The sequence below is a fragment of the Anomalospiza imberbis genome, chromosome 7 (assembly GCF_031753505.1).
Source record: "Anomalospiza imberbis isolate Cuckoo-Finch-1a 21T00152 chromosome 7, ASM3175350v1, whole genome shotgun sequence".
In the NCBI taxonomy this organism is placed as follows: Eukaryota; Metazoa; Chordata; class Aves; order Passeriformes; family Viduidae; genus Anomalospiza; species Anomalospiza imberbis.
Window position 1 is genome coordinate 30,900,566 of NC_089687.1, and position 60,948 is coordinate 30,961,513.

At 38.4% G+C, this 60,948-nt stretch overlaps 1 protein-coding gene across 2 annotated transcripts; it reads right to left on the reverse strand.

The window, feature by feature from the left end:
* Positions 1-17,573: 17,573 nt before the first annotated feature.
* On the reverse strand, positions 17,574-59,687 carry PMS1 (PMS1 homolog 1, mismatch repair system component). 2 transcript variants are annotated; one of them, XM_068196341.1, is made up of 12 exons: positions 59,283-59,687; positions 55,492-55,674; positions 53,447-53,549; positions 52,148-52,311; positions 40,749-40,865; positions 36,975-37,097; positions 35,714-35,857; positions 33,636-34,531; positions 29,201-29,656; positions 28,524-28,654; positions 19,740-19,900; positions 17,574-17,995 (listed from the first exon to the last, which is right to left on the reverse strand). In XM_068196341.1, the coding sequence occupies exons 1-12, from the start codon at positions 59,412-59,414 to the stop codon at positions 17,804-17,806; spliced, it is 2,802 nt and encodes a 933-aa protein (XP_068052442.1). In that variant the 5' UTR covers positions 59,415-59,687; the 3' UTR covers positions 17,574-17,803. The 2 variants fall into 2 exon arrangements, with proteins under 2 accessions (XP_068052442.1, XP_068052443.1); XM_068196342.1 differs by lacking the exons at positions 55,492-55,674; positions 59,283-59,687 and adding an exon at positions 54,194-54,217.
* Between the last annotated feature and the right edge of the window lie 1,261 nt (positions 59,688-60,948).

Genomic DNA, 60,948 nt, shown 5'->3' on the forward strand with positions numbered 1-60,948 from the left:
TAATTGGGACAATGGGGCAGGGTGGGTGACAGAGCAAAGATCACTGCAAATATACAGAAATTTACTTTGAAGGTATATACATGTTTCAGCATAAATGGAATTATTTTCCCACAGGCCATCATCTATGGGGTTCAAAGGCATTCTACATTGAACTTCAGACAAAACAGTGCAATTTGAAGACTGAAGAGAGTAGACTACAAATCTGTTCTACAGTTCTGCATCAGCAGGTAAAAACTTCATGCATAAATCTGATTCTAAACAGCAACAGCCAAAAAACTCCAAGGAACTGCTGAAGGGAAGCAGCATGGACTGTCAGAGCCTCAGGACTTTAACACGTTCCTTGTTATTTGATAGCTAGTCTTAATATAGTTGGAAGAGTCTGAAACAGATGAAGGCTGACTTTATCAAGACAGGATCGGTAAAACTTATTACTTTTATGGAGCAGGCAAAAGACAGGGAGGGTATGAAAAAGTTCTAGGAAAAAACAAAAATTCATTTTTCTCTACACTGAAACACAAAAATCTTTCCACATAGTAAGCACAAAATTTAGCATGGCTCAGAATAAAAGAGGGGCTTTGGTGGGGGGAATAAATAATTTGGTTACTTCAAAAGCTAAAACTATCTTTGACAGAAACTTGAGAACATACCTAAATTTTATCACAACATAGGATATGAAATATTTTCCACAAGATTATTTCCATAATATCTCTTCCATTTGAGGCAATAGCCATATAGAAGACTCTATTAATTTAAAATTCCTAGTAGTGGGTAGGTGATTTCTCAGTCCAGTGACACAACAGACAGAGAGCGTCCTCAGAGGCTGCCAGAATCTGATGGAGCTGTGGCTTTCCAGAGAGCTGCCATCAGGAGCATCTGGAAAGGACAAGGACAGCAGGGACTCTTTCCTGTACCTACACTGAGCTGAGGGTGAGGAAACCACCAAGCAAGGCCGAATGGAAGAGGAGAAGTTGTTCAGTGAACATTTCCTTCAGATGCTCTATGGGACAGAGCCAAAAGAATATGGAATGCTAAAAAGGGATTTGATGCTAGTAAGGCAAGAACAGGACCATTAAGGAGATGATCAGACCTGAGAGCAAGGCAGCCCATAATATTCTTTCCAGTGAATGAGCTTTTTGAACAAGTCACTTAGCCAGCTCATCATCTTCATAGACAGTCTGAAGGAAAAACACCCACCCAATCCCTAAACCTGACAGCACTCAGCAGTGGGAAAAGTTAACAGGAACAGAGCAGGAGACAATCCTGAATGGTAACACCTCCACATTAGCAATTCTCCTTAGGTGATTGTATGAGCCCAGCAGCTCTGCCAAGGCAAACAGGGAAGATGGTACAACCTAACACAGTTCCAGGTGTCTGGTTTTGCTCCTGGCCACACACAAGCCACATGGCTGTATCTTAACCCCTTCCCAGGCTGTATGCTTTTGGTGAGGTCCCACCTTGACTCCAGGCTGGCCAAGAGCGGGGAAAACCTCCCTGGTCTGTGCTCTGCTGTGCACTGGTCAGCACAAGAGCCAAAAGAGCCACAGGGGAGAGAGGGAGGTTGCTGCTCCCACCTCTGCCAGTGAAGGCTTTGGCCCGTGGCCGCTACTTGCCCTCAGTGGAAAGTTAAAACTCCAGAGTGGGAAGAAACAGGAAGGTTTTGCATTAGGCTGTTATTTGCCATGCCAGCAACAGCCAAAACAGATTAGTCAGTGTCCAAATTCACGAGCATGTCCTTCAGAGCCAGCTTCCCAGTTGTTCACCATTTATCTACTCCTCCTCTCCTCCTAAGAGAGTGTTAACTGTTTCAAACCTTAAGTAAGTTACCCTCAGATTATTCATCTCAATTTCAGTTAAAGTGAGTATTACTGGCATGGCTGGTTTCCCCAAGAGCACAACAAAATTTTTGCATAAAAATCCACCTGTCTCCACAACCAAGTTAACAAAATACTTGTAAAGAAATGGAATTTAGAGCAGTCATTAAAGACAGCATCCCATAATGATGATGAATTTTTGGAGAAGCTACAGATACTGCTACAGGTACTACAGATACTGCTACAGTTTCACTGTAATGAATTGCAATAATAATCTATTATTCTGGGTAGACTACAAAATCTCCTACATATGAAGAGGTTGGGGCTCTGAGAAAATTCACTTCAATGCTTTTTCTGAAATTTCTCAATTATGTTTCCTGCAATGACTAGGACACTGGTACTGAAAACTATTAAAAAAAAAATCAAACAAAACAAACAAAAAAACCCCAAACAAACCCCAAACCCCTTAAAGCAAATTCACTTATTTTTTAACATATTTTGGAATATTTAATTATCAGACTGTGTCTTTAATTAAATACAACCACAGGAAGAAATTTGAGTGTGGAGTACTAAAGATACAGGTTGAGAAAGAAGAAAATGGTATCAAAGAAGGAAAACAAAAAAGAAAGAGAACAAATGGGTAGGAGACTGGGTGAAATAGGAACAATCCTATTTCTTTCACCCTTAGATATGAAAGCTTTTACTGAGTGCTATAAAACTGAATCTAGAGTGCAACAAAAAGGAATTTCTAATTAAAGTTAATTAGGCCAGAGAATGCTATGGGAAACAAAGCTGTAGATGGAGAGTTTAAAAAGAACATGCAGACTGTTGTGGGTAACAACAGGAAAGAGCAAAAGAAAGTGAAAAAGTTATGGATGAGTAGGAGAAAAAAGAGCACATTCCTCCTTTACAGAGGGAGAGGATGCAAGGAGCAGGAACATCCAACAGAAAGCAAACTAGAGAATTTACTGGAGAAAAATAAAAGTGTGATAGCTTTGAGGGGCAAAGCACAAACAGCAGAGACTATTTGCTAAACGAATATCAGGATTAAAAATAATTCAAAATACAGACTGATTTATTAAATTGGTTTTTGATATTATGAAAAATTAAATTTGATACTTAAATTAATGGAAAACAGTTGCACATGTCATGCAAGGAAAAAAAATACAAAGCATAAAAGAGCTAGAAAGATCACAGATGCACAAAATTATGGTTTATGCACCTCTGCAATATCCTGCTGTGAATCACCTTCCATCTAAATAAAGCCTTTGACACCTTATTCCAACAGATTACCTAAAAACGTGATTCAATAAATTAAATGTACCTCAGGTATTAAAATATATGGATTTCTTTTTCTGCATTAAAGTTTCCAGCAATTTGTTTCTTGTCTTGGCAACAGAACCTAGTACAAAACAAAGGATGCTGATTTGCCAAAGCTCTAACAAATAAAATAACACAAACACTTTAGGATGCTTACAAGATGTGAAGACATGTGAGTGTAGATGTAAAGAGGGAGTACAGAGCTCTTGTGCCTGTCAGAAGATCAGTGTGAAGAAAGCCATTTATACTTATTTACACAAACTAACTAAAAATAACAGATTTCCTTCTGAAATATATTTACAAACTAAATGTATTTTTAAAGTGTGTTGGTAATAGCAACTAGAAAGTATCATAAGAGAAATGCTTCAGAGCACAGCTGTATTTTATGCAAATATTTACTATCACACATTGCAATTCGAAAAGCACATTGGTTACAGTAATAAAACTACACAAATAGCTTGTTTGCATTCTAAATGGCAATCTGTTTTTAAATAAGAATATGTCTGAATAGAGTACAGGCAAGAGAACTAATTTTTTTATTCTAAGTCAATATCCATTAAAGCCACACTGAGTGGGGTTACATAGCTCATAAGCACATCTGGCTGTGCAGTTAGTGCAGGCTCCTTTCTAAGGAACAAGCAGCAGAGCACACTGAGCTAAATTTAGTGTCAAATACTTAAATTTATTTCAGCTTTTATCGCAGAGCAGAGAGAAAGATATGTTTGTGATAGTGTAGTTTTTCACTAAAACACAACAGAAGACCTTGCAAGGACATTTTAAGCTTCAGGCTTTCAAACTACCTGTATTATATCAGACATGTATTTTAAATGTTTTTATGTAAAGAAGATTTTTTTTCAGTTTCTTTATTGGCTGTTTTTACTTTTTTAACCTTCCTCAGCAGCACCAGAAAATGGCTGATGCAGGGTCAGTGCAGATCTCCAAGCATCTGGACTCAGAAGGCAACAAAAAGAAACCCTTCAGGAGCTCAGATAGTGCATCACATTCACTTGTGTAGGCTCAAACATTGATTTTTCCCAACTGGCACTGGAAATATATTTCTTGTGCTACCAGAAAAGTCACCTGCAAAACCTTCACCTTGTCCTGCAGCATGGTGAGCAGCTTACCTTCAGGCATGTCCCTTAATTAGTGAGAATATTACAGCACAGATCAACACTATTCTTTTGTTTCTATCTGCCAATGTTCTAGGAGAGAAATATCTGATATAAAGAACCTTTTAGGCTGTCAGACCAGACTAAGTGACCTCTTGAAAGGAGAGTTTAGCACACTGAAGCCAGCATCTGCACAAAGGTTTCCTATGTAGTACAGTTAAGGTTAGTATGAGACACTCCTGGAGTGGAGAGAAACCAGTGTTAAACTAAACAGAAAGATGTCCCCCAGCCACACTTTACCCTATTTGTATTGCACATATCTGACACGCAAATCCCATATTTAGCGAAGACTGTATTTGAAGTCTCTATATATTCGGCACATATAGATATTCCCCACTATCTTGTTAAACACAGAGTGCTAACTACATATTTTTCTGCCTATAAACAACACTTAAATTTACACAAGTCTATTTACAATTAGGAAGCAATACCTTAATGAAAATTATAGTGTCTTTATAATAAAAAGCTTTTCTAGTAGAAAAAGAGTAACAGATAGAACTTGAGTTTTTAGTTGCTGCTCTTCAGGTTACAACAGAACACCTAAGGAGGAGAAATGTTATATCTACATATACACTTTAATTTGTACTACAATTGAGGCAAAAGTCACATTAGCCTTTTTATATAGCTCATATTCCTCCTATTTTGTAATGAACCCTTTAGAAAAGCTTCCTATACTGTTAGTTTGATATTTTACCTTTTTTATCTAAAAAAACTCTGGGAAGAAGTTCAAGGAGGAATGAGAACAGTTGTTGATGTTCTCTCATTCCAGGTCTGTTGCACACAGTTCACACTTATTCAGGGCTCAGATTAACCCAGCTCATTTTAAACAGGAGATAATTAAAAAAAAAATTAGGCATAATAAATTACATTTCATCCAAAAGGCTCTTAAAATGCTTTATAGACTCTACACACAGATCACTCCATCAGTCACCGAAAGCAAGTACCTCTGGGATGAAATGCAACAACTGTTCCACGGGGCACGGCAGAGGAGAGGAAGTGAGGAATACCAGCACATCGAATTGCAATTGCAGGGGGAATTTAGGTAGGAAGAATGTAATTACCCAGTTTGGAGCCTGGCCAGACCATGGGGGTTAACATCTTATAAAGAGCCCTCTGAGAATTTTAACAACCCCTAGTGCTCAGGACCTTTAATTTATATTAGCCCTCAGGAGCAAGGCTAACTGCTCTGCTCAACTGGGTTTGTGCACTGCAGGAAACAGGGAAAATCAACTTCTAGCTGTTCTCTGCTTCCACCCAACTACTAAGCAGATTAATACTACTTAGGCTGCAACTTTTCATGAAAATACAGCAGAAGGCAACAGGAATGAAAACTGCACAGAATCAGAGCTGTTCTTAATTGATCTTTTTAAAGCCACAGAGGAAAAAAATATTTCCTACTCCAATAACTCCTAACTCCTCATACACAAAGCACTTGAGATCATCGCAGATGGTGTAACAATAAATAAACATAAAGATATACAGGTTAGGAATATAACATCAGAAACACCGATTCCCTCTCCAACATCAGCCTCTGAGAAAGAGCATGAAAATAAAGCATGTGTACAGATCAGTTAGTTTCCTAAATGAAGGGAGAAGTTGTCATCAATTATTCTAATGTATCTGATGCATGTACGTTTTCATTTTTAAGTGAAAGGAAATTAAAGGCAACAATGAAAATAAGATGAGTAGGTAAAAGAAATACAAGCATGCAATTCATCTTACTTTTTTGCCACTGTGACCTTAAAGCAATTAAAAAAACCAAAGTAGACTTGCTTCCAAGCTTCTTTCCTCTAAAATAAAACATCAAGTGAGGCCGTAATGGAGCGTGGCTTTTCACTCCCATTGAACCAAAAGCATTTGGAGCAAATTCCAAAAGACTGCCACTCTTTGAAATAGTTTACATTATGTATCCATACCCCACATAAGTGTCTTATTTTTCAACTAGATTAGACACAATTCAGAGTAATTTAACTTTTTTATTGTAGTCTAATGTAATGTAGTGCAGATTTTTTTACTTCATTGTTTTATTATTAGGCATGTCTGAAGTGAACAAAATAAATCAGCTAAAGGCAAAGGAAATACAACCCTGGGGACATTCAGAAGTTTAAAAAGTATCATGGTATTCTACATTATTTTCTCTTAAAGCCCCTTATTTGCTTTATCTTCTGATGAGAAAATGACACAAGAAACAAGAGGCTTCTCCAAATCAAGCAAAGCAGAGCCCTTTAGCTTGTAAATATTCCTTGGGCACAGCAGAGATGCTGTATATCATATGGACAACACTATTGCTGCAGGAGCTTTGTGATTTATGCTAATTAGAAAAGCCACCTTGACGAACAGAAAACAAAGGGCAGAACAGTTCAGTGCTGATGCAGATTTCCAACATTAGGTTTAAGTTTCACAGGAAATACCGAAGACCAGTGGTTACAGGAATCTCACAATGCTGGTACATATCTGGGAGTCCTCGCTGGAGGAACGTCAGTCAGAGGCACAAATCATGAGTGATTTGTATCATGCAGTCTTACCCCAGACTCATCAGCTCTGTGTGCTCTGGAGAAGAGTGGAAAGCCCCTGCTTTTTTAAGAGGATTCACAGGCCAGGGACTTCTAACTACAGAAAAACCTTTGAAAAAGCATATCCTTCAGTCTTATGTAAGCCCGTCATGCAAGACTGCTCCATATCCCTGCAGCTATACGGGAGAACTCGTCTTGCTACAGGTGTTTATGTTCAAACAGGTCTCAGCACTGGATTGGTGTGCTCCTCTTCTCCTCCCCAAACAGCTCTGGTGTATTTCTCAAGGGTTGTTTGGGAGCCTAATGTTTTTCACTGAGTTTCAAGATTACACAATCTTTTCTGAGTCCCTAAGAACTAGATTTTGAAAAGCATTTAGGCACACGAAACTTTTCATATGTGCTCATCCCTGACTTCTAAGCATTTAGGAAAACACCAGTGCTGCTTTAGAATCTATGTGTCCTTTCTAAGCTCAAAGATGACCAAACCCAAAAGTGCCAGCTTTGAAAGTCCATAAAAGGCAGAAATTTGTAACTCAAGAACTCAGAATGTGTTACAGAGTACAGATCTGCTCTGAGGTCTGAGCACATTCAGTGGACATAGAAACTGATACAAATGGGCAGGTTACTTTTATGGATGATATGTGTAACTTTGATCATATAAAGAATTGGTCTAACTTAAAAACTAATTCCTTTTCCATAGCTACAATGTGGAGATCATGTCAGCTTGTTGGCAAATAAGAGCAAAAACCAGTGACTTGAGACATGGATTTATCCCTTTATAATGATCACACCATGCAAATTATCATGTACATTAATTAATCTCATGTTTACACTTTTTACTTGACTAAAGCATCACAGGCCATGGAGCAATTTTTGTCCTCATGATTATTAGAAGCACTGTCCCTCCCAGTACCTCTAAGGAGGAGACCTGTGATCATACACATTGCTTTCAAGCTACTTGTGCCTCACCTTGAACGTAGTAAATGCTACACAAGCAAAAAAAAGTGCTACACAGGTAATGATAAAATGCAGAACACTCTATGCAGACAACTCCAGGTTGGATTTAGGAGTTGTTCCAATTAAGTTCATGGGCAGCAAACAGCTACTAAGTGTTCTTCTGAACATGAAATGGACCATTAAAATAAGACCAATTGAAAACCAACTGAAAAATGCATCAAAACTCACTCTGGCTCATGAGGCTTAAACTGCAGAAATATCTCTGCCATCAAAACATAAGGAAAATCTTTTCCAAGCAACAACAACAAAAAAGGAGTACCTATGTGATTTGCAGGGTCAGCACTGCTAATTTATAGCAAGACCATGGTGAACTGAGTACCCTTTTTGTATTTCTCAAAAGACATGCTATCCTAGAGATGCAGCACACTGTGTCACAGATGCTCAATAATTAAACAACACGGAAAACTTCATGTAGTTGTTTGCTGTGACCTATTGAAAAACTAACAAAACCCAGCAGTTCTTAGGCTTAATTCAAGGTGCAGAAAAACAAGGACTGTATTTTGCCTCATTGGTTAAGGGGAACAAAAGTGGCCATGTATCTTAACACCTGGGAAAAGTCAGGGCATGCACAGCTGGCCGCGAGCTGGTCACACATTCCTGAGGTTACAATTACAGCCAGTGTTCTCAAACCAGCCTCACTGACAAGCAGTTGCAGATGGCCAAAACGCTTATGTATGGAAAGAGCTTTACTCAGCAAATCTTAGAAAAATAATGTATCAATAGGAGCACTTGTATCTGTATATGTAGCACTTTCCCAGTGATGTTTTCTTCAGTTAGGCCACAGGTCATGTCATAGAAACCCCCACAAAACAGGAAAACTTTTGTGTTGCACATCATGCAGATCATTTGGTACCAGCACATAATTTCCCCCTAAAGTAGCTAAAATGGGGAAACTCAGTGTGTTCAGCTACCAGATTTGCCAAGAGCCATCCACACTGCCAGTCCTCTTCCCACTATTCCAGTTTGATGAGGGGACAAAGGGGCATCATAGGGATCATTTGTGCACACAACTTCACTTGTGTACACAACTTCACACTTCTGACACTTGGGTGAACAGCTAGCAACATTGTAAGGAATGAAAATATGGGGGGAAAAAAAGTACCGTTTTCTCTCTCTTCAGCACTGACATTTAAAAAAATACACCTACATGAAGGCTTCTCTGAGGCTTACTGAAACAATCAGAACTCAAACATGATAAAAACTGAAAAATTACCTGCTTAGATATGAGAAGAGAAAATGAAGGTTTTTGTGGTTTGCAAAAACATCCTTACAAGGATGGGGTGATCATTTGATTGGGTGCAATTTTTTGTGATGCTGATAGCATGGACATTCAATATAAACTACAGCAGTTATTACTGTGTTAAATTACAGGAGGAAAAAGATATTTACATTAAATATGCTTTTAATTAGTAGTTTTCAAGCTCCTGGAGTGCCCAGCAAAAATTATACAAGAATTGTTATAATAAAAATCATTAGACTATGCATCAAACATGGCCAGAGCCAGCAATCAGGACAGCAATAACAACTGAAATTTGAACTAGGGCATTGATGATTATTTGCACCACTAAGTATAAACTTTATTCATAAGAAAAGAAATGCTATCTTTTCCAGAACAGAATATGCAAAAATTGCATCAAGGTATAACATTTTCATTGCAAAATTTTTTCAATAAAAATGCAGTAGAATAAATACACAAGAGTACTGCTTGTGCCTGCTGTTCCCTGAGCAAGAGCCCTGTTACTGTGATTAGTACAGGGCACCACAGGAACATCCTTCTGCACATGATCAGCAAGACTAAAAGGTCACTATGGTTTTAATTTACTATTTGCTATAAAACTCATCTCTTAAACTGACTTTGCGTATGTTTCTCTGTTATCACGCATACCTTGAAGTCAACAAATCAGAGGTTAGATTACAAATCACCCAGAGTAAACTGTTATTAATATTCTGTCCCAAACCAGCAGAGAGTAGAGGAGACCTCTCCAAAGCTTCAGGCTCTCCATTTTATTGGGCCTTACTCTGTACTCCCTGGGACAGAGATATGTCCCTCTTTGAAGGTTAGGGAATTTTGCCAGAGTAAAGAGTACAGGACCTGACCTCTTGAAGAGCAGTAGCCACATAGTTCTCTTAAAACTATTAACATTTGCACACAACAAAACCTCATTATTAACAAGATTTAAAATAAAGTAGTATGTGTGATACTCAATTTTGTAGGTTTCTATTTGTGAAAATCCCTAAGTCTCCTAAGAGAATTTGTTGTGAGGTAAATCTGAACCTGAATATTCCCTTCTGCATATTGAGCTTTTCAAAGATTATTTTATTCAGCTTCTAACTACCAGCACAAATGCTGATTCTAAATATATCCGCTGAACTCTAAATGACTTCTGTTTATAGAAATAGGACATAACAAGCTATTAAATCTTCCTTACAACAAACTGCTATGCCAAAATACTTGCTCCAGATTTCTGAGCTACAGTTAAAACACTTAGACTGCTAACCAGAAGAAAACTGGCAAGAGACCTATTGCATGGTATTTTGTCATTCAAACCTTTCTTTAAATTGACTTGATTTTTATTAGTTCTGCATCCAGACAGGCTTAAAAAATAAAATAAAAATAAATCTTGTGGTGCTTGAAACCTTCATTACTTGATATGATTAAGGAATTTAACACAACACTTTGTTGCTATAGAGCACCTAAATAAACTCAGAAGAAGCAGGACACAACCATAATGAAAAGATGCATAACTTCGGATGACTTCTACAGAGTAAGAAATCATACTGAGAACTCCACAAGAAGTTTGCAATCAGGCAAGAATGAACTGTACACACCCATTAAACATTAGGTTCATGCTCATCCTAGTAAAAATACAGGTGTGAATCTGAATTGCAGCATATGGAGTTTTCACCCTTGTAAACTCTGCACCCCTCTCATGGCTGACTGAGCTGTTTCTTCAGGTTCCATAACCTACAAATGGCTGGTACACTACTAAGCATTTTCAGATTCTACAGTGAAGCTCACTAAGAGTATAAATCACTATTATTGTAAAAGGTCAGTATCCATTTTATTGCTGTTATAGTTGATGCACAATCACAGTTGCTCATTTGCAAACATAGATCAAAATTGAAATTTCAAAGCCACACTTTCTAAAGGAGCTGGCAGCATTTTCAGTTGCTCAAAGGTCATTGTAAATAAAGCAGAGAAGATATGGCTCCCACAAATGGCAATGGGATCTGGGACAACCACTTTTGGAAAAGGGCATTTTGAAGCTCAGTGTGAAGCTTCAGGGAAAGGTTCTGTAACTCTCCTGTGGGAGAAGTAACTGAGTGAATTCCTCTGATGAGGGAACAGTTTTCTCCAGTTCCACTTGTCTTAATAACTATTAAACAGTTCCTGTTCTAAATTAGACATACCTAAGCTATCAGGGAGCATTAAGAATGTTAATTGACTAAATAATATATCTACTCTGTCTGCCTAAAGGAATAATAGACCGCCAACAAAACACTCCTTCGAAATAATCTATTTACTACTAGTCTGTTTTGGCAAAGTCTAACAAGAATCATACCTAGATTTGCTCCTCACAAGCTGGAATTATTAGCCTTTGAAAAACTAATTTATATGAAAAATTCAAATTATTTCAAAAAGAATTGTCCTTTCCATTCTATTGAAGTGAGATGACAGGAGTCTTAAATTTACTTAATTGACATGAGAGGGTTTCTCCCTACCCTCCCCTTTTTAATTGACAAAATAAACTCTCTAATCTTTCATCAGGAACATCTCTAATTTATCTAATATAAGCAGTATCAAGCTAATAAGAACAAAGGAAGACATTCCCTTTTAATTATTTTGCATAATTTTAGAAATTTTTACCTAAGCACCTTGAAATCCTCCAAAAATAGACTGCCTGACATTAGAATTAAGACACAATCTTAGTTCTACCAATGCATTTTTATTACTGCAATGACCTGATGAGCAAACACTCACACATAAATGCTTTATAAAGCATTCCTCTGTCAAAATGCTTGCCCCTTGTGAATATAGTAATTTATCAGGCATTTCAAGTGCTGAAGCAAAAAATATCAGTGATCTAAAATATGTCAAAAATGCAATGATTCAATTAATGCTGAGTTACTCCATGCATGAATGAACAATTTGACCTGGGCTTGAATACAGTATTTTTAATAATGCAGCTGCCATATTCGTTGCTCTGTGCATTTCCTGAAAACTAATCTGCCAAACAAGTCATACAGCATGAATCCTCTGCGCTTCCGTTCTTCGAGGGTCGGTTAGTAATGCTCCACCACCGCACGTTAGGTCACTGAAACGCTGCACGCTTCACAACATCTACACACACTGCAATTCTCAGATTAAGACATGCATTTTCCAGTTGAAGAACCCCTACTGTCACCTCTGAGCATGTAGGGGCCACTACAGGTTTTTAGGAAACTTCAGGTCAGTTTAGGCATTAATTTGTAAAAATTTTGGAATATATGCTTTGGTTTTGTTTTCCAAGTACACAATATTGTGTCTGCAGTTTTGAGATATTTCTTTCCAAGAGACGGTCAGATTAATAGCTTCTCTTTCTTTTAAAACTGAGGCAGCACAACACAGTTGAAAATAAATGAACTAAAACTATTTTCACACAAACAAACAAACAAAAAAAACCATCTCCTGTACCACCTAACAGGTACTATTCCAACTGCAGTGCTTAACCTGAGTACTGAGTATACTCTGGGAAAGCTTCACCTATAATCAACTTCACACAGAGTTCATATAAAATATGTGCTAGACTGGGCCCTTAAGAGCAATTCCCCCACCACATCCCTTATAAATATAGTTGTTTAATTTCAGGTGAAACTTCAAATACAGAAATAACCTTTGAGCAAAACCAAAATCAGGGTTATTTTGACTGAGTAGTTCAGTCAATGAAATCATCAATAAAATTACTGATGTGAAAAAAACACTTAGGCTGGGTTGATGAAAGACTACAATAACTTTGGATAAACATTGACAACTGCCGATAAAAAGTGATTAAAATAATAAGTTAATATTCTTTAACTGGAGATGACAGTAGCGTTACAGTTAATATTTAATCATGACATTATGAGAATATTCAGTAGGGGAAGACAGGATTAACATATTGCTTTAAAACATTCCATTACTTTCTGCATCTGTTTACTGATAATAAAAGAAACAGCTGTTCTAAATGTAACATTAACAGGTGTAAACCATTCATTTGAGATTTTAAAACAATAATTCTCCTCTGTTTCCTCCTTAGCTATTCTGAAATGACATTACAAACACCCCTCCTATTAGCTTACACAATTAACTCATAATTGTTTAACCTCTCTGCATGTCCCCAAAACATATACATGTGGAGTTAGCTTCCTTCTCCTTTTGGGCAAAAGGCTCTGTTCTCCTGCACTGCACATCCTGAACTAATGCACCAGATGTGTCCCATAAAATGGTTGGTCACACTGTTCAGCAGCTTTCCTTTAGCAACTGTTCTATATCAAATTTACTGTAAAAAAGCATCATAATTATGAAGTAACACTGTATCAAATTCACAGACTGAATATCTCACTATGCCCGGTTAAACTATGAATGATAATTGAGCTTGAAATTGTATATTTACTTTAAATAAGTCCTCCAAATCATCTGCAACAATGTGTGCTTAATTCGAAGCCATTAACAAAAGATTTAACATTTCCACATTTATACTCCCCATAATTTCAGATATGATACTCCATACTTACAGAGAGAGGGAGAGAGGGGAAAAAAATAAAAGCAAGTTCTGGTAGCATTCCATTTGCAAAATTAAATGGATGTACCTGAAATTTCTTATAATTGCTAACTCATCCTGTTAAATGGGTACAAATGAAACAAAGTTCTCAAGAACCCTTCAATAGTCTATTGCAGCCAAAAAATAAATTCAGAATTATAAGTCTATTTAGCAGAAGAAACCAAACCCCAATACAAAACCAAAGCCCAACCTCCTTTACAGAAGATAAAACAAACTCTGAGGACCAAATTTTACAACACTTTCAAAAACCTAAAAAGTTGTTTGCTGAAGTCAACTTTCATTAAAGTAATACCAGTAAGTTTGCAGGAGAAAACAAAAGGAATTAAATCCTCAAGACTAGGGAATGTTTGTTTGTATAACTAAATTAAGTGCTTGGGAATATTGTTCCTATTGATAGATATTTTAAATATTCCATATGAGAATATGGAAATAGAGGAGAATCCATTCTAACAAATCCCAAACTCTAAATCTAGATTTTACTGTTGTCAACGACTCCTAAGTGCTCCCGAAATAACTTAAATGTTCTTCTGGTTTTGCTATAGTTCTCTGAACTATACTATTCATGATAAAGGGAAAAAAACAAACAAGAAACAGTCCAAACTCCACAAACACACTGGTTAACTGGAACAGAAACTTCATTAATGAGATTCCTATTACATTCAGAAAAGACACGTGTAAAATGTGCTATCTCAATTTCATGTTCATACCCATATTTATGTGCAAGGAAAAATACTTTTTCTTTTCAATGAGATTTTCCTCTATTTATAAAATTAAATAGATATTCAGTGGTTTCCCATTAAAGGAATGTGCAACTTCTCAGAATTTGGGTGAAGGAGACACCTGAGCTGCAAACACACAACCAGAACCAAACCTGCCCCAACTAACGAGATGAACAATCCTTTGAAAAATGCAAAGCTACCTACAACCAAAAGGCTTTGGAAGTTTTCCTACGAGATCGTGCTTTAGTCTGGAAAGCTCCTGACCCTCCCCTAGGGAACACTGCTACCTGCCCTAGGTGTATTTTAGGAAAGCAAGCACGCACACCACAAGGAGCAAGGTAAGCAATAACGCTTTGACCTGCCGGGGACGCGAAGCATGGAAGGAACAATGCTCATCCATGGTTAGCCCCAGACCTCAATGCTAAGACCAAAGTGTACAAAACCGAAATGCCAGCAGAGGGCAGCGCAAATACGAGAAGTCCCTGGAGTGCCCCAGCCCGGCCACTCGTGGGGAAGCAGCTGCGTGGGGCACAAGGAGGCTGCCACTCGCTGGCCGCTGGGACACGCACCCACCACGCCCCGCTCTGCAGCTCTTCCTCCGTGGGAAGAGGTCAAGGACGGCAATATGCAACTCCACCCGCAAATGTTGCACAGTTCAGGTTTTCTTCTTCGTTTTAAACAAACTGCCCATGGAGCTGGGGACGGACTGAGTGCAGGCAAAGGCAGCCTTTGTGTGCTTCCCCGAGAGCCTCGTGGGGTTCAAGGTGTAGCACCCCGTGCTGATGCTTCCTTCTCCAGAACTGCCACCTCAGGCACATCATCTAACTTCTTCAAACTTGTAAGCCTAGAACTGGGGATTTTCTATTGTTTAAACAACATAAAATGGATGCATCACTAGAGGCATCAGTGAGAACATCTCTAGAAACAGAAAGTAACATTTCTTTTTGTTCACACCAGATAAAGCAAGGAGAGACCTCCACCCTGTCCTATCTAAAGCCATCTCCCATCAGAACAACAGTATAACTCCCAATTTCAGCATGCAATCCCAACCATGAGTACTGTGGTGGGGAGCCACCCAGACTTACAGCTCCAAAGCCATGCTCCAGCACTCGCTGCTGGCACCCAGCCACACAACATCCCCCAGAGACAGAAACCAAACTGTACGGACACGTACCTGAGGAAGAACTCCAGAGCAGCTCTTTGAGGTGTAAGTCCAGCAAACACAGCAAGGAAAAGAGGGAAGCACCAACTCACAATTGCCTAACCTGCTGCACCTGCACTTAAAAGTCTTGATGCTAATTTGCTTCCATAGCAACTAAACCCACTCTGGCACCTGTGCATACCATTTGCCAATTTTTGTCCTCAGTCTAGGGCCTGGATATCAATTAACACTTGTCCTCTTGATGTAGACTCAGGTGTTAGGAAAGATACTAGTACTGGCTTCAGTATAATTAGGATATAGCAATCTTACCTTTTGGAAAAGAAGCAGCCATTATTAATCTCATTAAAAGTGACTAAAAGGGGTGCATACATTAATTTACTTTCCAACTACCTTAGGAGATAAAACTTCCATTCTGCAGCTTGCTTCTGGCTTTTCTTACTGTAATGGCACCTCCCTAAACTCTCAGAATTTGTATTCCAACAAGAATAAAAATAAATAAACTATAACCTTCTGTATCCCATGCAAGGCTGGGATCCTGTTTCCCCATCAGAGCCAAGGGTCACGTCTCCTTTCTCTATCTTCATCCACCTTCTCACTTCGATTCTAAAAATTCACATCTTCTGCACCGAGTGACATTTAGAGCCAAGTGTCCAGTTTGCAAGTGACATTCTCATTTTGTACCTTGCTACCATTAAGCTTGGAAAGATATCCTGCTTGTGCCCTCTGATCATCCTTGCTCTTTATGAAAAGGACAAACTTACTTTAATGGCATAAAGAAATAATCATAAAGGTCACCTAGTGCAACTCCCCTGCCGTAAGCAGGGACATCTTCACTAGATCGAGTTGCCTAGAGCCCCATCCCACCTGACCTTGAGTATTTCCACGGATGGGGCATCTACTGTGTTCCTGGGTAACCTCTTCTAGTGCCTTACCATCCTCATTGTAAAAAACTTCTTTCTTACATGTAATCTAGATCGATCCTCCTTTGGTTTAAAACAATTACCTCTTGTTCTGTTGCAACAGGTTCTTTGAAAAAGACAATCCTTGCCTTTCAGGTTAGAATTGATAATCACTGCCTTTCAGGTTAGAATTTACATGTTGTGATGTATGGCTGTGATGTGATTTCTTAAATTAGTTCACCAGTTCAGCATCAGTGATTTACACATTCAAACACTACATTTCCTTGTCTGGTCCAACACTCCTGTCCACAAACTAACTTACACTTGGGCCTTTCAGCAACCTTCAACCATTTACCCAGCAGCCACAGAAACACTACAAAGCTAGATCCTACCACCACATTTTCATAGTGCCATGGTTTGCAAACAACAGCTGGGGATCAACAGCAATTTTCAGGTGAACCTGTAAACTTTTAAAACATACTCTTCCAGAGACAAGGCATCTGCTGTGCACAGAAGGCCTAGGGGATAGGTTTACAGAAGTAGGCCACTACTTGAAATAGAGGAGTAAACATTGTGTTCTGGTAGAAAGAGAATGAACCAGTTTACCAAAATCAGTAGCTCTCTATATAGCAGACTATGCCCTAGTTATGCCACATTCTTCCTGAGGGAGGACAGTTTATGTTTCCCACCCCCAAACAGTTTGTGCATAGCACTGCACCAATAAACATCCATGGGCACCTGATTTCAGTGCTAACCTGTGCTCCTGTGACTCACACCCATTCTGCTTTCAAGGAACTGGCCAGTTTTTGTTGATCTGAAGTTTTTATACTTGTGTACTTTACTTTTAAGAACCATACTTCTGTAAGTGTAGAATTTTTGGAGACTGGACACTAGGACTGTCAATACTCATTTACATGAGCTAAGAATTTCCAAATAGAAATACAACACCATAAAAGTCTAACTATAATAACTGCATATGGCAATGCCATATTCAAATACTTACAGCTATATGACATTCCTTTGAATATTAACAGCTGATGTCCTTAGTATAATAAACTTTGCCATGCTCTGTTGAAAGCAACTTCTAACCACTTCACATCTAAAAAATTCTGACATACTGGTATTTCTTAAACCTGCAGCAATAAGAGAAGGAGGAAACCAGTTGAGAACATTTCTTTAATAAATTCTTTTTAAAAAAAATAGTGGTGAGTTGTTTTTCTACAGTATTTTTTTCTGTTTTCAAGCAGCATTTTTATTTAAATAAAGTCTTTAGGAGGTGAACAATTAACACTGAAACGTCATTAAACACAAGTTTGCACAAAACATACTGAAATTACAGAGTAGTGATCAAAATTAAGCAAGAGAAGTATGACCCCAAACAAAATGTTCCATTTACTGAATAATTTCCATGGAGTTGTGCTTGTCAGCTTCTGGAATATCTGTTAAGTGATGAAAAAAAGGACGACCATGAACACAGCCTTTATTTTCCTTTCCAAGCTGTTGCTTCATCCTGTAAATTGTGTTTTGCACATCTTCTTTTGACAAATGTAAGGGCAGCTGCCGAGCTAAACGTACTGCTTCTCCCTGTGGAAAGGAAAAACAAAACCAAAACCCCAATGGTTTTCAAGTACCACTTTTTAGCACATCAGCCTGTGGCTACCAGAAAGCAGGAATTAAAAACTCACTGTTTAAAGGTCATCCTTTTCTGCTGCTAAATATTCCAAATCTCAGAAATCTAAATATAACTTTAAACATCTCTTACTGGTCAGTTCATGACATTTCTACAATGGAGGCATGCACAGTCAGCCCCCTGGTTATGTTTGCACTCTTTTAGCCTACTTTTGCAAGATGCTTTGTGTTTCTGATTTCCTGTTGTCACCAGCACCAGCTGTACATGTTTACCAGTTCACAAGACACATTTCACACCACAAACTTTAAAAGTATCATAAATTAATTCAAGCAGTCAGTAAGTACAATTTGAAAATACTACAGCAAAACTTCATAGATTTATTTGTACTTACTATGGTCTATTGCATCCACTTAACACTAGAAAGCAGAAGTGACTACTACCCACCCTCAAAGAACTAAGGAACTTCAAAAAGAAGTTTTGTTTCCTCCTCTAAGATGGGCCTTCCTGCCACTGACTTCTGTACTTAAGTCATGTTACATAAACAGAAATGTATGTGGCATACAGCCTCCCTTCATACTATACAAACCTGAGCACCATTCATAATGATTTAATCTGAATAATCCCATTTTCTTTGTCTAAGATTTTCTCCCACTCCAAGTGGGAAAAAGATCACTGTGGACTGTTTTATACCCTGGAAAGCTGCTGCTTCAACCATTACCTTATGTCTTCTTCTGCATCTATCCACTGACAGCAAAAGCTGCAGACATGCTGCCTGCTCAGACATGAAATGAATAATTAAAGTTGTGATTCTGAACATGACAGTGAATGGCATTTCCAGTGTTTAACCTCCCAGAATGGTCAAAAAAATTCAGTGCTTATTTCTGAATCACAGCTTTCACAGTTGTCTGGGGGTTTTTACAAACTATTCCTCTTTCAACACTGAACTTATCCCTTCTTTAAGCTTCTTTCCTGAGTGCACGAGAGTGGTTCAGTAGTACATAACAGAATCACTTGCTGCAAAGGCAGCTTACTACCCTCAAAAGATAGGGAAAGATTTGTATAATAATGCTTAAAAGATAAAACATATACCTTGTGTCAGTATGTGCCTAGGGCCCAATTTCAAGTAACTCAATTCAGGAAGGTATGTTATAAATGCTTAAGAAAGAATAGACTTTACATATATTTTGGTAACCTTGTTGAAGAGAATTGGAATTGAAGAGCATTAGTGAAACAGCTAGACAAGAAGTGATTACTACTATACTGTTGGTTACACCAGCTTTAAGTAGTACCACATCTATTAGCTGTCTCTGAAACTTCATGCCATTACTGTCTCTAGATGGACAATTTATTTATTTGCACAGAATGAGTCACTGTTTTTCTGTGGCAGTTTTGTATCCTAACATGGAGAAATGCCTTTCCAGTCTGAAAAGTGCCTTACAGAGGAAATACTTTGTGAAAATCACCTTTTGGCATGTTTTATGTCACACTGGGTGACTACTTTTGGGTATATCTGATGGAAGCATTTTGGGAAGGAATGCACAACTCAGAGAGGATACGATACTCTCTTTTTCAAGAGTAACTTCTGTTTAGAACACAATGAAATTAATTAAAACACAAAGCTGAAGAAAGACTTTCAAGCTGTTTCAGGAATTATTACAAGTTTAGCTGGCTAATACTAAAAGAAAGCTTCTGTCTCACCTCCAAGTAATTTATCACTTTGAGAGGCCTACATTCATATACTTCCTTTGCATTTCTGTTAACTACTGCATTCAGAATTTCTTTCAAATCAGAAATTCCATAATATGGAAGACAATTTGCCATCCCTTCTATTTCCAGATGACTTTCTGTAGCTGAAACACCTGAAAATACAAAAACAAAACAGTAATTCATGCACTGCTTTGATTTCTATTCTATAGCAATTCACAGAAAATTAAACTGATGCAAAGTAATTTAGTACTTTAGTCCAATACAATTAGGAAACTTTTTTGTTCCTCCCTTGGAATGAAAAGCATTTATTTGCACAATGTTTCATTATGATGATGTGTGTTTATTCACATCACAAATGTCTCAGCTTACATTAATCCAAATCCTAGCTGGCACTGTTTAATGCTTAAAATATTTGCAGCATTCCTAGTATTGAGTACAGCTTTAATTAAAGCTTCTGTGACTTTAATTAAACATGCATAAAATTAAAGTTGAAGCTAGCAATAAAACACAATTTAGTTTGAAAAAAATTAAAACACTGTTGGCACTACTTCCTATATAAGTGGTTTAAACATCTGTAGAGTTCAAATGTTATCGTAATAAATTTGGATTCTACTGAAATAAAAAGCAGTTTTTTCTCCTACCACATCTGAACCTCATAGAACTAGAGGCTCTGTGACTGACTTTATATTACCATTCATATGGCATCACGTCTGGAGCAGGTAACACTCTGAGTAGGAATGATGAATAAAAAACTAAACAGCCTTTCTAACAGAGTATCTATTCAAGTGTTGATGTCTATATGATTTCTTTTCTCACTGACATTTCAGGAAAGAAAATTGACTGAAGTTGTTCTGGTATAGCAACTTTTTTACCACTCCCAGTTAGAAGCAAGTACTCTGGTGGTCAGGCTCACATATTCTCATTCAGTCCTTCAGACTATCCTCTCATTCATGTTGGGTGCACAGAAACCTCAGCCCACCTGCACAGCTACCTTCCCTTTTCTTCCACTACAACTCTAACAAGTACAAACTTTGACACAGACATAGAAAAACTGAATTACTAATGAAATTAGTAATCCACTCTCGTATAATGACTCCAGGTAGGATAAATTACCTTCAGCTCAAGTCACAAATGGTTTTGGTAAAGTCAAAAGAGCTGGACACAAATAGATTGCTCCGAGGTGGATTAAACTAACAAACTCTCACAAGGGATAATTCCTGTTCCTCATCGAAACAAAACCATGAAATACTTCAGAAGTGAGAGAAAATATATATGCATCATATGTCAGCAAGATGTACTTTCATTAGTTGGTAGAATGAAGCTGAGTTATCCACATCCAGGCAGTATCTGATGAACAGGATAACTGTGCAGGTTGAAACTTTTCCTAAATATGGGTGTGTCACGGAGTAAATAATGCTCTTAGGCCTTTTTAAGCTTCATGGCATGAGATACTTTGACCAGTGGGAATCTGATACAGGGAACAGCCCCTCATCCCCCCTCCCCACAAAAATCACACAACCTTCTTCCACTGCTTTACATCTGAAACTTTATTTAATTTTTCACCCAGCATTGTCTTCCTTCTCTTTTTCAAGCTGCTCTTCCCTAACTGCAGCCAGCAAGAAGAGACATATTTTTATATAATACTGTAAAACCTGTCTTCAGATTCAGCTTAAAGCAAAATGTTAAATTATATGAAAGTTTGCCAGATATAAAGGTGAGAAAAGATGATGTACTATGCTAATATTTCCCTATGGGCAAGCCTGTCAATGAGGGACAGGAGGAAAAGATAAAGTTTCTTTTTAACATCTTCTTCAGCTCTTTTCTCTTAATTTTTGTCCTATTTTTGATTTTATTACAGATTAGATTTGAGGAACTATTCCAGACCATTTGATTATGCTACTTTCTCTCTAAAATTAGAACTTAGTCTATTTGAAAACCTTTTAATAATTACCCCTCTATTTGCTAACAAAGACAGGACACAATTTTTTTTAAAGTTTCAAGTATTTAGACATTCAGTTTAAAAACTTGTATTTCCTGTGCTTCCTTTTAAAATTTTATGACAGTGAGGTTCTGAATTTGCAGAAATTTTCCTCATATACTCTTCAAATTTACCAATAGCCATTGTTTCATCTGCAAATTCTGACAGCCAGATTTGACTTCACCATTTTCTTCTTTCATCTGAAAGTCAAAGTGGGCTTGAAAGAGTTTAATGTAAGAACAAACAATACAAACCCTGCCTAAGGGAGGTTTATTTCTTTAGTATTTCTGTTTGTGCGCCACTCTCCTTTTCTGCTAACATTCTTTAAATTGCAAAGTAGCCCTGTAGCATGCTGATTAACATGCATGCAAGCATGCAAGCCTCTGCAGAATCTCTGATATTGGCAACACTTGATGATATAAGCAGATGTCCAAGCCTCAGTGTACTTGTAAATTTTTGATAAAATATATATTAGGATTTTTGAGTATTCAAACAGCAGTTCTCAAACAGTTGCCATAGCAGTTTCTCTGAAATACTTTGCAACTTCCAAGGAAAGTGTTTCCATGAACAAATAAACTAGCTTTCAAATGAGTAAAAATGTGGATTTCTCATTGTTACAAATTCCCCCTTTCTTCTTCCAAACAAAGCATTTACAATCATCTTTGGATAATTCTTTCTTGATGGCCAGGAAAAAACTGTTCCCTTCCAGCTGCCCCCTAGATTAGGTGACACTGTAACATTGTCTATCTCCCAGTCTATGGTCAAAATCAAACTGAAATTAAACTGCAGCATGGTTTTCCACTGGTGGGTTACAAGAGCTGAGGCAGTTTATACCACCAAGAACAATGGGTTATTTACCTATTACTGCTCTTTGAGGCCTTATAAGCACATTCTTTGGACATACTCATGTTGACTACATAAGGCAGACAATTCTACCCTAAAAGCCTACCTTGGAGCATGGCCCAAGACACAGCGTTGTTACAATACCAGCTAAGGTGTGTTCCTTGGTCTCAGTTCCTCTCCAGCAAGAATTCCCAGCTCTCTCAAGGCCTTTCCCAAAGGCAAACAGACAGATGTGCAGTGAAGGCACATACAATAAACACATCTTAAGAAGAACTGGACAGAAAGTAATCCATCTTACTTCTTGAAGTGTTCCCTGCATGTAGGGGTCACTGTGAGCAAACAAATGCCTGGCAGGTCCCAGAACACTGAGTATTAAGTAATTTGCTTTATTAAGTAAAAGCAAACAGACTGCTCTCCCAAAGGTAGCATCACTTGAAGCCTTAGTAAGGCCAGAACATGAGGGGGTGGCAGGGCAGTGGAAGACAGACTGGAGCTCAGCGTCACAGCTTTGCAAATTACAACAACTGGCACATTCCACAAAGAAACCATTGATTTTGCCTAACTGACACACTGACAGCAAGAAGTGTTTTCTTGGCTATTTCACAACATGTTTTTCACTGTGAGCTATCCAGAGAAAAATCTAGTTGAAAACTTCTTAGACTGATGAACACTTAATATTAAGAGAAACAGGGAGACAATACAAAGACCTCAGCCTACCAAAAACATGAAGCAGATGGGGCACTTCCAAAATCTAGGATACTTGGAACAACTTTGGCTGCAGTCATATAGAGTCTCTGAAGAGAGTAAAGGTAGATTTCCTTTCTGTCTTCTAGCAAGAGCACATTCAAGAGGCAGACATATCCTCAAATGAAACAATAGGCAAGTAAGGCCTCCACACTCTTGCAAAAATTAACATCCATTTGTGAAAATACAGACATTTAAGGAGTCTTCCCACCAAAATGGCAGAACAAGAACAAAACTCCATGTGGAACTGAGTTATTTTCAGGAAGTAAAGAGCTAATTAGATCTTTCATAAACCTACTAGGAGTAGTGTATCTAGTGCCACATGGTGCCGTGGGATTCAGAGCAAGGCCTGTGAGAAAGACTCCTGGTAAATTATGAAAGTAAATAAAGATCAGAACCACTCCACTAGCTAAAAGAACATTAAAGAACAGAGTTGTATTTCTATAAATTCCAAGCACTGCAAGGAAATAAGATTCAATTTCTGAGTATTAATCCCAACATTAATGCAAGATTAATGAATGAGTAATTTTTTATCCTATGAATGACACTGCCCCAAACATGTCATCCAAATAAGAAAAAATTAATACTTTCTGGGTGGGTTGTTTTTCAAGTAAGAAACCATAAGAACAAATATCTTCATAAAAAGCCCCTCTGTGCCACAAGTTACCAGAAGCTAAGATTCTGAACTGCAAAGAAGCATTTTTAAAAAAGATCAGTTGAGATGCAAACCTAATGCAACACAGGAATTACTGGTTACCTTCCAGATTAAGACAGCTGCTCAGGGTTTTTTTTTTTTTTTTTAATAAATAAGAAGCCAGATCTGCAAAACACCCCAAAACCACAAGGAAATAAGGAATAAATCTATGGCCCTATATTTTAAATTTAAATCGTTATAGTGATGCCTAGAGAGGCTACCTGGGACAGAGGCTAGACAGAGTTAAAGGAATAAAGTAGGAATTTATTAAAAGGCCTTTAAAGGATACACCTTGGGCAGTACAAGAGCCCGGCTGTGGTTCTTCCCAAGATGGACACAAGATGGATGACCGGTCATAAGTTTTCACACTTTTGTAAGTTTTGTTCATTTACATATTGGTGGTTAATTGTCCAATTACAGCTTCAGGTTACGAAGTCCCATCCTCCCAGACTGCTCTCTTCAATTTGCCATTATTTACACTTTTTGGGCCAGAAGCTGTAACGGTGTCCTTGGTTCTCAGGCTGGAAAAAGATTGTTTTGTCTGACTAAACTGTGAAGAGAACTTGCTAACACTTTATATGAAGTTCAGAGTTACACACTAAGGCAGTACAGAATCTGGAAAATATGAAAGCTAAAACTTAAGGCATCAATAGTTATCTAGGAAGCTGTCCTAGTGGGGGGCACAATACCAAAGGCAAGAGGTCCAGTGTTCCAAGTTAGCATCTGGGTATTATGAGTAGACTTAATATACGGTAATGAGCAGCAATACTCTCGGTCCTTCTCTTCTTTGGTAGAAGAGTATCTGTAGAGATTTAAACAAATAATCAGTGCAACCTACTAGACTGACAGTCCTCTTAAGAAGCTACCATGGGTCAAGGGAAGCCTCTTCTATGACTAAAACTTCTGAATGTCAATTTGGAGCAGCTAAATTTCCTTTGCTCTTGTTTTAGGAGGTATCTTAGAGCTAGTGATAGCATCACAGACTTATTTACATGGATCAACAGAAAGTCTTGTTATTTTGCAAGAAGAAATTACCAGAAATATCACTTGCACATTGAAATTCAAATCTTAAGGAATCAATCAATTAATCAATCAATCAACAAATTTGCTTGTGACATAAGAGGAACTCTCTGTCAGAAAAAGTAAACTTTCTACTACAGAAAATGAAACTCTTCACTCAGGATGAAAAAGGAAGGCATACATATTAACAAGTGCTAATAAGTGTCTACTAATGAGAAATCAATCAGCAGTCAGAAAGGAACATCTACCATGACCATATCAGGGCTGAAGTCCCAGAGGAAAACACAGACTTCTGAATATGCTGCAGTGGACCCTGACAGAGAGAAAGAACTGATAGTTCATTTCAGCTGAGAAACAGCAAATACTAGGACTGATCCAATTAATCCAAAAAGTTAGGAAAAAATTAGTTACAAAGGTCGTGTGCACAGAGAATGGGATTTTGGTATGCTCCTATGGATGCTGCTAAGGAGAAACTGTCCAGTTACCATGGGTTAATGGCACATTTCCGTTCTAGGACCTCTCCACAGCAAGCTGTGACTTTATCACGCAAAGTAGAAACCTCTGGCCCAAAAAATTAACAATATATCCTGAAGAAACAGAACTTTTCTGAAGGAAATTCTAGTTCAATACCACCAGGATGCCTCTCTTTCAGGATGTGTCTGAATTTCAAAAACCCCACAAAAACAGACACTGAATACGGACAGTGAAAAAAAGAAATGCTTCTATAAGGATTGTGAAAGATGTTTTATGAAACAAGCTGGTTCTCTCAGAGCTGAGAAATCCTACAGGATACTCAGGTCTAAGTGGGACAAATCACTCCTGATATGCAGGTCCTCTTCTGTAAAGATTATACAAGAATCTATGAATTAACTAACTTTAAACTTCATAGTGAAATTCCAAGAGAAGGACACATTAGGAATGTTAAGAATTAATACCTGTGTGTCTACAAATCAACTCTATTAAGTATTTGTAGAAGACAGTATATTTTAGGGACAAGTTTAGGAAAAAGAGGAGAAACTGATTAAGTATTAAGTAGAAATCCTTGGGTCAGTTGGAAAAAAGCTGGGAGAAATTCCATTTGTTTGCTGGTATTTCTACCTTTGTCTATAGTGGCACGCTCTTTTAATAAAAAAGGCTGTAACTGCTATAATGTCATCAGCAGAAGCTTATAAATATGATAGACAAGACTCACATTATTAACTTTTCAGTCAAGTACTTAAAACAGAAGAGCGGGACAAAGAACTGAATTCGATTCCCATTCTTTACTGGGCTATTCCTATGGTTCATCAACCTCCACAGTGCATACAAAGCACTTTCACTAACTGTAAACCAAACAAGAACAGTTTCCCTGAGATTTCATTTTCTTAAATTTACACCTTAGGAACACAGGATGGGAAGACTACTTCCCAGTTACTGTGCCAAGTCCTTTGCTATTGTAGTGTTACAATGCTGCTCTTAAACTAAGCAAGCTGTCTTAGAAGTAGTTTGCCATTAAGTTTTGGCCAAGACAGCCAATTTTGTCCACAGTAGCTAGTATGGGGTGCTGGTAAGAAACAGTGCTGGTAAGACAGGGATGTTTTTGTCACAGCTGAGCAGGGCTAACACAGCAGCAAGGCCCTTTCTGCTCCTCACCCCACCCCACCCCACCGGTGAGGAGGCTGGGGGTGCACAAGGAGCTGGGAGGGGACACAGCTGGGCAGCTGACCCCAGCTGACCAAAGGGACATTCCAGACCACGTGGCATCAAGCTCATAGAGCTGGGGGAAGGAGAAGGAAGTGGAGTGCTGTGATGATGTTTGTCCTCCCAAATCACCATTACATGGGATGAAGCCCAGCTTTTCTGGGGATAGCTGAACACCTGCCTGTCCATGGGAAGCAGTGAATTAATTCCTTTTTTTGTTTCATTTCTGTACACAACTTTTGCTTTACTTGATAGATGGTCTTTATATCTCAACCCACAAGTTTTCTCACTTTTACCCTACCAATTCTCTCGCCATCCCACTGAGGGGGGAGTGAAGGAGTGGCTGTGTGGGGCTGAGCTACTGGCTGTGTTTAAACCATGACACATCTGCATTACTACAAGATTGGTCAACATCTTTCTGTTGTTGCTTAGAATTACACTAGAAATTTAACTCTTCACCCAGGATGAAAAATGAATTGTCTTCAAATTTTCACATTCAATTTATTCATATCTAGTTTACATTAATTAGATTTTGAGCAAACTTAGAATATCAGGAGGTTTAAAAAAAAAAAAGTTGATGAGCAAAACTGCTAAGCCACAATCCCTTTCTCTCCCATATTTGCCTAAGGACATACCGTAGACCTCCTCAGCTTTAGATTTGCTTGTCTGAATAAACCATGTAAGAGCTGCCTCTAACAGTACATGCTTTATTTCCCTAATCATTCACTCCATGATTATTATCATGATTAATACCAACACCTCTTCTACTAAGGTATTGGTATTTATGTAGAGATTTAATCAGTCAGAAAGAAGTTGCCTTGGTTTTGCTATGCATGCTTCAGTAAGGAAAACAGCTTTGGCCGTTCTTCACAAGAGCCAGCCTCTGAGTGAAGGAGTTGGTCTACATCCCTTTTTTGTACCTACCCTTAAAAGATCCCATATGTTACAGTACATCTGTCATCACTGTACATATGTGGGGATCTGTAACACATGAAGCTATAGCATTTCTAACAGCTCTTATGGCCAATCTTTTCCCTGAGCTGTCAGCTAGGTGCTACCCCCAAAGACGCTTGCTTTTCTTGGAATTCTGCTATAGAATTCGTGATCTGCAGAACCCACACTGGGTCACCCCTGTGCTTCCAGTGCATCCCTAGAAAGAGTTCTTCAGAAAGATGTAAAGACCTTTGAGCTCTCTTGATAAAGTAAAAAAATCTTGTATGAAATGCATTTTTCTGTGATCAACAGAGGTACTGAAAAGTATACTCCTTAAAATATATTCAGATCAAACTCTGAGAAGAGGTGTGGTGATCCTTTGACCCTCTCTTTGCTGGCCCCTTTGGGCTCTGGGTTACAATTTTAATAGAAAAGTATGACATTAACCAGGATCCAGCTCCTTACTGGACCTCCTCAACTGCTCAGCAGTACAGGAGTAGTCAGCTAAAGCATATACTTGCAGAGCGTGCCAGGGCTCAGGAATTCCTATCAGTTTAATCTAAATTATATCAGAATGGCAATTAAGGATATGGGCATTGAGCATTTTGAGAAAAGAAAGAAGTGAGGAAAACATGGATTTCAGAGCATTCTTTGAAATACTATTAAAGTTTTCTGTTCAGTCATCAGTTTCCATTACTCAGTGTTCTGTGTGGAAGAAATTCTACGCCAAGAAATAAAATCTCAATGTTAAGGAAAGCAGAATGCTAGTGCTTTAAAAGACAAGGTGATGCAGAATAACATGATCCACATTAACAATAATTTAAATCATTAAATCATAGGAAACAAGATCCAATGCAACTAATAGATTTTAAAACCATCATACCTTCTATCACTTTTATCTGGAATCCATTTGCTACAAGCCTTGGATCTGACAGATAACCTGATCCATGGAAACTCTGGTAATTCTTCTGCATTTTATAAAGAGCAGCCATATATTGAGATCCACCAATAAGACTGGAAAAAAAAAATCCCCAAAGTGTTAAAAACCAACATCCCTTATGTGAAAATTAGAAGTGTGCAAAAACCAAAGAAAAAGGTAGCAAGTGATAAGGAGTGATCAAGATTTTTTTTTAAAGTATTTTGGAAAAGCAAATTTTTTGAAGAAACAAAAAGAGAACTATTCACTTATCTTAGTGAGGGACCAAGTTTAGGCATACAGTAATAATAATTCTATCAGCCCTTTCCTAATTCTTGGGGGAAAGTCAGCAAGAGTGAAATTGTGAAAATGTGGAGCATTTAATTTTCTTCTGGGGGAGGAAATTTGTATTTGCTGCACTACCAATGAAACTGGTCAAAATCATACTTATTTCAACTAGAATAAGACCGAGTGTGCTCAGTACTTCAAGATCAAAGTGTAAAAACCAAAACTCTGTTATAACAGATAAGTGAGTGCACAAATAAGCACAGCATTAGCAAACAGGGCCTTGCCAGAGTTTACTGTAAATAATTATCAACTGATGTTTCAAGTAACATACACATTTTTGCTCCATAGTACTATACCTGTCTGTTAACACAATTGGAGTGTCCAGTTTCTCTACAGGAAGCTTATGGTTCACCAATAATCTCTTACATAGCAGGGCTTCTTCCAATCTATATGGATTCAGCAACTTAACATTTTTTTCAGTAGCAAGTATCCAGACATCAGGAAAACTCTGACGACGGATCAGGAAAAGCTCGTGTTCATCTGAAACATTTCTCCCTTGTCTCTGAAGGTGACGTCTACAGGAACTCAGAGAAAAAGGCACTGTCACAATTTTCACAGGCCGTTCCAGTTTCCCCTTCTTTTCAATCTGGTTATGAAATATCTTGTCAAGCTTCTGCTGGTCAGATGCAGAACTCTTTAACTTGGGTTTGTGTTTTTCTGCCTCCTTTGCTGGTCGGTGCATTGGCTGTGCATTGGCTTTCTTGACCTCTCTGTTGTACCGTTCCTGGTCCTTAGTGGCTTTTATTTCATAACTTGAAGGAAAAAACAAACCAGTAGCATCAGCAGATAAAAAGCTCCAGACTCCAACCCCTAATACACTAAAGCAGAAGAAAGGTAACCATTCAAGAGCCAAGAACCACATCCATGGTCCATTCAAGTACCCACATCAACATGCTGCCCACTGCGATGGAGATGGCGACGGTGCCTCTATTACATCACATCTTGAACAAAAGCTGGAAATTTTCCTTCATCAAGACAGCCAGCAAAACCTCAAGTACTGTAAGTGGGAGGAACTATTACAGTAAGGAATAGAGTGCATCATATAAAGATCTACAGCAAAGTTATTTTCACCTCAGTCCCTTGTTTAATTAGCAATCAAATGCAGTGTTTTGGAAGGAGTTTTTTTTTTGTCACAGGCACATCCAGCTTAATTCACAAAGTAATTTAAACTTCTAGAGCTCTACAGCCTTCCAGGGGAGGCCATGGGGCTGGCAGGACTTTGGAGCTTGAATAATTTCCCAAGCCCCAGGTCTTACTTAATAAAAGTGTATTTGACTTCAAATGGCCTAAAATTAGCCATATGAAGCGTAAGAATACAGGATATGTATTATTATCCCAGAAATCTGCAAGTAATAATCAATCTTAGAGATTTTTCAAAAACAGTCAATAAAAAACTACTCCTAAATGCTGTCTAAATGGTTAAAACATTACTACATACTAAACCTCTACAACATGAATGGATTCTTAATGAGTTTATAAATGTCAGTGAGATAACTAAACTTTTATAGGTCCCAGGTTTATGTTTGTCTATTGCATATGAATTTTACTTTTGTGAAAGCAAAGGTTGTGATTTGCTGAACTCCCTCTTTTTGCCCTTATTTAATATTCTGAATTCTAGAAGGTAATTCAAACCAGTCTAATCTTCAATTAAAACAAAACAAAACAAAAAAGTAGTACTATCATATGTTAGTATTGGAAGTAAGTATTTTAGCTGGTCATATTTATTTATTGCTACTTGCTGGAACAGTTTGATTCAATTATGTGTATGCACGCTGGAAAATTAAGGTCAACAAAAGGGTCACCATTTGCAATTAATTATGATGTGCTAGCATTCACATATGGTACCAATATTTAGTTAACTAAAAAAGTCAGCTTAAATAGTTTCTTGCAATAAATCACGTCCTAGAAAATATGGAGCAAACATTAAGATAAAAAACATCTGCTCCTTTTAAAATGAATGGATGAAATCACTTGAACATAATTTTTTAAAATCCCAAATTCATTTACAGCTTTGACCAGATCAATAAATACTTTGTTTTGAATAGCCCTAACTGTAATGCAGGAAAATATTTACGTGTAGGAGAATTGAGCCTTCAGTGATCACTGATAATCCAAAATGCACTTCCAAACAAAGTCCAACTTGCCTGTCAGTTTAGGCTACCACCAGAAACATTCTAGTCTCATAAACTTTGATTGTGAGCATCTTCCAGATTCATACACATGAATATCAGTGATTTGCACAGAACCAAAGAAAAACTGCAGATTTAGAAACTATGAGGGAACATCTTTGCCCTTCTGAAAATCCTTCCACAGAGGAACATATAATCAACAAGAGCTACATGAACAGCATTTCTCTGCTTTGTGAATTAAGACTGCAAATTCAGGATCTTTTTCTGATGCAACAAAACCTAAAGCCAAGAAAATTTGCAAAACTGGATGTAAGCATAGAGTGGAAGAGTAGAATGAAGTCTAGTTTCAAAGGCAGCTTTGGTTTAAGCAGAAAAATGGACCAATGGTATATTCTTTCCACCTTGCAACATAAACCCAAACAAAATAATAAGCATACTAAAAAACCCCTTTTAATATAAGTCTCTCAGCCCTTTTAAGACAAATAATCTGAATTTGAGTATTTGTTGCAAACTCTGACAGCAAAGACCATGCTACCTGAAAAAAAATGTTTCTCCCAAGGTACAAATCTACTCATGAAGAATTACTACAGAGTGCTGACAAGGTGATTTGTTAGTCCCATGAAGATGTGTGTAACTTTGAACCTTTCCTACACCTTCAGGGTAACTACTCCTGCCACTGTTATGGCACTTGGAGGGATTTTTTTCCCACTCCTACATGAGCCTGATATGCAGGAAACATGAAGGCCAGAAACACATGCAAGCTGTATTAAGTAAGAGCTGAGTGACTGCAAGGAATGAAATCCTTTGCAAAGCAGGGGGATATGTGATGCTGCCAGCATGGACATGCACGGAGCTTTCCTCCTCTATTATAACCTAAAGACCATAACATTTGACATTCCGGTTGTGTAATAAATGCTGGCTTGTTTTGAAAAGGCCATCCTGTGTCACTACAAGACATCTGGTGCTTGTACTACTCCCAAAAGGGATTTAAATTAATTTAGACCCGATGGATGGCCACGAGGGAAACAGAGATGCTGAAACCATGGACACCCATTGCACAAGGCAGGAGTTTATGACAGAGGGATGAAGGACTGGAGCCCAGGAAACGTGGGGTTGTGCCAGCGAGGATGCATGAAGTAGAGCTGTGGCACTTGGCTGCCCCGATGTATTTACGTTTGTTGTTACCTCTAGGTGGCCCAATTTATCCAGAGTACCTGGAGGCAAGACTTATGTTCTCTGCCACAAGTCCTTCCGGATTGCTGCTCTGCAGGAAATGTTGTCTGTGTATCTCTTCCTATTTGCTATTCTCTGAGGAAATTTTAACATCATAAATGTGGAAAAGTAGACCAAAGCTGGTATCTATAGATACAACTAGTGGTGAATTCTTCATTTCCTTCAACAGCCATGGGACTCAATTCTACATATAAGGAAAATATATATATACACTATATATTGCATTCAATCCCACATATAAGGAAAATTTGATTACCAGAGAGGTCTCCTTCCTGAACTAATGCAAAGTTAATCTGTAGGCACACTCTTTAACATAACAGTTGTACCAGGAAAGCAACCATGAAATCTCAAAAGCTAAAGCAGAGCAAATTAAAATTTTCTGAAACAGCTGGCAGAACCTTTTGTTTCATTTCATTAAAAGCATGAATAAAATTGGGGTAGATTTCTACTATTACATTAATATTTCTGTTTATGCAGAGGTGGACAAAACACTTTCTCACATGTATGGGTTTGTGACCATGGCATGTTGCTTGCATAGTAAACTTTCAAGTAGGTAAACCAGAAGCTAGATGAAAAGGTTTCAATTAACTCTGATGCAGCTAACATTCAGAACATTAAAATATTTCCTTTTCTTGCAGATGGATTTCAAAAACTCAGTGACAATTCATTTTAGAAAAATATGGAATTTATCTATTCAGATTGTAATCTAGGAAGAGACTTGGTCCTGTCTGAAACAGATTAAAATTTAGACTGTGCTATAGTCTCTGAACCAGCAATGGAATAGCTGGTTAGGGGAAAAAGTAATTCCTTGTATCATTTGACTGGGTTTTGCAAATACAGTTCTGAGGTAGCCTGGGTTGGGATACAGATGAAATTTAGAGGAATGGAATTTACCCAATGTTCGAGTACCAAAGTTCCTAAAAAGACTTCTCATTTTTTAGTAATAAAAGTTGAAAAACCTCTGAAGAACTCTAGAGTGCCTCATCCACCATTGTGCTGGTTTTCAGGGACAGTGCATTGGGCGTGATACTGTAAAGGCTGCCCTTAGAAGTTTGTAGGATTCAAACAGTCAGTTTCTTGCCTGTTATCTTACGTAACTGTTCAGCAGAACTGTCCCTAACTACTGCTGTCCCTAATCCAACTGCTGCACAGCACAGTGGCAAAAGGAGTAATTCCAATCTGCAGTGCACAACTGCACACAGCAAAACACATCAACTCTGATGTCAAACAGTACTGATTCTAATCTTGAGAAGTCAAAATTCATGATCTATTTTTTCATAAATAACTGGAACATTACAACTTTATAATTCATTACAAGTGACTCTTCGGTAGCTTCCAGATTCAGAAGCAAGACACAGCCTGAACTTACTTCTGTTTTTCCTCTTCATTCAAATTCTTCCACTGCTCTTCAATTGTCAGCAGGATGTCATTCATGCTGGTCTTTGGATTATCATCTATCAATTTTGGACGACACTCATGTGTGAAAAATTCAAATGCAGACTTTGGTTTCTTTATTATTTTACTATTAATTAAGTCATAAGCTGTCACATGTCCAAATTTTTCACTTATCACATTTTTTTTCTTTATGCTTTGATTTGAGCTTTGTGGATCACTGCTTTTTTCACCAGTGTATTCATTCTGCTTAATAGATGTCCCTCCAACTTCAGGAATCAAGATCTTAACAGGTTCCAGCTTGTCTCCCAGAATGTCTTTAAATGCACTTCCCATACTCCAACTATCAGCAGAGATTTCAGGTAAGTCCTTAGGGACTAAGACTTGCTCATTTTTATCTATTTTGTCACCATTAGCAGAACTCAAAAGATGCTCATTGGCTTTTTTAGACTCGGGGTCCACAGGAACACTATTACTTTGAATATCAGCCATATTCTGTCCATTCTGTTCCTCCTCACGCAATAAATTTAAGGAACTGTCTGGAAAGGCATCGCTCTTAGAAACCTCTCTTTTGTCCAGGCAACTGTGTACATTATCACCACTGAATGTCTGATGATTTAAGCAGATCTCTGCGCTTTTTCCTGCTTGACAGTTTTGCACATCACTGCTGAGTGAAAGGAATGAAGTATGAGCATGTAGCTCATCATTTCCAGATGGTCCCATTTCATTAACAGCCACATCTGTTTGGTCTGTTCTATGAACAAACATGTCTTCTGAGGTAACATCTGTTTTATTACTTTCACCAGGGACTGCAGCAGGTAGTGGCCCATACAGTGATTTCAACACATTTTCAACTGCAAGTAAGACAGATTCCTGGAAAAAAAAAAAAAAAAAAAAGAAGAAAATACACACACACAAGTGCACCTGAAAATGTAACTGTCAAATACCAAGAATATGGAACAATATGCAAAGTGCTCCTATTTGGAATAATTTTTGGGCAGATCATTGCATTTCAGTTGTTCACACATTCCAAAAGATTCTGAACTGGATGCTTTCAGCTTCAAATATTTTGTGACATGTATTCTGCTCCACTAGTTTACTCTGATATCACAAAGCCAATTAAATACTTTCTCTGTAACAGGGTTTTGACTTCTGAAACCGGTATCATGTGAAGTTATTCCTACCTAATATGGAGTTAGAAGTTTACAGCCAAAACAGGTGTACCAGCACCTGAATGTGCTTGTGTAGGTATTTTTATGGTGCATGTTTCCAATTCAACTTTGCACCAAGTGATGGAAACAAGCAAGATAAAAACCCAAACTCAAAAGAAATAGAAATAAATTTATAAATAGAGAGAAAAGAAACTCCAACCCTTTTTCTAATGCCAAAGGAAAACTAGATCAAATGTAAAAATGCTGTACTAATTTTCATACAAGGGACCCTTAATAGGCAGGACGCTTACAAGAGTACCACAGACAAATAAAAAAGGTTTTTAGGAATAAGAGGATTAACATACTGGTATGACTACCTATATTCACTTTGAATAAGCACATTAATAACCACCAATGCAATCTTTCTAATTTCGGTGGCGTTTAATTGATGTCATCAATAATATATACACATCATGACAAAACAGTGCTTTGATGAGAAATCAACTCCTCTCCTGCCCACCCTCACCTTAATGGTGGTGTTTAAATAGTGATTACTTGGTTTAAATATGAAGTTAAGCATGAGATCTATACAGGGCCACATACCATAATTCCACTTAGTTTCTCTTACTGTAAAGCCATCTAAAACCAAAGTGATACATGCATATATCTGACAGCATCAAAATCTTTTACATGAACTGTGAAACTAATTTTGAAGAATCCCCCAGTTAGCCTGTTCAGTACTTTTTGATCAAAACAGTGCTCTGACAAAGACAAGCTGTCATGTAACTAAAAAAACCCCAAAACCCCAGTGACAGTGTTTATGTTTGAACATTCTGGTAGTCCCAAGGCCTTATCATGCTTATATAAAGACTGACAACTCAGAAACAGAGCAAACCTTAATTACCTTATAATGCAGCAAAACTTGTGTTTTATCAGGTGTTATATTCACATCCACAGCAGAGGCAGGTACAGCAATACTCAAAAAGAAAACAGGATATAAACGAGTACAGTCCTTTTGTGTCACCTGACTGTAGTATTGTCGAATTAACTAGAGATTGATTTAATAAATAGACATCAGTAGAGGCAATAAAATAGACAAAAATGCACAGAAACAAAATCTGACATTATAAAAGCATAACTGATTTGCTGGTTTTGTTGTTTTTTCAAGTTAAAGAATTGCTTAAAAGGTCCTCATATTCATGTATGCCAGAATAATCACCAAAAGGGCAGTTCCTCGTGGTTTCCAGCCTTCTTAGCATGGAGGTAAAAGTGATATATAGCCTATTTTCCATACAGGGCACTGTATTTTTACTTTGCATGCTGAATCTCACCTTGAATCTCATTAAGGAACCATCTCTGTCATGGGATTCAAACTAAGCTTTGAACTCCAAGAAGAGCCAGGCACATCAAATAATGCATGGAGATAGATGACCCTTATTCAGCATTTAACATACCAACACAAGTTCAGCGTTTACATATACAAAGCTTTGCCTGCCAATTGAAAACTATCGTTGTGTCCACTTTAAAACCTGCAGGAACACTTTGGCATGAGCATGATTTTCTTTCCTGGTGATGACAAGGATTAGGACAGCAAGGCTGCTGTAAGTGAAGTGCTACAAGGTTCAGTAGTAAGAGAAACCCAAGAGTATCAAATTCTGCCTACATGATGCCTAGCTGTAGCCAATGCTGCTGCACTATCACTTTCATTTCTACCCAATGCATACACAAATTTAAAGGGAAAGTATGGGTGTTTGCTTGGTAAGCCCACAGCTGGAAGTGGACAAAATCAAAACTATTTTACAGAAGAATTCTCTTAAAGGAAACTACACAAAGTTCCCTTATGGGAAATTGCACAAGTGATTTCTACAGGCTAATACAAAGAATCAATTATTCTGGTGTCTTGCATAGAGCATCCGAAAATAATTTTGTTAAACAGCCAAAACCACAACCTCCAGCTCTGTGGTCTGACTGCAGCAAATGGAATAGAACTGAGGCACCAAAAGTGTCAGACTTGTGGAAGGGCTTTCTGTTGTAAATGCTAGTATTTTCACCTGTAATACTCTAAACTATTGCATGGGGGAAAAAAAGTTGTAGATTGCTTACGTGTCTCTGTCCTCAAAGAAATCACATTTCTATTCCTTGAATTAAAAGCTAGAGGATGTTACCTTCAGTATTTCCTTCTGAAGAACCGGACGATTATTTATAAAAATGAAACTCCTTTCTGAACTTGAAAGGCTTGTCAAAGAAGTGTCTGACTCAGCTTTTGGGAGAAATCCAGAAAGATTTATCTGCAATGATAAAACAAATACAGTGCAAAAGTCTTTTAAAGAACCCAAAATGTTTTTATAAAGGTGAGATAGTGAACCAAAATTGTATGGGAGTCCAAGTCCTTCAAATGCATGCACTGCTTCCTGACAGCTACAATATGCAAAGATAAAGGCAGTTAGAGAAAAAAAATTAGGCTGAGGAAGATGAGTTTGTATTTATTTCCCTTGGTCAATTTATTGACATAGTTCCCATCTGGACTGCCAGTTGCAGCAGGATGCTGCCTGGAGCTGAAGCTGTGGAGAGCCAGGCCAGCAGCTCTTGGCTTGCTGACTGCAGGGTTGCCAACTTAAGCCCTGTCCAAGCCAAAGGCACAGAGTGCTGCCCAACCTGGCCAGGGCAGCATTAAACCACCCCTACAGGGAAAGCCCAAACCACACAATCCCTCCTTTTCTGTGTACAGAGCACCTTAAATAGCCTGTCACAGGGCATTTATTCAGGGCACCTAAATTTACCTACGCCACCTGTATCCAAATCATCTGACTCTCAAGAGTGCTGAGCACCCACGAATCACAGGCTGCAACAGAACCTGTGAGCACAGCACTGCCAGGGAGCCTTGGAAACAGCACATGATTTGTGTGCCTTACTTGAACTCCAAGTTTTAAGATTTTTCTGTTGAGATTCTTTAACAGGTTTTCCAGGTCAAAATAAGGCCAATGACTCCTGCTGCTTGTTCCATCTCTTCCCCCTCTCCCTCACTAAGCAACTTTGAAACTGTTGGATGGATTTCAAATCAATCTGATAAAGAAGCAGAAATCCCAAAGATGTATTTCCACAATTCCTGTGATAATTGACAGCTGTTTGGAGAGAACAACCTCAAGATAATGACCTTAGTAAAGAAAAGGCAATTGTGACTTTTCAAAAGCTAGGAACAGCAGCATGCAAGAACTGACATCCTGCCCCATACATTGCCCTCCTCCACCTGCCCAAACTAACAGGTGAAAGAACACTGGGGCAGCATGAGGATTTTGGAGATATGAGAAAGTCTGGAGAATGTTCTGGTAGCAGGGTGGATCACTGAACACAGAAATGAGTCCTCATAAACTCTGCTTTTGGCAGAACCCCTTGTATTTACTAAAATCCAAATTATCATGCATTTGAAATGGAATTTAAGATCCATGGGATTTGGCCTATCCTTCCCATTCATCTACGTCATGCAGCTATCTGCTCATGTGCTCCCTTATTCCCTCTTGACCTTGTACCAAGCATTCTGTGCTAAAGCTGGCGTGTTCTGGTCAGCAACGTCGCAAAGAACCAAACACCACTGGTCAAATTAAAGAGGTGTCAAGTATCTGTTGGATGATTATCAGAAAACAACATGCAGCACTTTGAGATTTTATTCTCCAGTTTTAGCACATCCTCCCTCAATGTTCCTCCTCTGCGCTTCAAGCTCTTTTTCTAATTCACAAATATTTGTACAAGTCTTTCACCTCCAACAGTATTTTTATATACAGAAAACATGAAAGCAAAACTGAAAGTCTCTAAATAACTCATTTAACAAGTTGCCAGATTTAGAAATGGCTGACTGCTGTTACTATTTACAGCCATGTAGAATGCTCATTAAAAGTTATCGACAATTTATAATACTAATCTTAGTAGAATTTTCATATATGAAAGTATATGAAGACAAAATTACAGAGACTGAAAAATATTAACAACTTTGATTTCATACTAGATAAACTGTTTTCAAAATTTAATATTTTAATAAAAACCACAACTTCTATATGCATTAAAATATATCTGTGAGAGGTGGAAAGCAGAATACCTTTCTTTTATACTTATCTTTATCCCAGTGGCACATGTAGCAGCTAAACTTAACCTTCACAGGAAAATAAGACCTTAGGGAAATTTCCTGTGTGAAAGTTTTCAGCTCAAATAAATCTATCCATTTACAAGACTGGGGATCTGAAAAGTTTAAAAAGTTGTGCCAGTTCTTTATTTTCTTGGTTTTCTTTTTATTTTACAAATAGCTCCTGAGTTTGCATGCTTCAAAGCTCATTTGAAATGTGTTCCTGTTTCATTCAGTGCCCATAATGGAGATGCTTTCAAGGCCAGTCTTTAAAATCCCTGGATCACTTGTTGAAGAAGTTGAAACTCTGCAGTAAGGAACAGCAAGATTAGTTTTGTCTTCAGAGTAGACTTTGCAGCAAACAAGCGTGAAGCTACACAATGAAAAAAGGAGTTAAAAGAACTAAAGAGCTGCCCTCTGGTCTGGGTAGCAAATGAGAGACAGAATGAAAGGGAAGGAAAAAAAGCAGTGTATGCCTTGCCCTTAAATACCTGTTCTAACACCTGCACACAAGGGAGGAAAAAATGATTACACAGCAACTTAACTCTGTCACTGCATAGTGTTTGGCTGCCTAGTTTAGAAATGTCCACAGTTTCTGAACGTCAACATTATGCATGGATCACTTATACACCTATAAATGATGCACATGGTATTTTACACACTATTTAGAGACAGAGAGAGAGATGGAATGTTCCCCAACTTCTATTCAAGGAATATGGATGCCTCACGATATAGCAGAGAAGTAATGTGAGAACCTAAGTGCCTCCTCCAAGCTAGTCCCTTCTAAATACCCCCTTATCTTCCCTTTGGAGCCCCCTGCACTTCTCCTGGGGGCGCATCCAAGCTACATTCAGGTAAGAATAGCTCTGGATGTTCAGTTCAGACATAAACAATTAAAACTTTGTAAAGTACAGGAAGTGACTTTGCTTTGCTCCCCCTCATTCTACTACATGCATAAAAGCAGCCTTGCAAATTCAAGACTTAAGTCTGAATAATGCTATTAAGCTGCACATATAAACAGTGAGACCTTAAAGTCTGAATAATATTATTAACCACCATGCTGAATGCAGCATGGGTAAGTTCTGTCTAAGAGCCATTGTGACTTTACAATGATTCATCTCATCCTGTCAAGGTCTACTACTACGTGATACATGAAAATGCAGCTTAGAAGGTTCCAAGGTAGCAAGATTCCCCTTTAATAAAAATTTCTCCAACAAAGTGGAAGCAGAGTAAAAAATTTTGAAAACATTAGACAAAGGAGGGTATCATGGGGAATTCCCTCATTTTCAGAAGGGGAAAAAGAAGCCAAGAACACAGAATTTTTTGAAAACTAGGTGTTTAGTTGAAATACATGTTTGGTGGAAGTTTTGCATAACTTGCCCTTCTAAGTATGTGTTTCTTTCACTGCTCAGGTGCCCCCACTGAAAGTGAGGGAATACTCTTTAGAGTAGAAGGCTAAGAGGCCACAAAGATGAGAACCATCTAAATGCTTAGATATTAACGAGAGCACAACCTGCCTGTGGGCCAGGAATCCCAACTGAGACAGCTCTGAGCAATCAGCAATTCTGCATTTGTCATCACAACTGTTTTTACTGCCATTTGATCAGTGCCACATGAGTCCTGACGAGGTGATTCTTGGAGTGGATTTTCAATCACCAAACCAATTAATTTTACGGAGAGGACAGTAATAGAATCAAATGCATTAATCAGATGTCAATCTGGAGACATGCCTTCTTTATCGAAGTCTCCTTCTTTTTGAGTATTTCTTTAGCTCTCTTCATTGACAGACCTGAAGTGAATTTGGGAGAAGGAAGTTTAAACTCACCTCAGGATATTCGCAGCAGTGTTGAAAAGGTACCATACTGCTCATAACGGCTGTTCCCAGAACTGACATACAGGCCATTTTGTGATCTGATACCCTGGTCTTCTGCCAAATAACTGCCTGAAACAAATGGCACAGAGTCAAATTTTTGACATTATATTTGCTGAACTCATGTCATGTCTATGAACATGCATATGCAACTGCACACACACTGTATATGTAACATTCTGTACCTTGACCCTCTGAAAATCACAACTTTCAGTATTAACAGACTCGATATGGTATCTTTTGACATGTCTTCTCATGTTGTATTACTTATTTATACACACAGCAATTGGAAAACTAAGCAAAGCTTGTATTCATGCATGTTTTGTGGCTATTCTGGACTTCTGTACCTGAGGGCAACTGTTAAAACAAAGTCAATACAAATATTACTTCTCCTCTTAGATAGACAGCAGTGGGATTTGTGCTTTTCCTGAGCAGTTAAAGTGAGGGTTTATGACAGGTCTGTCACAGGCTGGTCAATATTTCAAGGTGGGCACTGCAATGCTTAAGTTACTTATACCAAATGGCTTGTTTCAGCAGAAATCAGGCTATTAGCTGTCCATCCATAGCTCTCACCTGGATACTCTAGGTCTATGATAAGCCTGCCATTTAGAAAGAAAAGCTGTTTCTAAGAAACTATATATTAGGAAAGCAGTTATTTGTCTAATGAAAACTTTTACAAGTTAGAAGGATGAAGGACCATCTGCTGTATTAGCTACATGTCTTGAAATATAATTACAAAGACGTAATAAATACAGTAAGGCAATATGAACTGCAACTTGCAACAGAAGTTACTTGTCAAGTCCACTTATGCATACAGAAGGTATTACTTACTTTGGGAGGTGAAATTTTGTCAATCACTAATGAGAAGTCCTATGCCAAATAGTCACAAACTAAATTCTGAATCTGCTGACTTTTTTTGCTGTGTATCAACAACAAAAATGTTATCCTTGGTTGGTTTTCTTCTTCTAGGCAACTGAGACTGCTACATTCAGGTCCACTTCATTTTTGCCACTGTAAGTTGCCTGAGTGTATTCAATGTTTTCCTTTCAATACAAAAGGAAAAATAATGCAGCATGTTGCATTTTAAACTGGGTGTTACAGTGCTGTTGAAATTTATACTTTCAGTAGGTACTAGGTGTCCAATAAATTCAAAATGAGCTCACAGTATTCACGTACATGCTGTTAAGTGAAAGGATGGTGAGAGAGCAAAAAATACACAAGCACCCATCTCCAGAAATGCTATACATAGCCTTAAAATTCCACCTGTCCAGTGGAATATTTGCTGGCCTTCAGGGGTGAATTCCACAGAAGAACACAGTTCTCCTGGAACATGATATTCCCTTCCTGCAGGACAGGTGGAATTGTAAAGCTTTGAGACTGTTGACCCTAAACTATTACCCAAATATTTAATTTTCCAGTTCCACTACATTCTGCAGCATTTGTGAAGTGGGGCTTTTTAGTTCTGCCTGAGTGTAATTCATCTCTACAGGCAGCCTGACAGCCCTTTGCACATGCTGGATCACAGCTTGGTTATTCTACAGCAAGGTGAACCCCTCAAACATAAAACACAATTTACATTGAGTGGAGCAGTGAACAGAAAAAGGGGAGAAGGAGAAATGAGTAAGGAGAAGCCACGGGTCGGGTGTTCACAGCTCTGGCAGGGAGTCCCCCCATGCTCCAAAGCAGGCAGAGGTGAAGGACAGCCCAGGGCTGCCTCAGCCTCTCTCCTCTACACCTGCTCTAAGCCTCCTCAAAGACATTCTGGAGTGATGAAAGAATCTGTCCTCTTCTTTATAGCTCCTCTTATAAAACATATCCTGTACTGCTTCTATTTTAAAATTGATTACTTAAAATGGAAACAGAAAGTGCCAAGTGATTTTTTTCTTTACTGGATGTATTTTAAATTAAATGCATGTGACCAAACTGAGAAAGACACTTGTTACATGACTAATATAAACATCATGCTGTTTATTTTCAAGTATCCTAGTGTGATGCTGCAGGTACAGATATAAATCTTAGCTGCTGATTAATGCAAGGTTATTACACTGCTTGACCTGCTAGAATGGCTGATACTCAGAACTTTGAAAAGATCACTTGAGTAAGTTGGTTTTAAGAAAGCTGCTGAAAATAAGAACTTATTAAATGCAAACTTGCTAAAAGTAGATACTGTAATAGGTTCATATTAGTTTTTTTAATAGTCACCAGATACTCAGTACTACAGACACAATTTTAGGAAATAGTTACCACTGTAGGTTAAATTATAGCCACAAACTAAAGAGACCATGCAACTCCTAAATTTCTATACTATATAAAGACAGAATAGGGTGTGTATTCATTTCTAGCCCTGACTGTACAGAATGAAGCAACAACATAGGAGGAGCTGGTATTTTTCAGAAAATTATTTTTCTAGATTCCCCATATATATAAACAGGCATTAAAAAAAAACAGAGAAACAATGCCTGTTCTATCTAATTTATTTTGGAAAGTGTTGCCATGAGGTTCCTGCGTTACCCTATTTTTTTAACCTTGCTTATACCCTTTAGTTTAGCTAAAAATACAGCCCTCTCACACACCCCCCCATATTTTTTTCTGGGTCATATAAAGCGAGCATCTAGGATGAGCCAAGGAAGAATCTGACTCTAGTCAGTATGATGACGCTGCAGAAACAGCCCACTCAAAGATATATTATTACATATGGCCCATCTTAGATTCTGAAAGAGCTCGCCAAATATATTCCACCTCTCTGTTTCATTGAAGGGGACTGCATGATCCAGATCTTATAAAATGTCCTAATGTCATAAAATCTATTGCACAGATGCAGAAGATAATGATGTGTGTGTCTGTGTGTAACTATTTCTCCACCCCATGCAGCCCTAGGACACAGGCATACTTTTGTGGAGGTTCACAATGTACACTCCAACATAAATGACTGTATGACTCCACGCACACACAGACTAGGCATCTGTTATTTCAGGATGAACACATATAGTGCAGGAGGATTCCTTGAAAAATGTGTGAAGTGCAGAGAAAGAGTGTGCAACCTCTTCTCACTGGGGTCCCTGCTATACAGCACTAGAGAGAATTAATATTTGGTCTTCAAAGAGTATTTGCTTCATCAAAGACCCCAAGGAAGAACAGAGAGAGAAAAAAAAAGCAGTTGCTCTGCATCTTTAACTATCCTTCATATTTTAGAAATTCTACCAGCAGCTACAGTGACTGCAATACCAGATAAAAGGAAAATCTTAATTAGAGCTGGGACCAGATGCTGTTTCCAACTGTAGCTACTTCAGCACAATTATGATGCTACGAGTTATACCAACTCATTCCATTTACCTTATTACTACATAATGCAAGTGCACTTAAAGTAGACTTTTAGTACCCAAACTCCACCAATTTTCTTTATTTATTTCATGACAGTCCTGTTATTCACCCTGTAATAAGGTTTGGGGGTGTAAAAGTCTAGTTGAGCAAGCAGTTGTACATGAGCTGTAGGCTGGTAATGTAATTTGAGTTAGCTCTTTAAAAGAGAACTGCATTTCCGAGTCTCTCTAGTTTTGCGCCACATGCTTCAAAAATCTTGTCACCCTGGCATCTGAGATCTCACTGCAGATAACTCTTTGGGCCAGTACATTCCTTAACTTCTTGACTTAAAACCTAATAGCTTATTAGGCTTCAATTGGAAGCATTGCTGCCTAGCTGTTATGAGAGTACACAAAGAGGAACAAAACTAGGCAGCAATACCCCAAGACTGAATTGAGTCCAAGGGAAACAAAACCACATCATCCAATACTATGCCTATAACCTCTTCATCTTAATGATGCACAGCTCCAAGGGCTCCAGCACATTCTCTGCAGTGGAAGAAAACCCATCTGCTAAGAACAAAACTGATCAATATGAAGGCCTCACCACATTCTTTAGAATGCCAGCCTTGAAAAGTGCTGCTGTTTTTCAGCTCCATGTCTTAACTGGTGTACTGTTTTAAAACCAGCAGGAAGTTACCTTACTAAAAGGGAACCCTTGCATAAATTGCCCTTGAAAACAGAAATCACAAAAATTTTTCAATTTAGCTTATAAAAAAAATAAGCAATTAATCAATTATTTTCCTAGGTATTTTATACTCATCCCAAAGGAATCAGTTGCCCCTTCCATTTTGTATGTGATGCTGGGACAATTACCAATGGGGAGATGCAGTACAGAAACTCAAGGCACGATTTTTCCCCTCATCAGATGCAGCTACATACCTGTCTATCCCATGGCATTGCATATTTGAGCTATCAAAGGGATTGCTGAAAGACAGTCATGTTCCACAGCACTGTTCATTCTACAAATTCCAGTTTATTCCTTACTCAGATTTCCCTTTCATGACATGAGAGCACCCTCTCAACAAAAAGACTTTCTTGAGCATGACACAGTGGCAAAATGCTTGGATTTGGGAGTTAGGAGGTAAGTTAGGAGAGGAGCTAATAGATATTACAAGGAGCCAAGGATCATCTCCTAACACCTGTCTTTAAAGCCTTTGAAGAATTCCAAAGACTATTGAGACTCATATGCTCTTCGAATGCTTTAATCACACATATTCAGCCAGAAGTGTTCAGAGAACATGATCTCTTATGACCAGGTGACCCACCTAGTGGATAAGGGGAAGGCTGTGGATGTAACCTTAACTTCAGTAAAGTCCTGGACACTGTCTCCCACAGCATTCTCGTGGAGAAACTGAAAGCCCATGGCTTGGACAGGTGCATTCTTTTTGGATGTACTCTGTCTGGATGGCCAAGCCCAGAGAGTGGTGGTGAATTGAATGAAATGCAGTTGGCAACTGGTCACTACTGGGTGTTCTCCAGGGCTCAGTATCAGGGCCAGGCCTGTTTAACATCTTTTCCAATCATCTGGAGAAGGGGACTGAGGGCACCCTCAGCAAGTTTGCAGACAACATCAAGTTGGGTGGGAGTGTTGATCTGCTAGAGGGCAGGAGGGCTCTGCAGAGTGATCTGGACAGGCTGAATTGATGGGCCAAGGCCAATGGTGTGAAGTCCAAGATGAAGTGCCAGGTCCTGAACTTGCATCACAACAACCCCCTGCAGCACTACAGGGTTGGGGAAGAGAAGCTATTAAGGTGCTCACTGGAAAAGGACCAGAGGGTGCTGGTTGACTGCAGCTGAGCATGAGCCAGCATGCGGCCAAGAAGACCAACGTTATCCTGCCCTCTATCAGGAATAGTGTAGCTGCAGGAACAGGGCAGTGATTGTCTTTCTGTACTCAGCACTGGAGAGGCCACATCCCAAGTGCTGTGTGCAGTCTTGGGCCCTCACTACAAAAAAGACATGGAGGTGCTGAAGTGTGTTCAGAGAAGGGCAATGAAGCTAGAACACAAGTGTGATGAGGAGAGCCTGAGGGAGCTGGGGGTGTTTAGCCTGGAGTAAAAGAGGCTCAGGGGTGATCTTATTGCTCACTCTCTCACAGGAGGTCATAGCCAGGTAGGGGTCAGGCTCTTCTCTCAGGCAAGCAGCAACAGGACAAGAGGAAATGGCCTCAAGGTGCACCAGGGAGGCCCAGGTTAGGTGTTAGGAAAAATTTCTTCACTGCAAGAGTGGTTAGGCATTGGAACAGGCTCCCCTAGAAGTGGTGGAGTCACCATCCCTGGGAGTGTTCAAACACTGAGCAGACGTGGCACTTCACAATGTGGTTTGGTGGACATGGTGGTATTTGGTCAAAGGTTGGACCTGATGCTCTTGGAGGGCTTTTCCAACCTTAATGATTCTCAGTTTCTATGAAATGGTTCTTTCCCCCAGAGGGTGGTTGGGCACCGAAACAGACTCCCCATGCCTGTGGTCACAGCACCAAGCATGATAGAGTTCTGGAAGCATTTGGACAACACTCTTAGGCACATGGTGGGATTCTTGGGACATGCTGTGCAGGGTCAGCAGTTGGACTCAATGATCCCTGTGGGTCCCTTCCAACTCAAGATATTCTAAGATTCTATTGAATTCCACTTCCCTAGCAGGAGGAAAAATAAATAAAGCCTCCTAAACAATCAAACTACTGTCAAAACCCAGTTTCCAATCCAAAACTGTGATTCAGAAACCGTACAACATCACAGTGAATTCTATTTAAATAAAGGGAGGTTTAAAAGCCTTTTGTAAAACAGCAGTTAACAAAAATAATACATATAACAGCGACAAAGTACATTGCTAAAGAAGAGGGAAAATTCCCATGCGGCTTTGGAAACATCCTTTTTTCCACTTACCTTTTTAATACGACAGTGTGAGTGCAAAAGCCTTGCAAAGGCACATCTCAGATTCTGCAACACACTGCATATGTGAAACAGTAATTGTTTTGAGATTTTTGACATATACTGTGCTGTCATTTGTAAAAAGTGATGGATGAGAAACTGGAAACCTCAAGGAATTAGTAATAGGATATAAAGCATTTCACCTCTGGGTCACCAGTTCAAATTCAACCAGGTTGGTAGTGACCAAAAGTAGTTACCATCTGGCAGCTGTTCTCTGGCTGATGTAAATTGAGTTGAGGGTCTCAGCGCATTTCCTAGTGGACAGGTGTCCTCAGCACAGAAAAACACCATAATTAACTCTCTGTTTGGCTTTCTCAGCAAAGCCACTGAACAACAAATAGAAGCAAAGACTGAGCTGTATTCCAGGTTAGAATGGAAGCATGTTGGCTGCAGAGCACTGCAGATTCTTAATCATAATTCCTCTTTATATTTTAAGACACACAGATTAGGGAGGGATTTCATTCATCATCATTATATTAAACAGAGTAGCCTTTCCAACTAGATGGAGTTTATGTGCTGCTATTTCTGCTCAATTCAGATTTCTTTTCAACGTGCAGCTACAGCAGAGTTTGGAAGCACAATGAATGAATGCAAAGTATATTGACATTATTAAAAATAGTAAATTTACCCTAACAAACTCAATCACAAAAAATCCACACTTATTACAGAGGACAGGGACACAGAAAAAAAACTCCTGGATTTGGATTATTTCATACAAACTGTTGGTTAAGATTATGCAACTTTGGAAAATAGAGGAGACTAACCGTAAAGAAAACAAAGATGTCATCCTTTAAGTCAACATCACCAATGAAAGAGGTTTTGGGGAAGACTACTACTCACACTTATTACAAGACTTTTTAAAAGGACTTTGCATTCAAAAGTTCTGACTCGTGACTCTCTTAAGAAACAAACAAGAAACAGTTTTAGGCAGAACTGCATGTGACCAAGCTTCAAATGTTATGTGTGAAAAACACTGGAAAAAAAAATCACTTATGCCAAGTTTTCCTCAACAGGAACTGGAAAATTTACTGAGCCTACTTATGATCATCCATACTTTGCACAAGACATGGGACCAGTTGTGCACAGTATGACCTGCTGATAGGCACCATCTTTATAAACCACCTGCTGCTGAATTTTTTTTGGCTCTACTATATCTAATATTGTTAAAATAGGTATAGTTACTGGATGTCCTTGCTCATTTTGGCATTTGTGGAATAAAGGCAACTGAAACAAAATTAAAGCATTCCGTATCATCAGTTTCACAAAACAGAAGGGTATTTCTTCAACACCAGTGATTTGTAGAGACTAAGCTGAGGGCTACTGGTATTAAACAGAGAAGAGTGTTAAAACTGCAGTTCTAGAGAAGAGCTGAAACTACTAAAAGCTGTGTTTTACCACCTTGGGCAAAACACAGCCAGAGCTCACAGGTTGCTAGAACACAGCATTTGGGGCTGAGGGGTTTGAGGCAGTTTAAGCAGTAGCTGACTTTGAAATGTTCTTAACACGCCTTCAGATAACATTAACTTTAAATAAACTTGCTGAATACTCATGTAAATTATTTCCATTTGGCTGTCTCATTATTCAATATGCTTTCAAGGAACATGGTGATGAAAGAAGAAAAATACCTCTTTCTAACATAACCATACTGGCAAGAGGATCAACATTATCAGTATTCAAAGAATGTCTTGGCAGGATAAACCTTCATAAAAAGAAGGAGCACTAGCTAATCCAAGTTGTCAAAATAGCAATAGTACCTCAAGGGTTGATCTGCAAAGTGATTCATTATTTATTGCTAATGCAAACAAAACATTCTGAGCAAAAAGAGCAACTGAGTGTTTTGTATCTCAGAAAGGCACTGATGGAGAGTCCAGAATAAATAAATCTGAGGAGGAATAGAGAATATCTTTTTTCTTACCCACTAAAAATCAACCAAAGGCTGGAAGAGGATTGTCTGATTTCCTTTCTGTGAAGAACCACACTTAACAGCAATCAATATTTTCTAAAATAAGACAGACATGAAATGTAGGAAGAAGACAAAATTTCTGGAAATTTGATTCAAAAGCATAAGACACACTTTTTGAAAAAACTCAGACATGGTGGAAATTCAACATGCAATGTAGCATGCATCCTAAAACCATCTACACTTCAACAGCTCAGTAAGAGCCCCGACTTGCCAAAATAAATTTCTGCTGGAATCAATCAGGCAACCATTTTCAGATGCCTAACCTCAGATACTTTATGGCAGCTTCAGCCTTACTACATTCTTCCCCAGTAAAGCCAGGGCTATGCTTTCACAGAAACACAGAATATTTGGGTTGAAAGGGACCTTGCAGATCATCTGGTTGGTTCCAACTCCCCAGCCACGGGCAGGTTTCTCAAGACCAGTTGCTCAAACCCCATCCAACCCACCATTTTCCTTCAACTTCATATAAAATACAGGACTTTAAAAACTGGTGGGATCTGGTTTTTCTGGGGGAGGGTTGTTTTTAGCTTTGTTTTCTGGTGTGGCTTTTTAAAAAAGTATCGGTTTTGTAATTTATTTAAAAAGCTTCCTTGAAATACATTTTTATTTACACTTTTTTCACTTACTATCTTTTTTAGTCTTTCAATACATCTTTCCTTGTCTCCTTCTGTAATAGCTCATCTCTGCTATCTTCTTGCCCTTTTAAGCCCAGGAACCTGATTGTACCCTCAATGTGTATCTTCTTCCATTGCAACAGAAAGTACTGGTTCAGCCTCAAGAATCTGGGATTCTAAGAAGTCCTCTGAATAACTGCATATAGAATTTGTCTTTTAAATGAACACATTATCTATGAGCTACATAAAAAATAAAGCTATTCGGAGAAGTTGATTCTTTCTCCTAGTACATTTCTAACAAAAATATAACAAACCCCCACACAAATAAAATCACTAAGAACACTATTCAGCAGAGTATTACTATAGCACAAATATGCTGTAGTGTCTGTATGGAAAAAAACATTTTCCTGATCCAAATTAGCAATTGAAATGACAACGATATTTAGCATATAAATGCAAAAGAAATAAAGAATATTCACATTCTGTGATAAGGTAAAAAAATGCACCACTGACCTACTGCAAGTTGCTACACACTGGAAATTCAGAATTTCAAATCTTTTAAAAGGTGTGATACAACAGATGACATTTCAGTTTGCACAGAATGCCAATGGCAGTAGAAAGACAGGAATCGGAATTCAAATTTTATAAAGTTCAGTTCAGTTTTTAACTTTCAGACTATTTTAAAGCATCTCCACATGCACAGAGACAGACTACACTTTCTGTCTACTTAAGCCTTTAATTTTCCTGTCTCAGCAATGGCTACTGAGCGACCTCTTGTGATGAAACATTTGAGCACTTTCTCACTTCTTTTCCTCTTTTTAAAAAATAAATTAAATTAACAAAAGGCTAGCAGTGCAAAATGAAGAGTACCAAAACCCAGCACCATCTCTGTCATTGCAATGAAAGAAACATTTTTACCCATCCATATAATCCCTAAAAGTGGATATTGAAGAATGCACCTCTGAAGCTAATAAGTGAGGTTCAAAAAAACCCCAGTGTGCAATGGCAACTATCATGCCACCCTTCACACCATTTTTGGAGGAAGTGTTGGGAAAAATACATGTAATCACCTTCTTGGACCTTACTGCCACTCCATTAAAATAAGCAGAGAAAAAAACACCACAAGATACTCAATAGTCTGATCAAAGGGATGAAATAAAAATATGAAAGAAAATAGCATTTGTGACTTGAAGAGGGCAAAAACAAATCACCAAGAAGACAAAATTAGTTTTATTGACCACATCAGTATTGTGAACCACTGGTAGATATGTCAAGGAGCTCAATACAATCTTGGAGGTGGACACCTCCCAAGATGTCTGGTTTCAAATTCTCAGCTATCTCAATAAAGTAAGACTGCAAGTAGCTACTCTCTCTCAGCCTTAAAATACTAATTCTGTAGCCAGCTTTAGTTTTTCACCGTATCTACACAATGACATTTAAAAATACATATATAAATACAATCAAAGCATGTTAAACGAGTCCAGAAAAGGAAGGGAAATCTGTTGGCATTTCAGAAAAGTACAGTGCCTTTTCCTACTCCCACTTCAAAGGAACTGAATTGTGAATGTTTAATTGATGGGATAACTGATCAAGTCTCAATGAGCATGAGAAATATCAACAAACAGCATTATTTTAGAACAGAAACAGAATTACTGAGGGGTCTGGCCACGAGATGTCACTCTCTACTTTGTGGCAACTTGGAAGTTCATTAGCACAGCCTCCCCCTCGGAGGTGTAAAACACAGGGGTACAGCCAATGAAATCTGTTATGTTAAATGTGGGTCAGGTTAAGGGGAACTGCTCAACATGTCATTTCTGTAGCTGTGATGTAGAATTACCATTCAGCACGCAGTGAAGTCAAAGTAACCTCCAAGTAACCCCTGCATTCACCCTCCCAAGTTTAACCAAGAGCAACTAGCTCAACTAAATGTTGTTGTTGTAACATGTTACTGTTCTAACACCAATGACACAAACTGTTTTGAACTTTCCAGCCTTTTAAAATAAAATCATTGTTATGTACTGAGCTCTTATGATTCAGAATACAGCAAGCTGCCTGTATGTACTATAGCTTCCATCCAGGTAGACAGTCTAAAATAGTAAGTTTTGCAAGTTTTTTCAGGAGGCTTTGGTTAACACTTTATCAGGTCCTGTGGTCTAGTAAGGTCTCACTTCTTGGTTTGCAAAACATCACCACCATCTTCACTAACCACTAGCATGTAAAATAATTTTTATATTTCATATATTTAACCAGGCATCTGTTGCAAGAGACCAAAAATACCTGAGCCTGAGTTTTAGGAGATTAACATCAAAATCTGTAGCCATTATAAATATACACCTATGAAATGAGAAAGTAAATGGAAGACCAAAACAAAGCTATGATGAAAGAAAAATTTTAGGAATGAAAGCTTTTGCATAAGTACTACATGAACTGCATGGATTCGTCAGAAATTGACCCTTAACACAGCTGACAGAAAAAACCTCATTATTACCTTATTATGTGTTAATGTTATCCTCAGGTCTGGTTTTATAATACCATATGCTGTCAGTAGATCTTGGACTTTTTTCAGTTCTTCCTTACATTTTCTGTTTGTTGAGTAAAACTGCTTTCTTACAGGAAGATTCTTAAACAAATTTAGGACTGTTACTGTAGTACCTGCAAGAAGGTGATAAAAAATAAAGTAGAAATTACACTGAAAGCAAATCACTGACTGGATATTGAGGAAACTATTTTTACTTGAACAGACATGTTTGTATGCTGCTGCACTAAATCAAGTTATTAGCATAAGAAGAAACACACAAAATTAGCAGTCATCCTTCCCCAAAAGGTATCTCGAGACTTTTGATTCTTCACCTTTATTTAGAGTTCTAACTGCAGCATGAAGCTTTCTTTCATACACACTAACAATAGCAAGAATCAGCAGTAAATAAAGGTGAAGACTCTCTCAATGCATAAGTTAGCCTCCATTAGCAAAATGATTAATTAACAGACTAGAATCTAATCACACATATCTGGAGGAAAAGGAACACTGCTTCATTAAGGGCCTTCACAAGCATTTGCTTTAGGGTAATACCTGAAGCTCCAAATACCTCTGATCAAGGTACAGTACACAGTAGGAGGAGGAATATTCATCTACCAACACAACCACGTAAATTCCTAGCCCATAAGGATATTGTAAAGCATTAAATAAGTGAGAGAATTCAACAATTTCAACAAAAGACAAGGCATTACAACCTGCGGGCTTTCCAGCTGTGGAAAACACTCTACAGGCTAAATCTTAAAAAGAATCCTTAGTAAAAATTAGGTACACACCCTTCCTGCAGGTTAGAAAGAACTGTGACTTTGCCTGGTCCTACAGCCACGCTGCTCCCAGCAGTTCCTATGTATGGCAGCAGGGCATACATAGAAATTTATTCTTTCTCCTTTAAGCAAGGATTTTGCTACATCCAGAAACATTACTCTGGTCCTGAAGAAATCTTTCATATACTTACATAGACTTGAAGCATTTAATTTTTACAGGTTTTATTTCCACTGTAAACTTGAAGAAGTGAGTCAGAGAAGGAGAAACTAGTTTATAATTACAATCTAGAACAACTTCCAAGACTTATAATTTCTTATGCTATGACAACACATTTCTCAGCTGACAGACACAAGGCAAGAAACATTTACAGCTGCAAAGATTTCATACTCAGCCTTTAAGTACCCAACAGGTATTTCAACATCAGATAGAGCCTCAGAGAAACACAAAATACATCTGTCACCTTGCAACACCAGAACAGTGATAGCCTACCTTGCCCAAGATGGGAAGGCTTTTTAGCAGTTACATGTCCATTGCTATCCAAAGCATACTGAATGCTGAAATCATCAGCAGCTGTCTTTGTTGTGACCAAAACCTGAAGAGAGTGATTTAAAAAAACCCTATGTTAATTAGGGATAGACAAAGTTCAGAATGAGCTTAGATAAGCTTTTCTACCACACTCACCGCACTACTCTGTTACCTTAGTCACCATAATTACATTCGATTAGTTTATAAAATTTTTCTTGAACAAGTATTTCTTACAGGCACAGAAACATTCAGCATTATTCTGCATGTTTCCTGCCATTTAACTAAAAGCATTTCTATCACGCTGATTCACAAAGCACAGCAATTCCTATTATACAGCACACACTGCTCTATTTTCTATTCTAGCACAGATTAAATAAACTTTATCAATTGACAGTTCTACATTTTTACCCTCTGTGAGACAAACACAATATGACAACTTAAATTCATGTGAGATTCCACAAACTTAAAGACTACTCTCAAACAAACAATATATTACCTTTCCACACCTTAACATATCTGGCAATCAGTCACGGCAAGTTTTGTAAGCTATTAAGGTAATTAATTCAGATTGCTTTAGCAAGAGCAGTCATAAATCAGAGTTCAGTTACCAACATTGTGAATAACAGAACCACTGCCCTTTAACCACCTGGAAGACAAAGTTTAACACACATGCAGAGTTTCAGGATATTTTGGTTAATTTTAGTGTCTCACATGAATCATTCAGCATTCAGTCATGCCCCTGGAGAGAAAAACAATAATTGATTAACTGGGAATTACAGTATTGCAGACCTACTTAAGGGCCAATAGCAACATATCTTCAAACTGAAATTTCAGGGGGCTGTTTGGGTAGGCAGAACACAATTATTGCCAGGAGTGTTAATTAACATAATTACTGATACAAGGAGTAATACTTATTAAAGCACTTCATATGCTCAGGCCACCTCCCATCTCTTATGAAATGTTGCATAGAACTGATTAGAAGCTCTGAACAGATGGCATTCTGCTCTGAGAGCTCATTAGAAGGAGCCAATGATTGAGGTCTGTCGTCATCTATCAAAACACCAACATTTTTGAAAGCATCTTTGGAAATCTCCATCCAAATATACAACCCACACCTGCTTAGTGCACTGTGAATGCAGCCCAAGGTACCAAGGAGTGAAGCTGTAACATCATCTCTCCTGACCTCAACAGCTGATGGTTCTAACCAGACACAGGCATGGGTATCTTACTGCATGATCTAATCCTCGGCAGACTTGCACCCAGAACTTGACCTTGGTGCAGCATAAATTCCGAAAGGGAGAGCACAAGAAATCTGGCAGATGCTGTGCCTTTAGCAGCCTGAACACTTTTCAGATGGTTTTGAACAAACATATTTACTTTTAGCCAACAAGTTAAGTCACAAATGTCAGTACACTGCCAATCCTCTTAACACAAACACATGGCTCAGACTCAGGCAGGTCAGGAAGCAGGTTCCTGTTTCCTCATAGGGACAAAGTTTGTGCAATTGCAGTCACATACATGTCAAAGAGCAATAAGGAGCCCAGCAAGATCCCATGACTGCTGATCACCTAGATAACAAGGCAGAAATCATTACTGGAATGGTGGCTATGTGGGCCATCAGTTCCCTAAAATTACTTCTCCTGGCCATCACCTGCTGTTCTTCTCTTGATTTACCTAATTCAAGTAGCAAAGCCAGCCACGCTCTTTGACATGATACTCCCAGACACAAAAGGAAAGAGAATACAACACAATCTGTCTGTTACCTGTTCAGACTGAGCACAATAAACAGAGCCCTGCTGTGACCTGTGTGACAGAAAGGCAGGACTGACACAAACAAGAAATTTGCATGACATGGCTTCTGGGGCTGGGGAGAAAAGCAGCATACACAAGCATATCCCTGGCAAGTCGCTGGAACATTTAAACTCTTTGCACAGAATAAAACTTTCATGATCACATACAGACAAGAAAAACTGTAACACAACGTCTCCACATTTATTTCAAGTGCTCACTTCTGATATGCTGCAAATCGATCCCAAAGCTTCCCCACGGAAACCATATGTTGTCAGCCTTTCAAGGTCCTCAGAAGAGCTGATTTTTGAGGTGTAGTGTTTAATTGCCATAACTGGAACATCATCAACCTTGATTCCACTGCCATTGTCTCTTACTTCTATTTTGCTAAACCCATAATTCTCCTAGAAAAAGAACAAAACACAAAGAAGAAGTAAAACAACCGAATTAATTAAGAGGTAATTTTGAAGCAGCTAAGATTACAGCTTCTAACTATCCATACAGAACTGGAAGCTTTGCCTGTTTGGAGGAACTGAGCAACCATTAAATGTCGCTCTTTAAGGAAGAAAGAAGAAAATTAAAAATACACATTGATGGTTTCTCCAATTAAATAATGTAATTCATCTCCTGTGATTTGGAAACAGCAAAACCTAAGCTCAAAAGGAGACCTATAGCTGGAAAGCTGAAGATTTTTTGCCTCTTTTCAACTTTTACCTACTTGGTATCAATTTTTTTGAAATCACTTGAATGCAGCTCTGCATCCATTGAATTCAGTAGACCCTCACTTCACACCATTTTCAGTTTCAATTTTGATTGATGTGATTCCACTACATTTTCTAAGTTCTGTTTTCCAAGTTCAATACACAGAAGCTGAAATTCTAATATGGGGCACGGCATGAATTGTAAGGGTAATAAAAAAGCTCATAAAGAGATACAGTATTTTACAAAAAGAAGGAAAGGTTCCCAGAGGCTCTTTTAAAACAGCCTTCAGGAAAGCAAAGTTCAATCTTTGTGATTTACCTTTACATACATGCAATGCATATTTTACTGAATTCCAGTTTAAATATGTCATTCCAGTAAGCACCAGCACCAATAGGGTAAAACTCTGAAACCGAGATATTTACAACAGCTAAATGAAAGATGAAATTTAGGTTCTGTAACATCTCAAACAAGTGCAGCAAAAAATTCTTCTTTCGAGCTACATTATAGTCTGCACAAGTGAGCAGCACCCAGAGGAACCACAAGCCAGGAGAAGAAAGTAATCAGAGCTGCAGGATCACTAACTAAGCTTCTTATTATGATGCAACACACAAAAAATGTGCTGTAGTGTGTAATACATCTAGGTGACCTTAAAACTAGTTTTGCTTAGAAAGAATATCTTAAAACAGTGGCTGCCACCACTGATGCTGGACAGAGCATATGATGGTTGATCACTGAAAGTAGGTTGATTAAACAGAACAAACTTTGCTGTCCTACCTGGGCCTGTCCTGAAAACAGTTATGAAAAATTATAATGTACTCACAAGGTTATTTCTTGAAGTAAAAAAAATGATGCAATCAAAAATGAAAGGTATCTGAAGAAACCATCTGCATTCACACATAATCTGATTTAAGAAACATCAAAAGCTTCTGAGGTAGGCTCAGAACCACAATACACAAAAAACAACAGAAATATGGGTACATTTCACTTTCTGTTGTAATGAATGGTGCAAAAGTTGTCTTCAGGTGAAAAGTTTGAGTCAACCTCATGTTTGAGTCAACCTCCTCCTGGGCAGTAAAACCAAACTAAGCAATACACCTCAAATGAGCACAAAAACACATAAGGAAATAGAGGCATGAAACTCCCTACCCTGCTGTTCTATGTGCTAATGAAAGGTTTGAGAATTTTACAATGAGCCCCTATTTTCCATTCTATTTTTTACTTTCTGACCAGTTAGTTGCTTAAGAAAAGCAAGATTTACCTTGAATCAAAATGTTACATAAATTATTCTTCTTATTCATTTTCACTTGTGCATATTTTATATAAATATTACAACGTTTAAACTTTGTATTTTGTAACACCTTCCTCCATGAGCTGAATCTTACCGAGGTTATGAACCCATGAAATGCTTCAGTTGCTCTGCCAGGACACTGATACCAATCAGTATGATTCAGCTTTGATGCACAGTGCAAAGATGCTAAATAACATCACCTATGGTCAATCAAGACTGAAACATCAGCCAAAGCTTCCTTCTACAGTTCACTGCCATGACTCTTATCTGAGACCCATTCCATCTTCAGGTTAATTCCTGTCTGTGAAAAAGGAATTGTTATCTTTGTTCAGTCAAATTGGATAAACTATGCCCTCCTATTCCGTCTGAAAAAGATTAAAACAATGAAAATGCTGCAGTTTCAGGCAAAACCCATCAAGCTGTAAAATGGAATTTCAAAGTTTCTCTTCTCTCCTATGCTTTTGAACTAATCCTGAATTAATATGGTCATTGACCTCTATTACATGGTCAGAGTTATTTTAATTTCCCATTAAAAAATCCCAGAAAAAAATCCATTGCTTTACAGTATTACTGTCTAGAGTTGTACAGAGTGTAGGCTTTCTCCTGTATTACCCACAGAAGAACAATCATCAAATTTCTGTTAATTGCTGACAACTTGCGTAAAGTCAGGTTTGTTTGTTTGGAACTACAGTGTTTTGGATTGGGCTGGACTGACACAAGAATGCAAAAGTAGTGTAGATGACTCATGCACTGAAAAAGGTTAAAAATGCTCTTTTTAATAGGTTTGGGACAAAGCTGGTTACTGTGCTGTGAAACTCACACTAGTTTGAGGGCTCTCTCCCCTGCAAGGTTTGTTCCAACCACTCTGGAACACTCCAAAACCCTTCTGTTCACTTCTTGCAGTTACTAATCAGCTGCCAGGATCTGATCCCAATACTCTTTACCCCCACAACTGTGTACACACTACTCACTTTGGAGTTACTCAAGAAGCAAGACACTCTGCAATCTAAATATTGAGAAGACAGAGATTATGAGAGACCACAGCAAAGACAGGACATCTTCAGCTCACTCAAAGCAGTAACAGACATGTTCCTTGGCATCTACAGGAAAGCATTCTCAGATGGAACAACTCTAGACTCATTCAAAAAATATAGCAGACATGGTCAAAGAAACAAGGAGAAACTGAATTGCCCTCCTAGTTAAGAGCATTTGTCTAACACTTAATTCAAGAATATCCTATGCATTCGCTGTTATTTGGAGAAAGGAAATTGGATACAATTCTGAATACATACACATTTCTACAGGCTATAGTAACACTTCTTTCTTACTAAGCAGGAGACACTGCTACTATACAGCTGCTGACAAAATACTGCAAAAGCAGAAATAGGACATCAAGAGGAGCTGACCAGTTACCCATTTTACCCAATTTCTTGGGGAAAAACGAAGCTCAAATTCTTCTTTAAAAGTAGTATTTTCTATTGTCAGAAACTATCATTGAGCGACATGTCAACTTTTTTCAACAGCTTATAAAAATAAAGAGTTAGAAGTAGCCAGAGTTCACCATGCTAATTAGAGACAGGGTGGTGATTTGTATTACAAAAACATCTTTTGTTTTGAATGGCCATCAAGCTTTTCCATTGTCTCCATTTTCACCTTTCTTACAATACCTTGTAATGAGAATTAAATATGTCAGCCTGACAGCAAACCTAAGTCCACCATCTTTTAAAACAGGCTATTACTCAGAAAACATATACATTTTAAGTAGGAAAAGAAGGATTAAGAAAGCTGACAATTTTTCCCCTGTGATACACTCAGAAGCACAAATATGCCTTACTGTTTCAGAGCAGGGCCTCAAAAACACAAATGGAAACTAATTTTGTACCACTTTTACACGAGGTAAAAATATATACATATAAATATATAATAATCATCGCCATTCCCCAAACCACAATAGCCTAGACAACCACATTTGCACGGGAACAATTTTCTTTTCTTCTTATTCTATTTGAAAGAAAGACTTACCAGTTTAATATCAATGCCTGTAGCACTTGCATCCAAGGAATTTTCTATCAGCTCCTTCACCACGCTGACAACTGAAGTAATCACCTGAGAACTCGAAAGGAGCCAAATTGTCTCTCTAGGCAGCTGCTTCATGCTGGAAAGATTCAGGGAAGCTGCACAGAAAAATAACAGAAATAGAATGTAAAAGGAACACTATAATTACACATTTCTAAGAAACTGTTTCACACGAACTTTGAAATGTAGAAAAACACAACATTATGGCTAGAAAGTGAAATTTTCAAGTTGCAGTAGGACCCAGCTTCCTCTGCAGTCAATAGGTGTTGGGAGAGAAATGGGGAGGCAACACCCTGGTGCTGAGGAAAAGCCATATTCGATGGCAATGGGATCTACTGGCAAAAATGAAAACCAAACCCAAAACAGTTCTCTATTACAGTCTTGCCTCTCTGATCTGATGTACTGTGTGCTCTCAGGCAGGTAATTTTATTTCTATGTCACTCTGTCTCTCACTTGAAAATGAAGATGCCTTATAACCCAGTAAAGATTTATTTTTTTAATTATTGGAAATACAAAGGGTCATAAAATTCTTGCTATATTATAGAGACACTCTCCCATGAAGAGATTGTATACGGATCTGTGAATTTTAGCATGCATTTATGTTTAAGTACCTACATTGACACAAACAGCCAAGCCCCAAGGAAACTATTCTGCTGATCCTTGTAGCCTGCCATGAAAAAATTCAACCACAGTTTTATATGCATATGAAAGAGGCAGGGGTTCAGACAGGTTTCTTCTCTTCTCTGGTTTATGTTATATAATGCTATTTACACTGAAAGGCAAACAATGCTGGCAGTGCTGACTTCCCCATTGATTCAGTCCAAGGTATCTGCTGAAGAACACAGACTGCACACTCAGCACCTGTCCCAAGGATATGAGCACACATGGAGGAATGGAACAAACAGATTTCCTCCTGACACAGCCAGGTCCTGGTGAGGGATTGCAGCCAACACCCCTAAGCATCACAGCCCTGCAGGGTGTATGCAGCTGATACAACAATTACAGGACGTTTCTCTGCCTCAACATCCTTCTAAAGACAGCTACTCTTAAAACATAAAAGACAAAGTAAAAATGTGGTTACTTGGGTGGGGGGGGGAGAGGAAGTACAATGTTATGAAGTACAAGCAGCATAAAAACTTTTCTAGGAACAGCTACAAAGGGGTTTTCTCTTTATTTTTGTTATTTACATTGCAAAGGGAGTTTGCCTTTCAAATGTGGTAAAAGGATCCAATGAATCGTTTTTCCACCAACTGGAAAACAAGAGGAGCAGGAGAAAAAGGTGCGCTGCTGAAGATGAACTGATGTTAATATCATGTACACGTGTTCAGAGGCAGGTTTTGAGGCATTCATGCACTGTACAGGACTCCCGTGTCAAGTGCTTCATGATTTACTCACGGGAGTAAATCAGATGGGAGCTGGATGTCTCTCCATCCAAAGACACTAAGATACGGGAGGATCTTAAAACAGAAACGCTGCAGACATCAAAGCCAAATTTTCTATGAGGTGCGACTGATGCAGGCAGTTTGAGAGAGGAATCAGCCCCTGGCCGTGTGTGGCGTCCCTTGCCTTGGACCCCAACTGAGGGATGCAACGCTGGCCAAATCCCGGGAAC

Bases quoted from the DNA above. Each gene is read 5' to 3' on its own strand.
- PMS1 (XM_068196341.1), bottom strand. From the start codon at position 59,414: ATGAAGCAGCTGCCTAGAGAGACAATTTGGCTCCTTTCGAGTTCTCAG. The intron at 37,098-40,748 runs GTGAGTTTAAAC...TTATCATTGCAG, and splicing joins ACTGCTGCGAATATCCTGAG to ATAAATCTTTCTGGATTTCT. The intron at 28,655-29,200 runs GTATAGTACTAT...TTTTTTTTCCAG, and splicing joins CCAATTGTGTTAACAGACAG to TCTTATTGGTGGATCTCAAT.